This window comes from Elaeis guineensis, chromosome 13, assembly GCF_000442705.2.
Source record: "Elaeis guineensis isolate ETL-2024a chromosome 13, EG11, whole genome shotgun sequence".
In the NCBI taxonomy this organism is placed as follows: domain Eukaryota; kingdom Viridiplantae; phylum Streptophyta; class Magnoliopsida; order Arecales; family Arecaceae; genus Elaeis; species Elaeis guineensis.
The window spans coordinates 5,431,919-5,504,007 of NC_026005.2; the positions used below are offsets into that span (position 1 = coordinate 5,431,919).

General features: G+C 35.5%; 2 protein-coding genes, 1 non-coding gene and 1 pseudogene across 3 annotated transcripts in view; 1 reads left to right on the forward strand and 3 right to left on the reverse strand.

Moving 5' to 3' along the window:
* Nucleotides 1-1,028: 1,028 nt before the first annotated feature.
* LOC105056778 (peroxidase 17) lies at nucleotides 1,029-3,107 on the reverse strand. Its single transcript, XM_010939082.4, has 3 exons — nucleotides 2,782-3,107; nucleotides 2,421-2,612; nucleotides 1,029-1,759 (listed from the first exon to the last, which is right to left on the reverse strand). The coding sequence occupies exons 1-3, from the start codon at nucleotides 3,073-3,075 to the stop codon at nucleotides 1,169-1,171; spliced, it is 1,077 nt and encodes a 358-aa protein (XP_010937384.2). The 5' UTR covers nucleotides 3,076-3,107; the 3' UTR covers nucleotides 1,029-1,168.
* Nucleotides 3,108-23,980: 20,873 nt separating this feature from the next.
* Nucleotides 23,981-25,773, forward strand: LOC140853282 (uncharacterized; annotated as a pseudogene).
* A 22,857-nt stretch (nucleotides 25,774-48,630) lies between these two features.
* On the reverse strand, nucleotides 48,631-48,736 carry LOC140853553 (small nucleolar RNA R71). Its single transcript, XR_012136623.1, has one exon. It is a non-coding gene; the product is annotated as a small nucleolar RNA R71 (small nucleolar RNA).
* Nucleotides 48,737-71,628: 22,892 nt separating this feature from the next.
* The window catches only part of LOC140853449 (uncharacterized), a 4,108-nt gene continuing 3,647 nt past the window's right edge, over nucleotides 71,629-72,089 (reverse strand). The window contains exon 2 of the mRNA XM_073248133.1: nucleotides 71,629-71,969. The gene's annotated coding sequence lies outside the window, so the exon portion shown is untranslated. The remainder of the gene's footprint in view (nucleotides 71,970-72,089) is intronic.

Here is a 72,089-nt window from a genome sequence, read left to right on the forward strand (position 1 = left end):
CATTTAATCTGGTCGATGAAATTTCTTTTGCATATATTTTTAAATGTACCTCCCAAGTCCCAAGTGCACTTTGTGCTTGATTATTGGGTCACAGAATCAGTGCTAAAAAGTAGTTCTACTATTCGTGAATATTTGTTGATACTGTGAATGATTAAATTACTCATTTCCATATCCATTCTTGCGGTGTATCATTACGTTGAGTACACTCATGTTAAGAACTATATACTAATCGTTATGCATGAAATATTAATTTATTTTCCTCTGAGAAAGGAACGGAAATAATAATCAAATGACTTTTTTTTTTTAAAGATTAGGAGGGGCCAGTGTCTCTTTTGCTACCTATATCCATTCCAAGTGAAATGAATCCTCCACTTTCCCTAGCTGACTTATCATTCCCGGATCTGTTACTGCTCTTACCATTCTCTACGTTAAATAACTATGGCTCTGTTTATGATTGCTGTTGGTGATAAAGTTTTTGGAGTTTTTGGAAATAGAGTTCATAAAAATTAGAGTTTTTGAAAGTAGAGCTCATCTGTTTGTGGGGGTAGAGTTCATAAAAAGTAAATTTTTTAGAAATAAAATTTTTATACATAAAAATAAATAAATAAATAAATAAGAGAAGAAGAAGTAATAGTTTGCCAACTGAGCTATGTCCGTTTGGCCCTATCATATTTTTGTGTCACTGTAGAGTTTTTTTTGATGAGGCTTCAATCATGGGGACCTTAGCTCTGTACCTTCATTTGGTCCTGCATGCCCCACGCGCTCTGTTCGTTCTCCTCTGCAGGCAGCAGGGAGAAAGTGGTCCTGCGCTACTGTTTGCTTTAGCACCTACCAACATCAGTATCCACCAAAAGTGGTCCTTGCCCAAGTCTTTGTTTATGAATTCCCAAGCCTACCCTTATCTCAATGCAAGGAAAATTGTTTGGCACCGTCACCATTCCTATATAACCTTTGAACATTCTTTCTCATATCCAGCTCGAGTAAACCCTGCGATGGACAGATAAAAACACATCCAAAATACCATCTAATGCATAACTAACCTTATAATAATATATAAATGATTATCTTATGTTATATGAGAAAAGATCATATATTCTTCCATGAACGTGTCCTTTATCCATTCGCTAGTTTCCACAAGTCCTTGGACCATTCTTCATTTCTAAGAATTCTACAAGGTTGTATGGAATGGATGGTCGTTCACCACTCGACAATTCTTCCTGATCTCCCCTCTCTTATCTGATGGCAAGTCACCCATCCTAACCATTCCTTTGATGAAGGCTGAGAAGAATGCTCCCTGATCCTTGCTGAACTTTTTAACCACCTTTCTAGTCCTAGCATCTCCACAATACAAAGTTTGATCAGAGTTGAGGAATCCCTTCATCTGAACCAAGTCCTTGTAGTACTGGTTATCAAACACGACCGGGGTTGCGTCGAGCCCGCCGGTCACATTCTCATCCCCACCTTTTGGACACAATTCATCCAGCTTCTTTCGATACTCAGGGTTCATGTTTGGATCAGGCCGGCCGGTTCCAGATTGATTGTAGAGACGGAAGACTATGGAGAAGCATCTAGCTTCGCCGATGGAGTGAGAACCTGAGAGGGCAACCAAATCAATGATGCTTAGATTGAATTGGTAGAAGAGTTCAATGAGGGAGGTTGCGTTGGCTCTAGGACTTGGCATGATATTGTTGGAGTCATCTTGGCTGGCTGTTAAGCTATCCTTTCTGCCTAGTTTCACTTCCCAGCTGGGCCCTCCACTCTGCCAAATATAAACACACCTGATTTGAAGCAGACCAGATGACTTAAAAAACACCACTTCATAAAATCAGGCATTCAACAATTAGCAATTTATGTTTGACTTTCTGTTTTTTTTTTTTTTTTTTTTTAAATGTTTGATTCTCTAATTAGTCAAATGTCGGAATCCCACATTTCCTACATCTATTATATTTTTCTATTATCTAGAAATTCTGACGATTTATAAAGTTTGAGTAATAAAATGTTATTTGCACCAAATGCTTGCTCTCTGATAACTCATCACTGAAAGTAATCTGTATGGCATGAGTAAATTTTAGTAATAAGATAGATGGAACTAAAATCTAAGTTCTTAATTTTATCCTTTGTGTGGTCTCGAACGAGTTTTAGCAACAAGATACAATGAACTAAAATCTAATCTTCAAACAGTCCCTTACTGAAAATTACTACTAAAATATTTTTGAATAAAAACTGATACTCCTCGGTCTGATTCTTTTAGGACTGATTCGTTCAAATTGTATGAATTAGAAATCCCCAAACAGGAACTTCATGAAAAAGAAAGCTAGATCACAAACTAGTCCTAAATTTTTCTTGGTTCACAAGATAAAATAAAAAATATAAAATTGAACACTCCGAAAGAAGTGATTCTTATTAGAGTGTTATTTTACCAGTACAACTGCATCTCTTGCGGCCATGATGATGATATCGGCGCACGAGACGACCCCCGGGCATCGCTGCTCCAACGCCTCCTTGACCTCGTCGATCACCTCAAAATCCCGGAGCGAGTTGATGTTGGACAAGGCCAGCTTCTCCCCCAGCATGGTGGGTGTGTCATCCAATAACACAGACCCATCACATCCCTTAAAAACAATACCAAATTCAATAGCAACCAAAGAGCGACCAAAAAAAAAAAAAATGCAAACATGAAACTAGTAAACTTATATAAGTAAATCACCCAGATATATGAAGAGACGTTACGTGATAAGATGAAGAAGAAAAGAGCAGTTTATTAGCTGATATATAGCTTACATTCACAAAGCAGTCGTGGAACTGAAGCCTCATGACGGAGGCGGCGCTCCTGGGCTCTCGGATCATGGCTTGGTGGATCACCGTCCGCACGATTGACTCGGCCTCAGGACACGTCTCTGAGTAGTACCCATGCCTTAGTTCAGTGGCAGCAACGGCTAACTTTGGTGCAAAGAAGAGGGAGAGAAGGAGAAAGGAGAGAAGATCAGACATGTTGGATTTGTGCTGGAGGTAACAGAGACAGGAGCCGACTAAGGGTGTTTTGTGTGGTGGAAAGGCGTTCATTCCAATTTCCATGTGCCGTTGTGAGGTACACCGTATTCGAGATGTTCGATTCCCTTTTTGATGGCTGGGATTCTGTGATCATGTGGCCGGTTGGGAGATATTTTGTGGGTGGTGAAAGATTCGATGCTGTGAAATGGGCCCCCACGTTGAAGGGGATAAGGGTGGTTTTAGAGTGGGACGGCTGCTGTTGCTGAGGGGATGATTAAATGAAGGGGGAGGAACCGGACAAGCCAATGGAGAGAGGTTTCTTTGAGATCTGGCATCCAACCCGCGGCGAGGTCGTTTCCTTCCCGTAAATTTCGTCAACATATTTGTCAGTGGAGCCGATTTGGTAGGCCCAAGTTTGTCTTCTTACACCTCCAGAAGTTAATACTACTCCATTTTATGCTTAGCCATTAATATTTTATATTTTTCTTCAATAAGTTAATATTTGATGTTTAACTAAACATTGGTTTTATCTTCACATCAATTATGAAAGGTTGAAATCTTTTAGTCCTTCGAAATACATTGACAGTAGTGGAGGCCAATGCTAAAATATATGACTAATAGTAGTTGGTTCCTCTCTCTCTCTCTCACAGAGACGCCCACACATTTAAATGCACAATATGTAAATTTGGAGAAGAGACCAAAATTGCACCGACAGTTACTCAGGACATGGAATGAAACGGACAAAATTGTGCATCAACTTGATCAAGCCATGGCTGGCTGTTTTCTCTGTCTATAGTATGAATAAAACAGGACTTATTAAATAGGTTCAAGTTGGATGGATCATTGGCTCTGGCATCAACTTGCTCTTGCAGGCTATTTAAACTTTTTATGAATCTTTTCCATAGTTAGAAAATATGCAAAATTTTGTTGCACTTTTTACCAAATTAGAGTGTGGCATGTGCCGCAATAAGTTCTTAGAAAATATATAAATGATATTTTAAAATTGAAAAATGAAACCATATAACCTAAACTTGGAGAAGTTTGACTTTAATTGTACGATGGATAGTTGGAAAATTATTTAAGATGTATAGATGAGTAGCATGTACTTAGCATACCACAAATGACAATCAAGCCAATAGTTGGCTTGCTCGTGCTGAATCGATTGCACGAGAAAAAGGTCTAGGTTGGAAAAATTATTGCATGCACCTGATGTAAGTGAACCAGATAACTCCCGGAGCATAGACACGATAGATAGCGCACGATCGAGAATTGGTGAAATACAAAAGGTAGCGTGGCATGTTATCCACCATGGGATTTCCTACAGCCCAATTGCATCTGATGGTGCATGCAACATAGAGGCCTAAATTGAGGTTATGCTCTTTATATATAACAGGCTATGGGGAAGGTCACAACTCAGAATGATGGTCTAGCCAATCCAGTTGAATGTCTCGAGCTGAATAATTTTTTCCCTTTCATTTGTGGTAGGTGGTCCTACTTAAATTTCAAATATGATAAATTTTAACCATAGATAAGGGTTTAGTATTAACTCAACACATCACTCTTGTGGGAAACCATACATTTTTCTACTATTAGGACATAGACCTCGTGAAGTGTTATAGGCATGTTTAGAGTGGTTTTAGTCTAAAATCTAAACAAACTACAATTTATTTGTCTTGCCAGTTTAGGGTAGAGGAAGCTTCGATCTAACTTGATGCTGGCGTCCGTGAGATTTGACCATCAAAGTTTTTACTTAAAAATTATGAACTTTAAGGCATACTTGGCTTATTGTCTGCTGTTGTCCAGTTCCAGCTAATCTATGTCCAATGATACTGTGAAATTTGCACCAATTGAAGTTTAAGCATTTGAGAACAATTTTATTTTTTCATTGGCTATTCAATGAAAGCATAATTATTAATAGCCTACCTATTTACTATAAAAAAGGTTACAAGGATGAGTACATCCATATCCAATGTGCTATGCTCCAAAATCAAGTATCAAACTGCTAGAATTATAGTAAAGCCACATTAGCTATAAATGATCTGGAACAAATCTGAAGAAAATTACTTGTTCAGCTACAGTATGTGAAACAACATTTTTTTCTAATGCCAAAATAAAGTGTATTAAAGGAGGAATACTTTTGAGATTTCATATAACTACTTTTGACAAAAGAAAATTATCAAAAGTTTGTTAGATCCCAAAAAAAAATAAAGGCACGACCATGACCTAGATATCTTGTATCAATACCAACAAACTTCACTAGCTTGATAAGTCGACACCCTTAGAAATTTCTAACATTTGTTGTTTCTTAGATAAATTTTACCAAATGATTTTGATCAAATAATTTTTGACTCAAATCTATTCATCTTTACTCCTCTGCTTCCAAATAAGGTGATTGACAGCAATTTGGAGAAATGCAAGCAAACTCATGCCCTTGGTTAAGGAAACTCAACTTGTGGGTCACAGTCCAGAATACTTTGATGCCTGACCAACCCACTTGCTCCCCTTGGTGTGCTAAAGATAAGAACCTTTTACTGGTGCAGGGTGGACCACTGCTTCTTTTTGCTTACTTTCGCACCAGAAGGTCTTTTTGGTGGTCACCTTGCATGTCACGTGGTAGGCCTTCTTGGCCGATGCATGGAACCTCCTTCCCTGCCTCTTGGTGTGCATTGACTCCAACGGAGTGCGACTTCGCCGTGCCGGTCCAGGGGGGGAAGCCTACAGGATTGGCGTGTGAGGACGTGCAGTGAATAAAGTTGGGAGGATTTGGTAATTTGGCCAGTACAGTGATGTGCCATATTAGGTCCTTTGTTGGATGACAAGTGGCCAACGAGGATTACGGTCAAGATGTTCCACTGAAAGGGTGGTTGGGGTTTGAGCAGGGGGTGGCAAAAGTTGAGCTGACTCCGAAGCCTAAGGTGGTCCAGTCCTATTATTAGGTTTGTATCGAGGTTTTTCCCCCCGCCTTTGTTTTCTTTTTTTTTGGTTTGGAAAGATACAGGTTAGATTTTTTTATTTGGACTTTATGTGGATTAGATATGGTCGGTACTTTTGATCCAACTTGAATCATGAAGGTAAAGTACTGTTTGGATCGAGAGTAGATCAAATAGAATCATGAATTTGGATAAAAAATAAATAATTCTTAACTTGGATGACACATCTCTCTGAAGGGCTTGCCCCTGGATAAGGTTTAGGACTTAAAACCATTACCGATATCATGTTACTCATATATATATATATATATATATAAGGACAACGGTTTGTATAATTAGACAAGTCAAATTAGTTGAATTTTGAATGAGCATGGACCAAAAGGTGAATATGACTAAACGAATGCAGCCTAGCACAAGTTATTGCCACTTATAGAACTCACTAAGTGCCAAATAAAAGAAAAGTTAATTCTTGATAAAGAAATGCAGTGTATATTTTATTTCATTAGTCTAAGGCACATGGATGCGCATGACCTATTCAAAAGAATGAATATTTGATGAAAAAAATACGCGCTCGTGTGTGTGTGTATATATATATATATATATATATATATATATATATATATATATATATATATATATATATATATATATATATATATATATATATATATATATATGGATGTGTGTGTGGATGTATTTACATAATAATAGCTTCTCTTTCTTCCCTTGGATTGGGATTTTCTTGGGGAAGGCTGTTTTGGCAATCCGAGAAAGTCTTCGTATATCATGTATGATGCAATAAAATTAATGTGGAGTGCACCATCCAATCATATTAGAGTACGTAGCCATCACTTTTCAACGTGCATTTAATAATGCATTTAATGCTTACAGTTCTATTTTTTTGGTTTAAAATTTTAAATGATAAAAATATTCTTTCTATTTTAAAAAAATTATGACATCCTGCGGTCATATTATGACATCGTACATTTAAATTATGACTTTCTGCACATACAAAATCATAATTTTTTCAGAAATCATAAAAAGTGAAGGATATTTTCATCATTAAAAATTTATGAAATTTTTAAAGAATGAAAATATCTTTTCTTTTTTTTATGACATCTTGTAGTTAAATTATAAATATGAAGTTATTATTTGACTGCAGGATATCATAATATGGTTATAGGATGTCATAATTTTTTTTAAAAAATAGGGATATGTTTATCATTTAAAATTTTAAATAAAAAAATAAAATTGTAGACATTAAATATGCGTTGGAAAGTAGAAGTTATGTAATTTAATTAGATAGAATGATGTATTTTTTCTACTCTATGATGACCCATCACATCAGGAGATAAAAGGTATCCATTGTTCGGCTAGAACGTGTCTGTGTCATTATCCCCGAGTACCCAAAGTCATAGTTGGCCAATCAATCAGCCTCCTAGTATCCTTCTCTGAGAACATGGATACATCTAGAAAGCTCCCGAGGAAGATACCATATCAATGGGATACCATATCAATATGGATGGCAATTGGAACTACTAGAGTATATGTTTGATCCATGTGATCACAACAAAACAGTCACCTTCTAGCCGTATCCATAACATCAAATGAAGGTTTTCAAGGTTATAGTATAAATTAATAAAAAATATTTTTTTGGTGAATAAAAAAATTATTTTGTTTGATGAAAATGAAAAGGCTATTTGCCAGTTAATTTTCATTAATAATACAATAGTACCAAAATATGCTTTTAATTTCTTGAAATATGTGTACATGATTAGATTTTATTAGCCAATAAGTGTTTCATGAAAATCCCAACAACGATATAATTATAGCCAAAGTTTTAAATCTCGTGAGATGAAGATGTCCTGAATTCTCCATAAAACTAGATACCCCACCATCTCGTCTTTTTGTAATAATAGTTTTGATCTTACATTCCAATAGACATCATGTATATCTTTTTCCTTCCTTTTTTTTTTTTTCTTTTTTTCCCTCCTTTTCTTTATTTTTTCTATCTTCCTTTCTTTTTTTTTCTTTTTCTTTCTTTTACTTCTCTTTTTCTCATTTCCTTCTTCTTTGCTTTTACTTTTTCCCTTTGTTCCTCTGTCCTCATCCCACCGGACATAAAACCTTAGTTACAGCAATATCATTAGAATCTTGTTGGGTATTAAAATCAACAGGAGGTACACACCAAGGAGGACATTATTTATAGAGGTGAGAACTCACAATTCTAAATTTTTGACTATGCTAGGCCATCTAGCTAAAGCATATAAACCAGATGATGAATTCTATAAGGGCCTCAAAAAATATTTGTTATACTTGGACTACTAAAGAAGTTTTCATCCATAATTGGAATCTATTAGGTAAACTTCCACACTTCAAAATGGACCATGGTTATTAGGTGGCAGTTGGGATGAATTTACAGTGCTGGATGTCCAACCATGCTGTGAACGTGGTCCAAACCAATATGATGCCTTCCACACTACAAATTATGTCCTCCTGTGCCTTCTTTTGAATTCTTATGCTATAAGTGCATGCAATCAAGTAGCAAAGGAAACTCTATTTCCACGAGTGACAACAAGGTTTTCTATCTGGACGGGGGATACGTGTCACAAAAGTTCAGCTATTAAATTGTTGTCAAGTGGCAAATAGTCAACAAACCTCGATAGATAGTAGATGAAGATGGCTACGTGCAAACTTCAGATGATCGACAACTGCAAAGATGAATGGGAGTCAATTTAATTGTAGGATAGAAGGAAGAAAAAAGGAACCTAAATGACAAGAAGCATATGAGAAAGGGAAGTATTTACATGCATCAAGTTGTCAAGACTTCCTTTGTCTACTCTTGAATATTTTGTTGGTTTTTGTGGGATATCCTGTGAGGGAATGATTGCTAAAATTCAAAAGGTTACCTCTTTTGGTAGAGAATATATTCCCCATTAGAAGCTGATAGCAAGAACTTTCTATGGCAGATGTCACAATGTTTGAATATTGGGGTATTCTGGTCACAAAAGGAACTTCCAGATGGTTCAGTGGAAGCCCCATGAGAAGGAATGTTATGATTGATAGAATGAGTTTTTCACAGCCAAAGAGGCTTGCAACCTATTGGAGGTGGACAAACACCAGCTAATATAAAATGAGAGATGCTTCATCTAGTCTGATAATGATAAAGTTAGATTTGATTAAAACCTCTAACCAGCTCTCTGATTTCTTTTGATTAGGTTGTCAGCAAGCTCTTTGCATATCAACTACACAAGGTCCTTACTAAAAATTTAACATGAACCTAGAAATTTTCCTAGTGCATATTGAATTGGTGGTATCGAATATTTGGATTGGGAACCGCCACAACAAGAAACTAATTTTCACTTGATGCTTACTTTTTTTAGGGGGAAGGGAGGTATGGTTTTTGGCATTCATACAGAAAATTTTAGCTCAAAGCTGATTTATTTGATTTGTTCAAAGTGGTGACCTGTGTAGAAAGCTGGAAGCATATAAATGGCTAGCGTAATGGGTGTTTCATTTAAATCAAGAATTACCAATAACTTACTCTAATTAATGGTCTAATTTGGTTGTGTTTGTTTTCCTTTTTGAACTAGTAAAGAGGCCTCAAGGTTTGCAATGCATCAGATAAAGAATTATTGCGAGCTAATATGTTATTTTGTATATAAATGTAGACATTGTATGCTTCCTGTCCTTTGCTTTCTAATCTCTTTTTTTCTAAAAAAAAATTATTGTAACATGCTTTGTTGTGTCTTTTCATTTAAGATAAGATTCTTTTTCTAAATCACTTTGCATCAAAATACTTTATGATAGTTTATGTACTTTTGATTGGGCTCTATCCAACTTTTCTCTGGAAAAACTAATGTATTATCAAAATCATACATTGGCTTGTAAAACAATTAAAATTATATTTATTTTCTTTTTTGCTTTCTTCAAAGTGTCAAAGCTTCGAGTAGTCATGGAGTCACCGTTAGACTCTATAATAGTAGCTATATATCATAAATTTATAAAATTGTTCTATCCAAAAATTATGGACGACTACCTCCACATAGCCAAGTAAGCTTTTGACCTCCCTTATGTAAAGCCCTAAAGCGAAGCTGCAATAGAATAACAGAGAGAGTGAGCAAAAAAATAGAAGATTTCTTCAAGTAAGAGAAGTATAAGGTGTTTGGGGAGATATTTCCCTTATGGGAGCCCTCTACTAGGAGAAATTAGGTTGCAAATGTGGATCCTTCCCTTTTATAAAGACTTCATATAAGATTTAGGATTGCAAGGATTGCACCATTCATCATATATTTATAAGTTAGGACCTTTTGGATGCAAAATATTGATAAGTTGTCAAAATATCTAGGAAGCATCTTGAATATGGCTGAAATATCTATAGAGTCCTAGGAAATGAAAGCTTGTAAAGTCCTTCGGCGTTTGAGTGAATTTTTAGACTTCTTTGTTGAGGTCATGACACATAGCTTGAATGAGATAATTTAACAAAGAAATATATTATAATAATTATAGAACCTTAATAACTAAAAGTTTTATTCTCTAATAAATACAAGAATATTTCATGTGCTTTTCATGTGAAGATGAATGGATGGATTAACAAATTAGAAAAAGAGCTGGTAATGAAAAAAAAAAGCTAAAAGATATGAACAATACAGTTCTAAATTAAATACATAGGACGTGGAACCAAATTCTCAAAAAAGTAGAGTCAAATCCTAAGAATTCATATTATGATAGTAAAGATTTATTATAATTCACTTCCTACCAGTGAAGTGATATGCATTAATATACCAGGATATGGTAGTGAAGATGCACATAATATTTTACTAAAATAAAAATAAATAATAGATATTGGAGGATGGCATTGAAACGTTTGATCTTATGGTTAATAACATGCTCAACTTATCTATTTAGTTTTGGCAAAATAGAGGAAATATTAGAAAAGGAACATGAAAAGAATGTGGAGAAGAAAAAGGCATGAGAAATGCAGATGATCCAACAAGTCTCATGTATAAATTCATTATAAATGCCATTGTAAGTGTTTCAAAATTTACCTAGGTTGTCTATGTTGAGCAGCTCGACTCATGGCCTATAAGGTGATATGTTGTGAGTCGATTTTAAACCTAAAATTTACAAAAACTTGGATGATCTACCAACCTATCAAATTGAATGGTTCAACCTAGGTAGGTCAACACATATTCAACCCACTAGGATCAAATGTTAAGTAAAAAAAGTAATTCAAAAAAAATTATTGATGGCTTTTTTTGTGATTCGAGCACTAAAGAAGAGTCATCGCCTTGAGTAGTTTAAGCAAAATAAGCTTTTTCACTTCCTGCTTATTATTGTCCTCTTCTATTCTCTACTCTAATTTGATTTTCTTCCATCCCAATCCAATACATTCGACCTCTAAAAGGCCAATTAAGAGGTAAGCAACACTATTCAAACATTGCCAAAACTCCAAATAAATGCAAATTTCTATGATACAAATATAAGTATTTTTAATATTAAACTAGCAAAGAGTATACATGTGGAGAAACTAGGGATCAATATTTAAGTTGTAAGATAAATGATTAAATTATAATTATATTCGCATCAATAATCAAATAAAATTTGTAGTATATCTTTATATGTACCAAAAGTGATTGAGTAGATTTGCCTCCTTTTTTTTTCTTAATAATAGTCTGTATTAAAAAGTAAACTTTTCTCAAACCCTAAATCTCCTATAGCATAATAGTAGTTTAAAAGAAGATATGTAGCCCGCACCTTTTAGTATTTAACTCAGATAGTCAAAAATATATTTTAAAAATAAGGCATAGGACCTATGTTTTACCATGTCAAACTGTAAACAAGATATTAGTAGAAGAAATCATTTTAATCCATAATATAATGACACATATAGTCCATATGTTCATTTAATTGAATTTTAGGATATGACTATGATATCCTTTTGGCCCAGCTATTTATCACTATTAAATTTTTTTGAAATATTTGCCATCTATGGTTATCAGTATTTAATTGACATCTTTTAGAAAGTAAAATATATTTAAACTTGATCTTTATATTTAAGTAATTTCTTATGTAGGCTCATATATTATAACTTTTTTTGGTCACAATACCATTTTAGTGAACAATGGTGTAATAATTAAAGATAATTAGCAACAGTTAATAGGCTTTGTCATTTCAAAATCTTGACATCCAAATTTTCAATCTTTTTTTTATTAATTATTAGTATCTCATGTATTCCTATCATTTTATTATAATTTCATGAAATCTCACTATTTAGTTATAACACCATTTAACTAATATATATAAATTTATATATATTATAACTAATATATCATGTTCTTCATCACTTGTGTTTCTTTTCAAATTTTACCATAAATTTAATAGATGATCACAAAATAATTTTCTTTTAACATAATGATGCCTATGTTTAAGTACTTAAATAATTAATTTATTCTATTCTTCCAACTAAACAAGTCCATGAATGAAATCATATTATAAAAGACAACTATTAGGTTGCTTAGTAAGAAAAAGAAAAGGTAACTATCAAATTCGATTCAAACTTACTAGGTTTTATATAACAATGTTTGAATTTAGAATCATGTGACTTGTATCCAAAAAACACGGAGCTCTCTCACTCCCTCAATTGAAAAGTTTTCTCTTTAAATAAATCAAGGATATTCATATAAGTATTTGATCATATAAGGATAAGTAGACTCCTCTAGAAATAAGATTGATGGTGAGAGTTTTGGCTCGAACTCATGTAGTTGGTTATGCAATCAATAGGCAACAAATCAGTAGTTAAAATGCCTTTTCAACTTATAACTTTTAATAAGGTTAATGTGGGAATCTCTTTAAACTTGGGCTATCCTACAAAGTCTCTAGTGGTATGTTAGGGTTGTTGTAGTCATAGAGTTAATTTTCAAACTCATATAACTTGCTCACTAGAAAGAGGCCACAAGTGGTATCTAAACAAACACAGCATATTTAATCAATTTTTTCAAAGCAATCATAGAATTGCTTGCGAAAAAAAATAGATTAAATATAGTAGTTAGGAAATTTTTTAATAATAAATTTTTAAATGAATTCAAGCAAAGATCTTTTATCGAAATATACCAAAAATTTTGAAAATATCCCATGATATATTATCCCAAGCAAAAAGTCATTCTACTTTGACCAAATGCCAGTAATCCAATCTCTTAAATATAAAAAATAGAGAATAGCATAAGCCTATATATTTTATAGAAACTTTGAAGGATTTATTATTTCTAAGATGTCCAACAAAATTGAAAAATATTATCTAGCATTTTCACGGCATCAAATGCTTTAGTACCTTAAAATTTTCATGTAAAACTGTATATACATTAAAGAATAGTGAGATAATAAAAGCAATGATTTAGTGCTTCTCATAATACCTTCTTTATTATTTTTATTAATTATGAGTGTCACTTGTTTTTGATTAAATAACAGCAGAATGCAACAATGCTTTATATAGTAGGATGAGAAAAATCCAAAAATCTCATATGTACTAGTGGATGAAGTCCTTATCTTATTATTTCTCGAACTTTATTTTAGAACTATAGTAAAATAAATTGAAATAGGCTATACTTATAAATGAGTGAAAAGAAAAATGAGCAAGAGGAAGAAGCAATGGACGATGGATTCTGGCATTGAACAAAAGAACTTACTATCTAAAAGCTTTTAGCATCTAATCAGATTGGTTTTACAAGATATTAGTTAGCAAGAAAAATTGACATTGGAGTTAGCAGTCATAGAAGGAAAGAGAATGGAAGAAAATAAAAGAAAAAAAACAAAAAATATTTTGGTATCTTTTCCTTCTTCTACTATCCAAAGATCTACTAAGATAACAAAAAAGCAAGGGGCGTCAATTCATAACTTTAAGCAAAAAAAAAAAATACAATCTTAATGTGCAAGACTTGAGGCTTAGCATTAAACTAAGGAGGCACAATATATAGAAATACAAAAAAGATCCAAGAAAGTTTATAATGTCAAATGGCCATTTTTTTTGCATACTTTAATATGACGAGTCATTCCTCAAATAGCTATCCAGTGCATCCTCTTTAGCTATCCCAATTAACAATATAAGTTTTATAATTAAAAAAAAAAATATGTACTATATAAATAGTTAAACTTATTTTGTTTTCATAATTAAATAAGTATTACTTTTTGTTCTCTTCTCTCTAAAATATTTATGTAATTGAATTAATATAAGTTATATTTTCAGATTATACTGATTAACCTTTTTTTATTTATTCACTATACAGGATTGTGGTTAAACTTTCTTGAGATTAATAATGATTTTCATCCATTATGTAGGATCGTAGGATCATAGTACATATTTTTTTATTTTTTACTATGAATATATATGAATTTAAAGTTACAATTGTATTTTAGAAATATTTTGACCCTTTAGTGGGTATGTAAGAATTTGATATATATAATTTATGCACATCGATATTTATTATTATTATGAATGCAAATTGATTTTAATTTATAAATCAAGTAATACAATATATACTCTATATGAGGTTATTTGTTTTTTGAACAAAAATCATTAGTGATGATCTCTTATTGTCACCATAAATATATTTAATGGTTACATAACTTTTGGTTACACGAATTATCACTAATATTGTATACTTTTAGTGATGATATTATTTGTCACTAATGTTATTTTATTTGAATGACAAAAAGTATTGTCACTAATATGTTAACATTATTGGTGACTTTATTGTCACTATGAAAAAATATTATAATGCTACTTGTGTTACTAATAGTGATAATATCAGTAATAGTATTTGTAGTACTATTATCATAAATTTTAATGATGAAATTATTCACTAATAGTAATAACTTTTATGATGGTATATTATTGATATTATTATTATAAATATTAGTGATAATAGTGTGGTCACCATTGAGTTGACTAATAGTGACCAACTTTGAATATCGTCACTAATATATTCGTGACTTGAGTATTAGTGACAATGAGTGACGATCTAAATTATCATCACTAAAACTATTAGTGATGATGTTTTATATTTTCAGTAATAATTTTTATTATTATGCTAAAAATCTAATTTCTTATAGTGTGTCTTAATCGTACCCATGGTTCAAAACCTAAACAACATCTTAAAGGTGAGCATATTCATAACTTCATGCTTGTTGAGGATATGCTATATTTAAATTTTAAAACTCTCCTTTAACACAAGTAGTGCCATCCACACCTCTCTACCTCCATGACAATGTCCAAGACCTCTTGCCTCCTTCCTCCTCCCACCACCACTACAGATGAAGACGATACCATTTTATTTTTTTAAAAAAATGGAGATAGCAATAGTAGCAATAATGATCATGGAGGAGGAAGCCCCAAGTGTATTGATTAGCAGTTCATAACTTACTTTTTGACAAGCCTTTTCCAATCTCATGTCGTTACTATCTAGAGCCATCATCATTTAACCTTTGGGAACATTGGCTATAGTGGTTCGATCTATTGTGCCAAGTTTATTTGCTTGTACCAGCAAGTCGCTACGACCTCACATACCTCGGTATCATTGTTAGGGAAGGCTTAAGACTATTGAGAACATATTGTTATGGTAGTAAACCATCTAGAACTTCTATGATAGTATAGGAGCCATGGAGGCTTGTCTTGAAGCATTCTCAAGTTCGAGATCAAAGTTTGAGTGCTTCAAGAATTTCAAAAGGTAGAGTGAATTCATGCAAGCATGAATAAAAGCACCAAGAATTTCAAAACTAGATAATTTTTTCCAAAAGTAGCCTAAGTCTAAATAGCCAAAAACAAATGGATGTGTTTGTGCAATTAACAACCACCCATGGATATAAATTGATGTCTAATAGCCAAAAGTAAGGGATAGAGAATAAGCTTATATCTAGGGAGGGGATAAGTAGATAATCAAATGTATATTTCTATTTTACCAATTTTATGAAATTAACTTACACTATGAAAAAGGAAAGAAGTTATCCCTCTAGTACTTTTTACCCTAATCCATCTTTAAACGCAAAAAAATGAGTAGAAAGTTTTGTCCACATAATAAAATTCAAATTGTTGCAAAATCCAATGAATATCAGGTTGTTTTTGGATTGGGAATAACTGGAGGGATAACTCCTATTCCTATTCCTGAAATTGCCAAATAGCCTTTTAGACCAATGGAATAGGGCCATTCAGGCTTATGATGTCTAAGAGGATATCCCTTGCCACTTGCATCATAGATCAATTTTATAGAAAGGGGAGAAATAAACATTTTTCTTCCCATGATGTAGTTTAATTACTATATTACCTCCCAAATTTTCTTATTAGCTTTCTTAAACACATAAAAGAGTGGGAGAGCAATTATATTCTGTGTTAAAATCCAAATCATCATAAAATCTAATGTGCATCAAATGCATCGTTTTCTTTTCCTAATCTCTCATCCATTCCTCCAACCAACCATCTTTATCCATGGAATAAGCTCATCTCTACTAATTGTATTTATGGTTCAGCATGTGAGGTATTGTCTGCTCGAGCTTATGGGACTTACGAATTTGTCTTTTTGCATTCCGATCTAAAAAGCTCCAATCAAAAGAGAGTCTGTGTACGGACTAGAAGAATTCCATAGCTGCAAAGATACTCTCCTACTTGGGTGTCACAGTTGCAGCTAAAGATTCATGGTTCAATATGTGAGGTATTGTCTATTCTGATCCATGGTTCTCATAATTTTGTTCTTTTAGATTCTGATACAAAATGGAATGGATGGTCATTTTCTATATAAATTAGAGATTCACAATTAATATGAAATTAATGATATCTTTCTTCCTACACCACAACACCATCTAATCGAATAAATCGAATGGCAACAAACAATTTATTCCGAAATCAAAAAACAACACAAAATACTCCACCCCTCACATTGTGTGTCACGTGTGCCGCACCTGGCGGGTGCTAACCGTCGAGGGCTCGAACCCGGTACCGAAACCTCTCTCTGTACGAGCCTAAACCTTGTACACCCAAATAGCCGTTTTGGCGGGCGAGACCGGATCCAGGAGAGAGCGAGCGCGGCGTCGATGGGCAGCAGGCAGAAGCGCGGCCGCACGCAGCGGCGGCACTTCAAGCAGAGCCGGGAGAACGTCTGGAAGCACAACCCCAAGAGGACCCGCCTCGACGACCCCTCCCTCGACGACCCCAACTCCAACTCCAATCCCTCATGGGGGCTCTTCGTCAACCGAAACCCAGGGTTTGGGGAGTACTACAAGGTCTTGTCATCTCTTTTTCCCTCTTCCCAGGATCCATTCTTGGTGCACTGAGCTTAGGTTCTTTCAAGATACTATGTTTCGAGTCATCTGTAATGCTTTTAAGCGTTATGGATGTGTTACTGATTCTTATTACTGCCTTGAGGATTTAAAAGTTCTGGTGGTGTTCTCAAGTTACCATCCTGTTTAAAGATTTCGATCATAAAGTGAATACTTATGTAGTTGTGATGTCCCAAATCGACGCTTTTATTAATTAATACGTGATAGAAATGTGGAATGAGAAGCATTTTGAAACTGTGGTTAATGAGTTTGAATCAATCTTCGGCGTTATGTAAATAAATTTGGTAGCATTCTATAAAAGGATTGTTTATGATGGTCTGAAACATGTTGGGATTGCAATTCTGAATTTTGTTTAATAGTAAACAAAGGTCGTGCCTCAATTATTTCATGCAATTAACCAAGTGCCATTAGTTGGTAACTAGTAGGAGTAAGAATTTGGGTTGTACACATTGCAAACTTGCTGTCACATAATGAGACATTATTAATCAGGGCCATGGTTGTGCTCATTCTGGTGGAATACATGTCAACAACAAATAATGTAACAGGTGTATGATATCATATTTTATAAAATATGAGAAGGAGATTTTCATCTGCCTGTCAGTAATGTTTTCAACAAGTCAATATCATAAGATGTAGAATATGTAGAAGACAATATTTATTATGAAGATGAGACTAGAAGAGAATGTGAATATTTGCCTAGTCTTGCGGTTACGAGAACATTTTTGCATATTGTTACATTTTCTGTTAACTGACTCTATGCATCTTCAACCAAGGTTCTTTTTATACTTGAAGAGGTAAGGTATTATGTTCCAAGTTCTAAAGATACAAGTCATACTTCTGCAACAAGCTTTGCCCATGTTCTTTATGGTTCAGCTTCTCATTAACAATCATCTTTGTAATGGTTTTAACTTCTTCAAAAGTTCAAAGTTGTAAAAGAGTATTGCAGTTTTATTCTTTTTTCCTGAACTATTCATATTGATAAATATTATTCTATATACTATGAGCAGTGCGTATGCTATTTGAGTAGCCATTGTTCAAAGTCTTCAGGCCATCATGAATCATAATGTTCTAAATGCATCATGTTTCTTGATCAATCAACAATGATGGTATTACAACTTTTGACATCTAATGATGTATTTGTGAATACGAAATTGCTAGACTTGAATGTTCCAAATTATTGTAGATGTCTCCCCAATTGTATTTCTGATAGGTTGTTGTTTAAAAGCTCTAGTTTATATGTATTATGTGCTCTCACATGGTTTTAGCTCTATTGGTATGTGTTTTGCTAATCTTGTTGCAGTTCTTGGGGGGTTAAGGTTGTGGCTTGAAAATGTCATTGAGAATGATCAAAGTGCTTGATGACATATAAGTCAAGTCTTACTAAGATTTTTCATTTATAATTGAAGGAGATATCATAGGCTAGTGCTGTATGAGTCTTTTGACACAATGTCTAATAAAAATCTTGGAACTTTTAAAGCTTAATGATTTTCTTGATATTTATTAGCATGGTTGATCATGCAGTCTAAGAGTTTATTTTTGGGTTGTTCTAAGAAGCTTTTGATGCTGACTATCTACAACTATGGTTTGAATAGTAGATATATATCATATCATAAATTGTTAGAATTTCTAATGACTGCTAGCTCTGTTCAAATTTTAAATATCTAGAATGTCTAAATTTGCTAACAGGAGCAAGGCATTGTGCCTGAAGATGAGTGGGAAGAATTCCTTTCTTTACTCCGAAAGTCACTGCCAGCTGCATTTAGAATAAATGCCAGGTGATTTTGCATTATGCTCACTGTCACATTTATATTTCATACTAGCGTAGTTTCAACTTGAATATACTATGAACATGGCATTATGATAGATTTCTATTTATTGCCCTTGCCATTTTTTCTGAAGGGTTTTGCTCAAAATATGTTACAGAAGGTTGTATTCTTTTATTTGCTTAATATCTTATAGGTTTTCTTATTTGGGTGTTCCAGACCAAAGTAGTTCAGAGAAGGGTTGTTAATTGTGGTCCTCTTATTTTGTCACAAGGTTATGGAACTCTGGGTTTCAGTTACTATCTGCAGCTGAATTGTCTGACTTTCTAAATGATGATAACTCTTTTGTAGCAAGACCTCTTTGGTTCCTCTGTTTCTCAATTGTTTCCTGCATCTTTAGCTGATCTTAACAAACCTCTCCCAGTCATCAATTAAAAAAAAAAAAATCAATTAGCACAGTGTATAACCACATCAGTCCACTGAGATATGCTAAATTAATGATAAATTCATCTGCCAGAATTCACATTATGTAGCATGTGGATAACCGTAATAATTTTTAGCAACAAGTTTTATGATATCAAGGTCTGGTCATCAACATGGATGCTTTTGCCATTATTGTTCAAAGGTTATATTTTTCATGGAGAAAGTTCATTCACACAATTCTTTACAATCAGGATTAAGTTTTTGCATCTCTTCCGAGCACCACACATACATTCAAGGCTTCTATTTGCTTTTTTTAACTCATGATCTTTCACTTCATATCACTTCATGGTGGTGCCAAAATGCACTTTACCCTAAATATATTTTTCACAAGATGTCTCTACCTTTATTTCAGTGCTCATTCTATGTTAAGATGCCTTCATTGTCCACTTTTGACATTTAGCTGCTCCTCCATGTTGTTTACTATAAACATTACCTAGAAGTCGCATAATATTTGGAAATCCAATAATAGGAACGAAAAACATCATGAAGATCCACTTTATCTTATGTTAAGATGCCTTTGTTGTCTACTTTTGACATTTTGCTGCTCTTCCATGTTGTTTACCACAAACATTACCTAGAAGTTGCATAACATTTGAAATTCTATGATAGGAATGAAAAACATCATCTACATCCACTTTATCTTATTACTTTTGGTGTCTTCATCTAGATCACTTTTACAAAAGTTTGAATGTTGCTTTTGCATCAGTTGTAGACTGAGACTCCAGTTTTGTATCTATTCCTCCAACATGCATTTCATTAACCACATTCGTTTGGCCTGTTTAGAACCTAATGCATCAAAATTTACCATTATAACTGTTTGCATATAAAATTCTTCAACTTTCCTTCGTGAATATTTGTTGTTGAATTATTGATAAAAAGCAAAAGTCACAAGCTTTTGGGGATGACTCTTGGTGGAGGCGCAGGAAATTTTTCGTCCATTAGTCTCATCACCACAAAGTTCTTCCTGTATCTTTACTCCTACAAAAAGGTAAATTATCATTTAAATGTTACACCAGCCTTATCCAATGTTGTCAAAAGCACTTTAGGCACTTGCCTAGGCACTTAGCGAGTCAGGGAAACCTGGAGTGCCTTAATAGTCCTTAGGTAAGGCAAGTTATCTGAGGCGATGCCTGGGCAACTGCCTAGGACAAAACAAGAGGCTCTTGAGCAAGTGTCCTCTCCAGTGTCCAGCTCTATTGTATTGGTCGTTTTCTTGATGATTCTTTTAGTGCTCTATTACTTTCATTTAAGGGGTATCTTTGTTGATTTGAACCCTTATAAATAAAAGATTACTTTTTATATGATGTTTTGAATGATGTTTTGATGTAGTGCATCGAGTCACTGCTTTTATTTTATTTTATTTTATTTTAAGTGTGTTCTATCCTGATTTAATTTATTGGGATCGGATGGCTAGGTTCTCCTAAGTCAAATTAAACCAACAACCATATCCCAACAAACTACTTCAAATATATCCTTATCCTACAATCACTCAAAACAAACCTACAACCATATCCTAATAAACCAATTCAAATATGTCCTTATCCTACAACCACTTAAAACAAACCAACAACTATATCCAACTTGGTGGTGTCATGTATAAATTTGACATGGGAAGAAGAAAAAAAGGAGAGAAGAAAACTTTGGAAGGTTTGACTTATGCTTCTATCTTGAATCCCTCCTTTTGGGATCGTCGTCGCCTCTTCCTCGCGGATGGATCCATCTTCGGCTTCTTTCCTCCTGTGACTTTTGGCTCCCTCTTCCCCATCTTGAAGCCTATCATCGCGGTGCTGCTCTTCTTGGTAGTTGTGGATATCCTGCATCCCGTGAACCAGTTGAGACTTGAACTTCTTCAATATATTCCTGCACTCAAGGTAACAGATCCACCCATAATCGTACCTCATGCTGCCTCATACCCCATCATTAAAATCTAGCCATCTAAACTCAGTTTTAAGCCTAGAATGAACCTAGTCCTTAGTGTTTTATGTTGGAATTAGTATATGTAATTGGTCTTGAAAAGTTTGTCTCAGTCATGTAACTTTCATCACTATTATTTAATAAATTTTGAATATATTGCTGATTTCTATTTAGTTCCAACATTGGCCTTTAAGAGTTCATTTGAATAGATCGCATAGTATTTAGATTTACAACATATTACATTCGTTCTTTTTTTTTTTCTCTCCTATGCTTCATTGCTACGGTAGCACGCTTCAGTACCGTATTATAGTGTCTCTTTAAATGCATCAAGTGGTATCAGAGCAAGTTTTGACCTTAGGGATTGATTTTAGCTTACATTTAGCTTTTATTAGGTTGCATCTTATTTAATCATCATTGCATATTTGCTGTTAAAATTTATTTTCTTGTAAGCCTTTGTTCGTTCTCCAGAAAATTCATAGAAAACTCTGTTGCTGTCCTGAAATTAGAACCCTCTAATTGGCACTATTGTCTGCTGTCCACGACTTCTTAAGCCCCCATCTCTCCATTATAGAGCCGTTAGTACATTAGAATGGCAAACAACCACCCCAAAAACCCTAGAGATTGGAGAGAGGCCTATGAACGACAACAAGAGTCCATTAGAAACATGTAAACCCAACTGAACCAAATACAACAAATGTTAGAGGCTTTGAATACCCAACATCAGCTTGGTGGAGGGGGATTAATTGAATCAGAGAGTAACCCTGAGATAGAAGCCAACCATCCTCTTAGGAGAAACCGTCCAAACCAATGTCAAATGAACACCGCACGTTGGGATCAGGGTACCAAAGTAGATGTCGGTGAGTTCGAAGGTAGGTTAGAACCTGATGAGTTGTTGGATTGGATTGACAAGATAAAACAATTTTTTGAATGAAAAGAACTACTTGAGGATAAAAGAGTCAAAATTGTCATCCTTAAGTTGAAAGGCCATGCCCTAGTTTGGTGGAAGCATGTACAAAATGATAGGGTTCGAAAGGGTAAAGAGAAGATTGCAACTTGGAAACGAATGAAAGAGAAGCTTAGGAGTAAATTCCTTCCAGCCGATTACCGATAAACTTTATTCCAAAAGCTTCACAACCTTAGGCAAGGGTCTAAAACGGTGCAAGAGTACATCGAGGAATTCTATAACCTTCAGGCCCGTAATGATCTTAGGGAGAATGAAAAACAGCGGATAGCTCACTATCTTGCTGGACTTCACCCTCAAATTCAGGATGAATTAATTTTTTATAATTTTCAGCAAATAGATGCGGCCTATAGTCACGTACTTAAGATTGAGTCTAAGTTGAAGAGACAGACATTCCGACAGGATAACACTAGTGGAAAGTTTTCTATAGGAATCAATCAGCCCTGAAAAATGACACCCAATTCCCTCCGAAACCTATTGGCAGGGTTCGCCGTACCGGGCCGAACTACCTGGTACGGGGCGTATCGAGCCGGACCGATGATCAAACGGTCCGGTTCAGACCTTTTTTTGGAGAAACACCCCGAACCGGTATCGAACCGAGCAGTTCGGTCCGGTTAGCTTCCATACCATCCAAAATCGGACGGTATGGTCCGGTTCGATCCGGTTCGGCGTGAATCGAACCGTACCGACACCCCATGTGCCTAACGTGACGAGGGGGGAGGGGGGGTGGGGTCGGAGATCACATGCATAAAAGAACCCTTACCCTGCTTTGGAGTTCTCTGAGATGTCTCAGAGAACTCCCGAGGGTCTGAAGGTCTCAACGAAACCGTTGAGACCTCCGAAAAATTAGAAAAAAAGAAAAAAACTCTGTCAAATTGCAGGAGTGGTTCGAGGAGAGACTGATCTTTGGCCGGAGGTAAGATAATACATTATTTTCTTAGTAAATATTTTTTTTTATTTTTGTTGTTAAAAATAGGATAAGAATGAGAAAGAATGAAAATAAGAGAAAATCATGCCAAAATCTTGTGATTTTGGCATGATTTAATTATATGTGATAGATCTTTGGAAGATCTACACGATGACACCAAAATTGTTAATTTTTGTTAATTATATATTTTTTAAATATTTTTAAATATTTATTTATTTAAAAATTTAAAAAAATTTAAATTTTATGAAAAGAAATCAGAGTTTGGGAATCATGTTTAGAATGATTCAAACTACTTAAATCTAATTTCTAATTTTTTTAAAAATATTTGAAATTAAAAAATTATTTTTTTAATTATTTAAATTTAAAAATTTAATTATAAAATAAAAAATATATAAAAATAGTGTTATATTTTAGTTAATTTAAAAATATTATTTGAAGCATATAACATATTTATTTTGAATTTATAAGTTTTAAAATAATTATTAAAATTATTTTAAAATTATATATAATTATTTTAATTATCATTAAACTATCGTGTTTTGTTATACTTGCATATATTTATAAGAAAAAAAATTAGAGCATGACGTTCGTTCACTTTAATTAATCAGCTATTTTATAGTATATATTTATTTATATAAAAATTATTAAAAAAATAAAAAAATAAAAAATCAGTGTTAGTTTTGAAATTGAGAATAATGTTTAGAATGATTCAAAATAATTGAAATATTTGAATCTAACTTGAGATTTTTTTGAAATTTTTTTTGTAAATATTTAAATAGTAAAAAATATTATCAAATAAAAAATATATGTAATTAGTGTTATATTACAGGTAATTCGAAATAATTAGTATTTTGTTATATCTGCAGAAATGAGTAAGAAGAAAGATCAAGAGCGTGACATCGGTTGGGATCATGGCGAGATGCTCTCGGCTCGGCATTATTGGAGGTGCAAATGGTGCAACACAGAATTCAAGGGAGGAGGAGTGACTAGGTTGAGGCAGCATCTAGCTGGTGGTTATCCTGATATGTCGATGTGTCGGAAATATCCGCAAGAGGTTCGACAATTGATGAAAAAGTACTTTGTTGATTCGAAAGCAGCGAAGGAAAGGACAAAGCAGAAAAAGACCGAAGTAGACCGTCGAGTTGCAGATTCACCTTCTTATCACTCTAGAGAGTCAGAGGAGGCTTCTGCTCCAGATGATGAAGAGGCACAGATTGAGGCTGCCATTCATGCGAGCTTGGCGGATCAGTACCAGCAGGAGGAGATGGCCCGGTACAGAGATCGATTCGGACCATCATGCTACGAATCAGGATCTGGATCAGCGACTGGTAGGGAAGAATTCGAGTTCAGGAGGACTACCTCAGTCAGAGAGTCTGGTGGTAGAGGGAGCAGACGCAGCATGTCTTCTTTGTTGGGAGCTTTTGGCTGTAGGAGGAGGTCCTCCAAAGATATTCCAGCAAGAGCCAGCATTCAGGATTTGGATCCACATGCTTTGCCCAGCAAGGATTCAAAGCAGCAGAGAATTGACAGTATGCTGAAAAAAGATAAGAAGAAGGATATGTGGCGAGCTATTGGATCATGGTTTCATTGCAGCCATATTCCAGCAAATGCAGCAGCCAATCCTTACTACCGATCTGCTATTTCAGTCATAGAGGCTGCCGGCAAGGGTGTAGATCCTTCAGGACCTAAGGACATTTATGGTCAGCTTCTTGACAGCAATAAGGAGGATCTGCAGAGATTGATTGCTTCTTACAAAAATAAATGGCCTACATACGGTCTGACAGTGATGTGTGATGGTTGGACAGGTCCTACTAGGTGGAGCATCATTAATTTTTTGACATACTGTGATGGAAAAATATTTTTTTACAAATCAATCGATGCTTCAGATAAGATGCACGATGCCACATATATCCTTGGTCTGATGGAGGAGGTAATTGATTCAGTGGGTGAGCAGCATGTCGTGCAGGTCATCACAGATAACGGACCACAATATAAGGCTGCCGGAGAGTTGCTGATGGAGCAGCGACCGCAGATATACTGGACCCTATGTGCTGCACATTGCATTGATCTTATATTGATGGATATCGAAAAGATTCGCAGGGTGCAGCAGGTAGTGGAGATTGCCCAGACCATTACTAGATTTATCTACAACCACACATGGGTTCTTTCATTGATGCGGACGTATACTGGGGGGAGATCTTACGACCGGGTATCACATGGTTTGCTATCAACTACATAGCACTTGATAGTCTTCTTAAGAAGAAAACAGCCCTACGTCAGATGTTTGTCAGTGCCGAGTGACAGGAGAGCAGATATGCGAGGGCCGGTATTGATGGAAGTCATGTGGAGAATTTGGTGACGAGTCAGTCATTTTGGCAGCGGGCTGAGAAAATAGTGAAGGCTATCAAGCCTTTATATGAGGTGCTTCGCACCGTGGACAGTGAGAGATACCCCCAGATGGGCTTCCTATATACATGATGGAGAAGACAAAGAAACAGATCAGTGAGAATGATCCCAAGCATGCTCAAGAATTCATTAACATTATTGAGCACCGTTGGGACTATCAGATGGGCAGAGATTTGCATCTAGCTGGTAAGTTTGGATTCAAGAATATTTTAAAATATTTTTTCGAAGTATGAAAATAAAATTGTGCTTAATCAGTCTTGAAATTTATCTGCAGCTTATTACTTGAATTCGAGATTTCAGTATACTATTCCGGAGATAGATATGGATAGCGAGCTTCTTGCTGCTCTTCGCAATGTCATATATAAGATGGTGTCCGATCCAGAAATCGCATCGTTGTGTCTGTAAGGGATATGCTAGTTTAAAACAGATGTAATTATTTAACTGAATTCAATCTGATATATTTATAAATAATAAATATATTTTATTTCAGACGAAACAGTTTAGAGAGGGATCAGATAGTTTTGGAGTCCCATTAGCTATCGTAAGCAAAAAGTAGATGAATCCAGATAAATTATATATCAATAATGAGCAATGTAGATTGATATGTAATTTTGCTTAATAATATCATCAAATTTGATATATAATTTTACTTTTGTAGCTGAATGGTGGATTCATTTTGGAACGTCAGCAAAAAATTTGAGACATATGGCTGTCCGTATTCTTTCTCAGACGGTCTCTGCTAGTGGCTGTGAGCGTAATTGGTCCACTTTCGTCCTTATCCACAGCAAACAGAGAAATCGTCTGACACAAAAATGCCTCGACGATCTTGTATATGTTTACTACAATCTGAGGTTGAGGCTAAAATATATTCAGGAGGAAGTTCAGTTGAAGTACACTGATCCGACGCTGGATGATTATGCCGACGAGGATGACGATCCGATCATCGGATGGCTTGCAGGTCAGCAGCAGGAGCCAGAGCTTGATGAGCCAGGATCCCCTCCACGACCAGTCAGTGTGGTGGCAAGGGAGATCAGGATGGATCCAGGGCAATGGGCAGAAAAAATATTCCACATAGGGTTCCAGCTGATCAGCCACAGTCTGAGGAGACACAAGGGACTCATTCATCACATGACTCGCTATCCGATACATCTTCCCAGAGATTCGAGCGAGAGATGTATAGACATTCCTCCCGGCAGCCAGCAAGAAGGCATCCATCTTCCCAATCACAGGAAACTCAGTCACAGAGGGGCACAAGGGGGAAAGGAAAAGATAGTTGCACGTGCACCACTCTCGAGAGTACAGGAGCGATCTGGTTCAGATACGGACACCAGGGAGAGTGATGATGATACTGGTAGTAGTAGCCATGGATCTGATGATCAGGGAGGAACTAAAGGACAGGAGACCACCGTTTATGAGACAGCCACAGGGTGATATTCGATTCACCAGTGAGTCTCAGTTTACGCATGTCACACAGGATAGGGATCATGGTGGACGAGTCGGTAGAGATCGTGGGGAGCCGATTTCATATAGACGACGGGCTTCTAGAGGTCGTCCAGCACATGATGCAGCTGCGGACGATCTTGCACGTGGAGTAGGGTCCATGGATGTATCTGCATCATCCTCGCATTATGGATCCTATTATCCACAGTCACCTTATGATCCATATGCATATGGTGCATCCGAGGCATCATCTTCTAGTGGTTACTACCCTATGCAGTCTGGAGCAGCTTCAGGATCAGATTTTGCACTGGCATATTTGGATGGGCTCCTCCACAACCGTACCATCATCTCGAGGATACTTCTCAGAGTCAGAATTTTAGCGAGAGGTCTGAGATGTCTTACAATCCAAAGAGGATGCCTTATGGGATGATGAATATTCGAGAGTACGGTGCAGCTTGGCTAGAGGGTTGGATTGATTTCTCTTCAGACTATGTTGATGATCCAGATATCTACGAGCGTCACAGACACTCGACAAAAAATTAAATGCAGAGTACATCTTAAGGTTCGTATATCAGTTATTGCGCTTTGTACTTAAATATTTAGATACATTTTAATACATATTTTATATATTTTTTCTTTAGTTTTAAGATGACATAGTTGAAATATAATGTAAATAAATATATATTTAAAATTTTGGATCAAGAGTCTTTGTACCGCAATCTAACTCCAAATTGAACCCAAATATGTCAATAATATGCAATATAATGCCATATTAAGGTTGTATTTATCAATTATTAATTTTAAAAATCAAAAAAAAAAATTGAAAATCGAAAAAAATTATGTACCGGTATCGGATCGGTACGCCCGAGCATACCGTGTGTCGGTACGGTACGGTACTGATACCGTACCGTACCATACCGGTCCGGCACCGGCACGCCGTCCGGTACCGGTACAGCAAACCTTGCCTATTGGTGATACTAAAGGCAAGGAAATTTTAGGTTTCAAACCCTCAGGAACTAGTATCACTTGTTACAAGTATAGGCATCCAAGTTATAAATCATCTGTATATCTTTTGAGACAATTTCAGTCTAGGACCAACTTGATAGAAAATGCTAATAAGAGTGATTAGGATGGAGTAGAAGTGCAAGAGGAAGACACTGTTGAGGATAGTGAGGTCCTAGATGAGACTGCTGAAACTACTGAGCCAAACCTTGTAATCGGTCGAGTCCTTGTAGCACCTAAATCTACCAAGGATGATTGGAGATGACGCAGTCTTTTTCGAACTGTCTGCAGCATAGGGGGAAAATTTTGCTCTGTTATAATTGATAGTGGAAGTATGGAGAATTTCGTCTCTCAAGAGATGGTTGATAAGCTTCAATTGAAAATTGAGAAGCTTGCACAACCTTATCGGATTGCTTGGTTTAAAACTAGGAATGAGGTTCCTGTCACACGACGATGTCTAGTTAAGTTTTTCATTGGGAAGACCTATACTGATGAGGTTTGGTGCGATGTAGCACCCATGGATGTGTGTCACCTGCTTGTAGGTAGACCTTGGCAATTTGACCATAGCACCATACATGACGGGAAGGAAAACACCTATATAGTCATTAAGGACAATAAAAAAGTTAGATTGATTCCACTTAATAGTACACCCAAACTGATACCTAAGCCTGATTCAACCCCAAAATTGTCACCCACTGAGAGACAATCTGTAATGATTTTGAATAAGACCTAATTTGCCAAAACCCTACCAAGGTCCCTTGTGGTTTATGCTTTAGTGGCAAAAGAAACCATCGAAGCCCCTGGAATTCTGTCGGTTGTTCAACCATTATTGGACGAGTTTTCTAACATCATGCCAGAAGAACTCCTTGATGGCCTACCCCCTATGAGAGACATCTAGCATTGCATTGACTTGGTGCCAGAAACAAGTCTTCCATACCTAGCCCATTATAGGATGAGCCCAGCAGAACATGAAGAATTGCATCAACAGGTCCTTGACTTGTTAAGAAATAGCCACATTCGGGAGAGTATGAGTCCCATGGCTGTGCGTGCCCTCCTTACTCCAAAAAAAGATGGGACATGACGAACGTGCGTTGATAGTCGAGCCATCAACAAGATCACTGTGAAGTATAGGTTTTCTATACCTAGGCTTGATGACATGCTAGATATGCTGGGAGGTGCAAAGGTTTTCTCCAAGGCTGATCTGAAGAGCGGGTATCATCAGATCTGTATCCAACCTAGAGACGAGTGTAAAACAGCATTCAAAACCAAGGAGGGGTTATATGAATGGCTGGTTATGTCTTTTGGGCTGTCCAACACTTCGAGTACCTTTATGCGCACCATGAACCAGGTGTTGCGGCCGTTCATTGAAAAATTTGTAGGGGTTTATTTTGACGATATTTTGATATATAGCACAAACCTTGAACTCTATTTGAACCATCTACGACAGGTGCTCCAAGCCTTGAGAGAGAATCATTCATATTTAAATATCAAGAAGTGCACATTTTTATCCGACAGCCTCATCTTCCTAGGCTATATTGTATCTACTGAGGGAATTAAGGTAGATCCGGCTAAGATTGACGTGATTCGAAACTGGCCAACTCCGAAAAACTTAACGGAGATTCGGAGCTTTCATGGACTTGCATCTTTTTACCAACGCTTTATTCGAAATTTCAGTTCTTTGATTGCCTCGATCACTGACTGTCTGAAAAAAGATAAATTTCGCTGGACTCCCGAGGTTGAACAAAGCTTCAAAGTGGCCAAAGACAAGCTTACAAGCGCACTCGTACTCGCCTTACCTGATTTTAATAAGGTGTTCGAAGTTGATTGTGATGCCTTACATGTGGGAATAGGGGCTGTGTTGTCCCAAGAAAAAATGCCCGATAGCCTTCTTCAGTGAGAAATTGAATGATGCTCGATCACGTTATTCTACATATAATATCGAATTCTATGCGATTGTGCAGGTCTTGAAGCACTGACGACCCTATTTGATTCATCGAGAATTTGTACTTAACTCGGACTATGAAGCATTACGTTACCCAAAAGAATCTCAACAAAAGACACGCCAAGTGGATTGCATTTTTGCAAGAATACATCTTCCATTTGAGACATAAATAGGGAGTAACCAATCGGGTTGCTGATGCACTTAGCCGTAGGACCCACCTCCTCATCGCTGCCTCTTTGCAAATTGTGGGTCTTGAGGCGATTAAGAAACAGTACAAGGATGACCCTTATTTCAAACCTATCATGGAAAAATATTTGTCTTCTAGCACTAGCCAATTCTTTGATTTCTGTGTTGAGTCTGAATACCTTTTTAAGTGGTCCAAGTTATGCAGTTCTGAAGGTTCACTGAGAGAGTCTTTGATTCAAGACCTATACAGTAGCGGATTAGGGGGACATTTCGGTTGGGATAAGACCTTGGGGTTAGTTTGAGGGCGCTACTATTGGCCGAATATGCAAAGAGACGTAGAGCGATTTGTATGATGCTGTAGAACCTACCAAACCTTCAAGGGTCACTCACAAAATACAGATTTATATACTCCTCTCTCCATTCCTTTCACCCCTTGGGAAGATATTTCTATAGATTTTATTTTTGGCCTACCCAAAACTGCACAACATGTTGACTTAATATTTGTGCTTGTTGATCGATTCACTGAAATGGCTCATTTTATTTCTTGCAAAAAGGCCTTTGATGCATCGTATATTGCAAAACTATTTTTCAATGAAATTGTACGTTTGCATGGCATTCCTAAGTCCATCGCATCTGATAGGGATACCAAATTTATAAGTCATTTTTTGAGAACTCTAATGGCCAAAGTTGGAAGCAAATTAAATTTCAACAGTCCATACCACCCCCAAACTGACGGATAAGTTGAGGTGGTAAATTGATCTTTGGGCAACCTTTTAAGATGCTTGGCAGGTGAGAGACCGACACAATGGGATTTAATCTTACCACAGGTTGAGTTTGCATATAATAGTTTCATTAATAGAACCACAGAAAAATCTCCATTTGAGGCCCTTTATGGTCGTCCTATACCCCACTTTCTTGATCGAGTACCCATTCCATATCTTGGTAGAGTTAGTGCAGATGCCGAAACCTACTTGAAACAGGTTCTAGACGTGCAACAATAAGTTCACAAAAAGCTGCAGGATTTCACAACCAAATACAAGGCAGCCGCGGACCAACACCGCCGGGATATGGATTTTAATGAGGGGAATAGTGTTCTGGTCCATTTCAGGAAGGAGCGATTTTCGGTTGGAGGTTGCAACAAGCTAAGCAGGAAGAAATTTGGGTCATTCAAGATCCTCAAGAAGTTGGGAAAGAACGCCTATCTCACTGACTTGCCCCTAGGATTGCCTACTTCCCTGATTTTCAATGTGAGTGACTTGTTCCAATATAACAGTATAACAGCAAAACAGTATAACATTAAAAATATAATACAAAGCTTATTTGAACTTTAAATCATGAGTTCGTGTCTTTTACAGACAATGCATCACTTTTGAAGTCATTTGGATAATACTTGTTTAAAATTTGTGGATTTTGTAAGATCTACTTCATTTATTAATATTGACTTCTATATTTTGTTGGTAGCTAAAAGCATGATTGTTCATTAAAAATTTAGGTTTATAATTTTCCAAGTTTTGTGCTTATTTGATGAAAGTACTTAACTCATCTTGCTGACAAATTGTTGGCTCCAGTTGCATCATAAATCTTCTTTGGTAAAATTCAGGTTCCATGAGTTTCTAAAGCAAGAAAATGAGGTTGGCAACATAACACGGCAGGAAGCTGTTAGCATGGTGGGGATTTCCCTCTAGTTTTTATTAGGAGTTTAATTTTGAGACTCTGTCATGTTACTTTCATAGAATGATTTCTCACCATCGGCAATCTACTGGAAAATATATTTAATATTAAATAATTGCTGTCACTGCAGGTTCCTCCATTGTTCTTGGATGTACTTCCGGATTATCATATTCTTGATAGTAAGCTGCTTATTCATTTGTCAATGGATCAACTGCAACTTGTGCATTTCTTAGTTGTTACCATGGAATTTCTTTTGGAAGTTAACATGTGTTTGCCAAGAGGCACCTTATTTGTCAGTCATTTCTAGAGTAAGGTTTTAAGCATTAAATACTATGGTTATATCTATTAGGGCTTTTACCCTGCAATGCTGATTATTGACATATGGCTATGTAAATAATATGCAACCTTGTTATTGCCTACTAGAAAATAAGTTTCAGTACCGAACCTTACTAGGTGTATCATAGGGAACTAGTAATGGGTATGCCTCTTGTACCTTGTCAATAACAAATGTTGTATGATATCGACAATCAATATGGCTTGTACTACTTGGATGTTGATCAAGATAATGATTCATATCAGCTGTATCATACCTTACTGGCAACGTACTAGTATGACATTGAGGTTTGGTTTGATAGGCAAGTCGAACTGGTTCATACTAGTCCTAATCGAGCGGAACCACCTGTACTATCCAATATTGAGGTGTGTATTGTACCGACACATATCACCTGGTTTTGGATGATATCATGATTAAGAAATAAGAAAAAGGCTTAAGAGTTGTCTTGATATGGGATGTGCATCATACGTACTGTACTGGTAACATATTGATATAGTACCTAATATCAAAGTTGCGGATCTCGGTGTTGGTATTGGTTTTAGATCCATAACTTAAGACTTTGATTTGAAAGATAACACAACCATGTAAGACTTTTTTTTTTTTTCCATTTTCTAATTATCGAGGTTGTAATTCTTGGCCTGGTCTTGGTGTCGATTAAGGATTGGATGGGTAGCTCCTGGCAATTCATAAGAAAGCCATTTTCTTATTTTCTCAATTTTTTGATTTTTAGTGATTTTTTATAGGTCTTTGAAGGTTTATTTTTCATAATATATGATTGGGGTAAGTTTTTTAAGTTGATGATTGTCTCTCTATCCTCTTCTTCCACTCTCTCCCTTCTGTTGCCATGTTGTCTTTTGTTTAGAAGATGCACTAATTTAAGGCTTTTCCTCATACTTTCTTTTCGAGGGCTCAGCTAATTTTTTTTGAAGATGTATATATAGGGGAAACAAATAGAGAAAAAGAAATAGGCTGATGCCTCATTTTTTTCATACATCTTGGTTGGTATTGGTGGATAGAATACTCTTAGTCATCAGCTAGGTTTGTATTGCTTGGTTTAGACTAACACCAGTTATGACCGCGTTTTATAGTTTCTGAGATCATGAACCCATCCCAAGACCCATTATTTTATCGGGTTAGATCTGAGACAACCAGAATGGATTGAGTCTTTGGAGTTTGGACCTTGTTCTAACATATTGTTGCGGGTTGTTTTCTAATAATACATTCTTTCAGTCTATATTTTTACAAATACATCAAATGGAAAGAATCTTCTCAGGGATGCATTATTTGTTTTGGACATACATCACAAAAAAAAAAGATTAATGACGTAAAACTAGGAAAAATATTGTATTGAGAAGGATGCATTATTTGTTTTTAATATACATCACCAAAAAAAATTAATAACCTAAAACTAGGAAAAAAGATTGTGATAATACATAATTATGAAAAAAAAGAAAAACATTATCCAACATGCATATTTGGTTTGGCTTTATGGACCCAGGTATGATCCATAAATTTTTTTTATAATGATTTAGAAATGGATCCTCAACTTGACATCAACCCTATATGTCGATCCATTGGATTCTTCGGTATTGAAATTTTGGGCAAAAGAGGGTCCTGCCATGAATCCTAAGGTAGCATTCGATTGCAGAATAAATTTGGAGCGAAGAAGAAAAGTTATCCAGGTACTATAGAAGGGATGGGCTTATTCCATGGATGGTGTCTATTGGCATTTGATTGGGGGAATAAATAGGAGGGACAAGGAGAGGGTATAAACTGCAATTAATGTGCTTGGGATTTTGTGATGATTTTAACACAGATAAAATTACGGTCCCACTTTTTTTGTACTTAAGAGTGGATAAAAAAAGTGGAGAGATAATATGGTGATTGACTTATGATGTGGGAGAGATTAAGCCTATTCCACCGCTCCCATGGATACGATTATTCCCCAAGTGAGAGGGATATCCACTCACGTGGTATAGAGAGAGATTGGGTTATCCTGCTGGCCAAAATTATCGTTTGACAGTAAAAGAGAAGGAATAAGGGTTTATAGCCCTTACCCCCATTTGGACATGTCCAAATGTCTAGTTGGTTGCATGATTCACCATACCACTCCGAATCATCTGGTTCAAGGCATATCGAATCGTACCAAAGGAGAACTGGAATAGTTCTTCCTTTTAATTCAAAATAGGGCTCGAATCGCTCCAAAGCGGATGGTTCAAGCCATGGAATACGGTACCGTCCCATACCACCCATATCGTACCGTACCGATCTTGTACTGGTACGTCATACCGAAGCATACCGATGTTACCGTACCATACCAAACCGCATACCGACATTAAATAGAATTTCATCGGTACGGGGTCCGGTATCAGTATGGCGAACCTTGGTTCAAGCAATACCAAGGTGGTATGCCTTGGCTCAGTCTTGGTTTGCCCAAAGATCAAGGTCTGGTTTAGGCTATGTACACACTACATAGGTTGGCTTTTTCAACACTTCACAAATCTTAGCATCCATTGCCCATTGGGAGAAATTTAGGGTCCTATACCCACTAAAAACCAAAAAAAGAAAAACAGAGATGGGAGGCGGAGAAGGCCTCTGCCTTCTTAGCCCCTCTTTAGCCTTAAAAAAAAAATCGCTAAATTTTGCTGGACCTAAGCTGGATCTAGCATACAAATAGGTAATGACCTCTCCCTCTCTTGTTTTTCCCATTTTGAGGCAGAAAATCAGCAAGAAAATGGAAAAATAAGGGGAGATTGTGTCAATTTTTTTGACTTTGGCATGATTTTATACTGTGATAGATCTATAGATGATCTACACAATACCATTGAAATGGTGTCTATAATTTTTAAATTAAAAATATATTTTTGGATTAAAATTAATAAAAATAAAATAATAATAAATAAATTTCTGATAAATTAGTAGCCTATTTAGGGATGTGCTTGCTACTTTCTGTAAAAATTTGGCAGCAATTTTTTTAAGGTTGGGCATGATCATGAATGTAGAGACATAAGAGCAAATTTGAAGAAATTTGAAAAATAAGTGGCCTTTTGTGCATACCCATGGGTTGAGAAAAATATATGTAGCCTCTTTGGTAGGATGCTACACTAATCCGAACTCAAATTAATTTTATGAATATTTTGTGCTAAAATTATTTTTTGAATCAAGAAATTATTAAAAAATTTAAAGAATACAAAAAAATAAAAATTTAATATTATGTATATATAATTTAGAAGTATTTTTTGAAGTAGAAATGGACTTTTTTGCATTATAGTGAAATTTCACTAATGTTTAAATAATTAATTAAATAATGATAATCTAAGATACGAATATATCTAGAATCCTTGGTGGGTTCTGCATTATTTTGAATTAAAATAAATTTTTTAGATATTTTCTAATTAAATATCAATTTATTATAGAAAAATAACTAAAAAAATCTAAGAAAGTTTAAAAACTATTAAAATTTGTATTACATATAGATAATTTGGATGTATTTTCTGGATTGATTTGATGATTTTTTAAAATTTCAATGTAATTTCACTAATTTTTGAATAATTAATCAGGCAAGATGGGCAGCTATTTAGGCCAACAGAAAGGTTAAAGTTAATTGTGTCTCTCTTTGGAAAGACTCAAGGAGGAATTTGTCTGCTCCATCTAGTGACCTGTTGTCCAGATTATCTAGACATACCAACGTTTGAGCAATGATGCAACTAGTGGCGAGGAAGGTAGTGGGATACAGAGCATCATAGTTTATGATACGGTCCCAGAGTTGTCTTCGATTTACCATTGAGTCCCAGTTTACTCATTCCATAACAGACCTTTTATTGTATGGTGGACATGGACAACTTTTCTCAATGGGTTTCTTTAGTTTTGGCAGTCTTATCTTTCCAGCACCAAAATTTTCCTTCTAAAACTATGTTCTTCCATGATCTATACATATAACTCAATACAATGTGCCTTCTGAATGATGTAACGTTGTAGCCACGATTTCTTGGCATTTACATTGCCTGTTGATTGCTTATTTGGTGAAATCTAAGGGTAGTTGGAGCTTGATTTCAATAGCGTCAGACAGTTACTTCAGTGATTGTCTTTTAAATTTGGTCCTTCATACTAAAAATTTAGGACTTAATAGATTTAAAGTTTCTTAGGTAGTTTTATAAAACGGTTTTTGAGAATTAACAATACATGCTAAAAGCTGAGGCAGTTATATGTTATTCTAAACTCAGTACATGTTATGTGTGAAAAGCATTTTTATTGGCATTTAATCACATGTAGTCCCCGTTCAAGCCTATTTGGTTGTATATGAAATAATAAGGTGCACATTTTTACAAGATGCAAAACTTGCTGTTTTTATTGATTAAGAAAAATCAAATTCGAAAATTAAAGCATAATTGGCTATTACATGCTATAATTTTTGTTTAGGTACACAAATGGTCAACTGAGACATGAATATTGCCCCACATTTGTTTATGTCATATATTATACTAGATATGACATCTGATTGTGTGATTATCTTATGTTTTTTCCTATAATGGTCTTTATTGGTTGGATAGTATTTGATTGATGCATCAACCTGATAATAATTTTGAATGCATACTTTGAAGTTGAGCTTCATGAGATATAATTAAATAATAATGATAATGGTACTAATAAAATACATTTTATTGTTTTTATGAAATTTTAAGAAAATTTTGAATTCTTTATGCAGACAAAATTTTGTTTTAGGCGTCCTCATCTATCTCTTATTCAAGGAAAGCATTTTATTGGTTGGATAGTATTTGATTGATGGATGCATCAACCTGATAATAATTTTGAAGTTGAGCTTCATAAAATATAATTAAATAATAATGATAATGATACTAATAAAATCCATTTTATTGTTTTTATGAAATTTTAAGAAATTTTTGAATTCTTTATGCATACAAAATTTTGTTTTAGGAGTCCTCATCTATCTCTTATTCAAGTAAAGCATTTTATCGTTACAGTGTAATTTCTCCATCTCTTTCTGTAAACTTGGTATTCCTTTAGTTTTTCTTATTTCTTTCCTGCTAAAAGTAGTTAGTAAGAAACATATGAAAAGGAAGGTTCGAAATGTTGAGGTATAGGGATGTAGCAGCCAGGGGTGCATATGGTATGCATCATATCAAGCATCATGCCGGCAAAGATTATTGATGTATGCATAGCTATGGCCGATGCACTTGTAGTATAGCCCTTTTTGGTTATTATCATGTTTATTCAATTTCTGGATGTACTTTTTGAGGTTCAACCCAAAACCTGCAAAATTATTGATTTTGATTCCAAATTCACATTCTAATTCATGAATCTGCTGATTAAACAATATTTAATCTAATTGGATTTTAGAAGGAAGGAAGAAAAAATGGAAGCGGGTGAAGATTACCTAGATATAATGATTTTCAAGCCCCAGAAATTGAAATCAAGCTTTGATTCCACAAATCAATCTCCCTATTCAATCTTCCGTTCTCCCTCACTTCATTCCTACTTCACAAAATGGGTTGTTTGAGTCATCTTGAGCAATACTGTTTGGTTTATCAGCCTTGTTGGTCTTTGTTTGGACCAAACAAACTTTGGTCTACCAGCACTACTCGGCCTATGGTCAGTTTGTGCGGTTCGTGTGCGATGCTTGTTTGAATCAATGCCCTCTTGTTCCAATGAGGGGTGAGTGCAGTATGTTTCCAGGGGTACATATTGTATTAATTGATATTTGAAATGTTGATTGAAATTTGGAAGTATTCTGCAACCAAAGCATTTCACTTGTAACCAGTTTGACAGTTGTCCAAAATAACCTCTTTTGCTGTTTTTTGATGGAGAGAGCCATATATAAAAAGCTTCTTTAGTTCCTTTCTTCTTTCATTCTTGTTGGTATTTTTAGATCCCACCTCTTTGCTATCCAGTTAACTTGATCTAATTTTACTCTCTTGCCCTTTTGTTTTCACATTTTTAGAAATTTAAATTGAGATTGTCATGCTTATTAGTTGTTTTCGTTCACATCAATGACTCTGTGGGGTATGGTTTCAACTTAGTTGATTTTTCAAAGCTTAATATGTTTCAAATTAATATAGACATTTGCAAACTTAAGTTCTTATTCATGCAACATGTAGATACATCTTGTTGAGTCAATTTAGTGAGGTCTTACACTTCACCTTACCATATAAAGTATGTGATAAGGACAATAGGGAGGTGATCAGAGATATCTCCGAGTCAATTTAGTGAGGTCTTAGTTTTCAGATTTGCTTGTTTTTTGTAAATTATCTTTCAGAATTTGAAGTTGCATATTCATGCTCAAGTTATTTTGACTGTCTTGATGGATGCAGTGTGTGCAGCTCCTGGATCTAAAACTTTCCAGTTGCTTGAAATTATGCACCAATCAACCAATTGTGGATTACTTCCCAAGGGGCTGGTGCTTTTTCTTTTTCCCATTTATCTCCAAGCTATTTCTTTAGGGTTGGTTTTAAGCATGATAATCTTGGTTTGCTCTGTTTGATAATCTAGGTAATAGCTAATGATGTTGATGTTCAAAGATGCAATCTCCTCATCCACCAGACAAAAAGGATGTGCAGTGCCTACTTGATAGTAACAAATCATGAAGCTCAGCACTTCCCTAGTTGTTCTTTCACAAGAAATCATGTGGAGGCTTTCAAAGAAGGACAAGAAGAGCTGGGAGCAAATATTTTGCAATTTGATCGTGTTTTATGTGATGTTCCTTGCAGTGGTGATGGAACTCTGCGTAAGGCTCCTGATATTTGGAGAAAATGGTAATCTTCTACATGTTCACTTCTCCTTCACATGTAATCCTGTTATTCTTCCAATTGGTGTTCTTGAAAATGCATGAATTAACTTCAGGAATGCAGGAATGGGAAACGGTCTTCATCGTCTCCAAGTGGAGATCGGTATGCGTGGTAGCAAATATAAAACCTTTATCAGTTTCTTTTTAATATCCTGCCATAATAAACTACGACTTCCAAATTTAACATTAATGGCCTTTTATAATTATGCTGTCATTATTCGACATATTGGAATCATATATTTTAATGACATGCAGAGATCTCGTTTGTGTATCAGCATGTCACTTGCAAGTGCAGGCTAAAATCAATCATTACTAACAACCAGGTACATGCAATTCATATCCAAAAACACTATTAATCACTATATATATATATATATAGTTATTTAAAATAATTTATTGAATAATATCCCTTACTTAAAATATCTCTTTAAATAGACAAAAAAATATTATTTATCTATAAAAATCACCCCCTTCACGTATAAAGGGAGTATAGAAGATAGAGTTGAAAAGTTTGGTAACTAATGTATAGGCTTGATCACTATTTGTCTTGAAAGTAGCAAGATACCAACACTTCTTCGATCATTTACTTCATGTGATAATAGAAAAATTTGCTAAAGAAGGATCACAGAAAAAGAAGGGGGATGGAGATTAGATTTTCTCCCTTATTTGGATAGGAATAATTGATTTGTTGGTAGAAAGATACTAATTGATGCCACCTAGATACATGAACATGTTCGATTTTTGCTTTGAATTCTTTATGAATCAAGGCTGTGAAACTACAAATGAATAAGATATAGTATATATTTAGTTAATCAGTGAAGGGTTTCTTCCATCAACTAGTTGAAAGACATAATCCATAGGAGAATATTTCTAATTTAAAATTCTGTTTTATACATTGTATAGATGGAAATGTTTAATTTGACATATGCTACTTTCAGTTTGATTTGATAACCTAGGACATGGAGGCAAAAGCTGCTACTATTTTGATATTTGAGAGAAGTAATTCTCTGTGTGCATGTGCGCATGTGTGTGTGGATATATTTTTGTATTTGTGTGTGGGTACATTTGTTCATTTGTGTGTGAATGCTTTTGTGTATGTAATCAATTTTTTGTTTTGTAAAAACTTGCTATATTTATTGTAAGATCCTAGGACCTTACTCAAAAATTCTAGCTGGAACGTATTATTTGAGTTTATTGGCCTTGTATAACTATCCAAGGTCTTCCTAATGCATAATCAATATAGAATAGAACTAAACATGGGTCCTCCCATACTCTCCTTGTTTAAGCCTTGGTGTCCTTGCTAGGATAAGGGTCAAAATCCAATCACTAACATCATAATTGGTCCATGACCATCCTTAAAAGGGACTTGTGTGTTTCGTAGTCCACATAGGCAATGGGTTGGATCTGCTCTGATATCATTTATAGTAATTTAGAACCTTACTCAAAAAGATTAACCGGAAGGTATTATTTGAGTTCCTTGCCCTATGTAAGTATTTAAGATCTTCTCAGTGCATGACCAATGTGGGACTATACATAAGTCCTCATAGGTGGTATCTTCCTTCTATAGTGATGGCATTGAACAAATTTGGTTGTAAGAGGTAGAATGAGTAAACTTGATAGTGAGATTAACATCCATCTTTAACTTGAGCTAAAGATATTATTTATTTTGATTTAGTTTAGGAAGCTGCTCCTCATTTTAGAGTGAAAGCATATTGAAGAGTTTTTGGTGTGGGGGTGTAAGAGAGAAATATCCAATCAATGGTGGTTTGGGAGCCAATACTGTTGCAAACTTGAGACTTGAGAGTTGAGATAATTACAAGTCAATACCATTTGAAGTTACATTGGAGTTTGTGCAAAGGAAGTAGAGTGATCTTGATAATGAGATTATCACCTATCTGTAATGTGCTGTTATTAATTTTGCTTTAAACAAGAAGCTATTTATTTCAGAGTGAAAGTATATTGAAAAGTTTTTGGTGTGCAAGTATAGTCATTAGTTTCTGAATTTATGTGGGATTTATACAAAATTTCAATTGTTTCTTACTCGTTGAAATTATGGTTAGCGAACACCCATGTTGTTTATTAGACAAATATATGAAATGCCTGATCTATTGCTTGTGAACCTTGTTCATAAGAAGCTGTCATGCTCGTCCTTTTTCAGCTCATATTCAATTTTGCACAACACCAGAGAGGTGCATGTGTGCTTACTTTGTCATGCTTGCTCCAGCTAGAGGCATTCTAATTATGGTGGTTAAATTGTCCCGAAATTTAAACTGCAACCTTGAGTCCTCTTACATTTCCTCATTGTTCCACTCTATTTGAGAAGTGTAACCAGAGTAGCAAGATTATATTATTTTTCAGTTTCTTGTCCCTCAATTCTCACTAATTTACCTCCCCTTGCAGTGCCTATATAGATAATGAACTTACCAATTAACACTGATTTGAATTTGCAATTTTTTAGCCAAACATAGCCACCTTGGTGTCATTTTCAAATGACACTGACAGATCATAACTTCTTTTCCTTCATTCTGTTTTGCAAGGAGAAATCAATAAGTCTAATTCTTATTGTTTAAAAAATCAAATTGTTTTTGGAGGTGGACAAGAACTTCAATCCTAAGTGTCTTTATTTATTTAAGAAAATGTCTACCATAACATCATACCATTATTTAAGAAAATGCTTCACTGCTTTTGACATATATCGGCAACTTCTGTCTACACTCTAAACTTTTTCATACTGGGCTCTAACACATTAGTTTCAGTTATTTGCTTTTTGTATGTCTTAGTTCATTTGTTTAATTGTATCTTTGGATCTAAATCTGAAGTTTCTTTTCTTCTGAAGTTTTTTTTCATCTTCAAATTTAGGCTTATACCACTATTGTGCTGCTGTTTGTGGTTATAGCTTTGCTTAAAGTGGGTGGAAGATTGGTTTACTCTACTTGCTCAATGAATCCAGTTGAAAATGAGGCTGTCGTAGCTGAGGTTATTTAATGTTTCCTGGAAAGATATTATCTTACTAGGCCTTTCAAAAATTAGTCTTATTTGTCAATAGCTTAATATTGTGGTAGTTCTCTCATTTTGAATTTTCATCTATTTCCTTCCTACTGCTTGATCACTTGAAGATTTTTGCATCTTATGCTTCAACATTTTTTTATTTGCTTATTTTTGTTTAACCACCAGGTTGTTTTCAGCATATGAAAGTAAAACACAACAGTAGGACAATTTCATATGCTACTCACATTCCAGACACATATGAATTGAAAGACACTATCAAATGTGCTTGCCAAAGGGCCTACCATGCTATGATGATATTTTTTTATATGGTAAATGTCATATGCCTAAGCAATATTACTATAATCTTAGCCAATCTTATAGGACTTGGTTAAATACAAATATATTTTTGAGCATATTCACTTATTAATTTTTGCTTCTCAGCATTTAGTATGCTATCTTCCTGTCCAATTTTCTTTTTTAATGCTCATTAGTACTAATTAATAGACTTTGAAAAATTACTCAAACTTTAACTTGGAGATCTGCTATGACTTGATAAGCATCAAGCATACCCTTTGTTACAATTAACCTGTTCATTTAATCAACTTGATTGGTATAGCTAAATAGGAAAATATATTTAGTATCTGACTTTTATGCATGTTTAGGAGTTGTTCTAAGAATTTCCTGAAGAGTTCTTGTTGTTTATACATTAGGCATATCAGTTGTATTTTACAAGCACACCTTTTATTCTTTCGAAAAAAATTCCATCATGTATTGCTAACTGATTTAGCAGAAATGGCATACCCATTGAAGTTTCTTTTGATATTTTTTGCCAATTTTCTATAAAACATTCGATAATCTCAAACTTATAAACTTTCATGATCTTGTTTGATTTGACTCACTATAATAGCCACCAGTGACCTCTTTGAGTTATTATTCTGTTGCTTAAATTTCTGATCATTGTTAATCATTTGAGTTCTTGAGAAACTTCAATATTTTTAATCTGATTTTAGTTGTCCTGCCTTATTCTATCATTCACACCAAGTGGTTGGTTTCAATGGTTTGCAATATTTATTCTGCTTATTTTTTAGATGTGTCTTTTTTCAATACTGGCTTTGTTAAATGTTGTCTGCCTCCGTTTGTTTTAGTGGACATGATTTCGTTTACTCCATCTACTTCACTCTTTGTAATATTGGGTTATGTGTCTCATATCTATCTAGATTCTTTGGAGAAGTGGGGGATCAGTTGAGCTTGTCAATGTCTCATGTGAGCTACCTGAATTGTCAATGTCTAATAGAAGGTCAGGTTCAAACTAGGATTTATTTTGGCCATCACTATTTTGTTTGTTACTCATAAGTTTTTAAAAATGACGTAGAGAAGTAAATACTCGAATTTGGTGCTTGCATATTAATAAATTACCCCATGAGGATATATAAGTTATTTCTCTTAGGAAATACAAATTTGGAAGTAATTCTTCTGAAATGCTCTGTTTTAGTAAGACAACATGGACAGTTTCTCAGGCTTGAATGCATGTTAGATTCTGAGCTTCCGAACAGTTTAATTTTTGGAATGCTTAATTTGGAGCCATGGAAGCAAAAAGTTTCAGGAATCGATATCGAGGCTTGTACGATTTTTGATCTGTACCATACCATACTGTACCGATCTGTACCATACCATACCGGTCCGTACTGATAATAAAAAATTCAATTTTTTTTTTCATCCAACAGCTAAAAAAAAAAAATCAAGCCGAACCAGTACCATACTGCACCGTACCGGACCAAACCGTCCGGTATCAGGCAGTTCAGGCCGATATCATACCGAACTGACTAGTTTGGTTCGGTTTAGGCTATTTTCCGAAAAATTGGTCTGAACCAAACCGATTCCCAACCAGTACGATAGGGGATGTACCGGCCGGTTCGAGCTGGTACGGAATATTATACATGGAAGCATAATATCACCAATTTTAAGGTGGACGGACTGACATGATAGGGAGGTGGTTTCCTGCATATTCTTTTGATAATTGATCTTCGGTTGATCTCCAAAGTGATTAGTTGATGGATAGGATCCAAAATCAGCAAAAAAGCACTGGAAAGAAGAGAAGTAAATTGTTATAATGAGATATTTACTAACAGCTTATTCAAGTTCTATTCAATTATAAGAACCATCTTTCTATCTTTACAAACAGGTAAAAGATATAATGATTCCAAATGATGGTCTGTCCAGTTGAAGATCCACATGTTTATTTTAATCTCCACATCTAAGAAAATTTCCTAGAATCCAGAAATCATAAATATTGGAGATCCCTAACCTACATGATGATGAGTACAAAAGTGAAAGATCGATTATGCTAGTGTGCTAACATACATGATAGGACATACAAAATTGATAATCCACTTCATTCATTGATCATGATCCAAAATATTCAAACATGAATATATTTAAACACAACAGGTTTTGATGATTAGATTATAGCAAAACAATATCAATTCAATTAAATGCTCCAATTTACACCCATATGATGCTTAGGAACACGACTTCTGGTATGCAGTTTTTTTTTTTATTATTATTATTATAAATTTGGTGTATATCATGTTTAGCACTTTGTATCTTCAATTGTGATTATCATTGGTTTTGAATCGTTAATCTCTTACCAAAGGTTTAATACTTTAATGTTTAGTGTGTTGTCCATCTTCTCTCTCTCTCTCTCTCTCTTTCTATGTGTGCGTGTGCATGTGCATGCCTCTTACATCCGCACACATTTGAATTTTCAATGCATGCATTGCCTGTTATAATTTTTCCATTTTATATAACTTGCAGTTATAATGCCAAATTTGTTTACAGGGTCCTTGCCTGGATAAACATTTTTTGGATACTGTCACGACTCACATTGAATTTTCCTATATTCATCAATGAAGATGTTTCTACTAATTTTATCAATACTAACTTCACAGGTAAAAGATAAAGGTCTTTGGCTAGCTTCTTATAAAGATGTCCCTATCTATAGGAGAGGTGTAATATTACCAGGCATGTTTCCTTCCAATCAAAGCTGCAAGGAGTATCCAGTGCCATGTGATGGTGCTGTAGAGGTACCTGATGGTGATACTTGGGAGGAGAATATTATCAATCTGAGAATGAGAGATCTGGATTATAATAGCAAAGGACATGGTACTAACTGTGGGAACTCACAAAATAATAAGGTGCAGACTGACACTGGTGAAACTGCAAATAAATTTGAGGAAGTTTCCAGCAAACAAAGTCCAGCTGCTGGGGAACTGGATGGTGATTTTAAAGTTGAAGTTTCAAGTTTTCCACTGGAGCACTGCATGAGAATACTTCCTCATGATCAAAACAGTGGAGCATTTTTCATTGCTGTCCTTCAGAAGATATCCCCTTTGCATGGTAATCCCGGTCCAATTATTTTCTCTGTTTTATAATGTGTTCTCAAAAAATAGCATATCTTTTTGTTCTGTTGCATGACTGCCATTAAAAAAGTAAATTTGCTTGACTGTGTTTGTTCTTGCAACACATCCAGATAATGATACAAGCCAGTCAAGCAATACTAGGAACCAGGTATCAGCAAACGTGGGTGAAAACGACAAAGATCCATATGAGCCAGAGATAAAGCCATCTGATGATCTAGACCACCATACTGTTGCTGGAGCAGCTTGTGATGCCAACTTAATAGATGATTGGTCTGTGATAAACACTTAATTTAAGTCATTTAAAGCAGAAAATTATATTTAATTTATTTTATTTATTAAGAATTTGATGTTTCTTTTTATGTTTTACAGGAAAGGTAATCGCCGATACAAAGAGTCCGATTCATAGATCAAAAAGATTCAAGTTTGAAGAAAATTGGACTTAAAACAAAATTAAAATAAAAGAAAGACGCATACGGTATTATAGAAAATGAAGATACTATGCAAGGAATCCAAAAGGATATAGATGTCATTGTGAAGAAACAAAAGTTTCTTTTTGGAATATGAAAAATTGTTTCACGTTGAATTCTCTCCTGGGCGCGCGAGTGGACGTGGCGTGAGCTCGTGGGCGCGCGGTGAGCGCGGACGCGAGCGGACGGACGCGTGAGGCGTGGACGCGGGGAGGACGCGGCATGGACGCGGGGTGGATGCAGCGTGGACGCAGCGTGGACGTGGCGTGAGCGCGGGCACGGGTGCGGCATCGCGCGGGTGTGGGTGTGCGGCAGACGGGTTCGCAAGGAATTTTTGATGGCGGTCAAACAGATGCTTATTAAAGAAAAAAAATTAATATTTAGAAATATTTTGAAAGGAAAGATTTGTATTTTCTTTAGTCCCACATCGGAAAATCATGTAAAACTCCTCCCTCCTAACACCTATAAAAAGGCTTTTGTACTCCCATTGGAGGGGGAGCCCAGAAATTCTTCTAGAGCCTTGCATAGAGGAATAGAAAGGGACTACTTCATGAGCAGCTAGGCTAGCAGTCTCGGGAGTGGAGAAGAAATTTTATAACGACACAGAGATGGTTTATTGTTCTAAACTTTCCTGTATTTCTTTATATGCAATAAAGATTATGCTTTTATTTAAATCATCATGAGTTCTTTATTTGCTTTCTTTCATATGCTTTTATTTATACTTTATTGTTAGATTAATATTAGGAACAACTTTTACTTTTCGGAGACGCGCCGTGATCTACGGGTACGGGGCGTGCCGAGGAAAGAAGTTGTTTACTTAGTACTTTCCGGAGACGCGCCGTGATCTACGGGTACGGGGCGTGCCGAGGAAAGATAGGTATTTTTCCTAAGATTAATCGCATATATTAAAAAAGAGATACAACTCTGCTAGTGCGAAATTAATTCAAAACTCCCGAGCTCTTTATTTTCTAACTACATCAATTTTAAGATAATTTATTTTCTAAATCAAAAACAATGTTTCTTTTTTTTATTTTGCAATCTCAACTTAGCCCAAAGTCCCTGAGGATACGATCTCGACTCATCCTACCTACGTAGTGAGTAGAGTTATTTTTGGTGCTATCAACGACTACGCATCAAATTTTGGCGCCGTTGTCGGGGATCTTGGCACGGTTGAATTAAAAAAATTAATTTTTTTTTTTTTAAAAATATGCTTTTCAGTTTTTATTTCTCGCTTTAAATTTTTTTTTAGTGCTTTCTAGCTAGATAATCTTTTTGCATAATTACATAATTACCTTGCATAACTAATTTACTACTTTTTAATCTTAGAAATTTTTCTGCTTGGAATAATTTGCTACTTTTTATAGCCTAGTGATTTATTGCTTTTTAGACTTAATCACTTAAACTTATTTTCTTGCAAAACTAAAAAAAATAAAAAAATAAAAAAAAATATATATAAAAAGATAAAACTATAAACCTTTAAAAAAAAAAAAAAAAAAGAAGCCACTGACATTTCATAACACTTAACTAAAATAGCGTAACCTCAAATATAAAAATTTCTAACTTGATTGGACACCTTGTTTCTTTGCATTGCATCTCCATAATTAATCTTAAGGGCAATAACCTATTAACCAGATAAGGTGGGGATTTGATCACCCTTCCTTGGTCCACAAATCACTCCCTTGCATTTGCATAACCTAGACCTTAATCTAAAATCAACTAGACGTCAGCCTTAGGAATTTCGAGCTCAATAGGATAAGAAAGCTCTAGAGTTGAACCGAGTGTGGATTGGTTAATTGCTCGGTGTCTAAGGCAAGTGGTTAAAGAAAGTGGTTTTCAATTGGTTCCGTTGACTGACCTGGCCAACGCAGTTGGTGTCTAAGGAAAGCAACGAGCAGGGAACCTCCCACATCTTACGCTTACCTGGCCGAGTCAGTTAGTCAGTCTTGAGCTTGGAGTGCTCAAAGGCGGTCTTGAAAGTTAGGAGCTGTCTAGATCTAAGTTAACCTTAGGATAGAGAGTCTATGATTGTTTAAGTTGATTGCAATTAACATCTAAACATTAACTAATTTCTCCCTTTTCATAGATTTAAGATTCTTAGGTTCTTCTCTTTAGATTTTCTTCATTCTTTTCTCACTTTATTATAAAAATATATATTATAAAAAAAAAAATTTCTGTGTTTGCTCTACAGTATAATTGTAAGGTGTATGCTTGGCCGTAGATCGTTATGACCAGAAATCCAATCTTTTGATCCAGAAATAGAAAGAACCTTTAGAGCCAACAGACGTAAAAATATGGACCGAAATCAGGAGAATGATCCACCCAAGCAATTGAAGGAGTACTTTACTCCTTCCACATATACCTACTTTCCTTGTATTCAAGTGCCCCCTGTGGAGGCCACTCAATATGAAATTAAGTCCAGTATAATCCAAATGTTACCTTCATTTTATGGACTTAGTAATGAGGACCCTTATAAACATCTTGAAGAATTTCTTGAAATATGTTCAACTGTCAAAATTCACAACTTCTCCGATGATGCTCTTAGGTTAAAATTATTCCCTTTTTCACTTAAGGACAAAGTCAAATACTGGCTACATACTTTGGATTCCATGACTATATCAACCTGGGACCAGCTGCAAGGAGAGTTTCTCAAGAAATATTTTCCCATAGGAAAAACTAATCAAATAAGGAAAGCCATAACTAGTTTTTCCCAATTAGATGGAGAAATGTTTCATGAAACATGGGAGAGATTAAAGGACCTTATTAGAAAATGTCCCCACCATGCTGTACCCAAGTGGCAGTTAATCCAATGTTTTTATGATGGGCTATCTGAAAGACATCGACAAATGGTCGTGCATCATGCGGTGGGACATTCATGCTGAAAAGTGAGGATGAGGCATGGCAACTGTTTGAAATTTTAAGTGAAAATTCATTACATCATATGTCTGCCTCTATTAGAGATAAACCCATGTTAAACCCAAAGAGAGGTGGAATATATGAAGTAGGAAATGCCATAGATATCCATCAAAAGGTAGATGAACTGTCCCAAAAATTAGATCGTCTTCTAAATACTGGACAATCCCCGATTCCACCTAACCCAATCCAAGAAGTTTGTGCATTGTGTGCAAGTCCGAACCATTTTGTTAGTGAATGCCCAGCCGTACCTCAATTTCTTGAGTTTGTGCACGAGCAGGTTCAGCAAGCTCAAGTCCAACAAGCTCGCAGACCAGAAAACGATCCATATTCGAGCACTTATAACCCCGGCTGGAGAAACCATCCAAATTTTTCTTGGAGACCACAACCAGTGGTTGGTCCTGCCGCACCTCGACCTCAATATCAGGACCCAACATATAGACATGGATCATACCATCAATTTCAAAATGCTCCTCAACCGTCTACTACTGGTCACAGCTCAGCTTTTGAGGAAAAAGTTCTGAAAGCACTAGAACGATTAGAAGTCAACACTCAGATCCTTAACTCCCACACACAATCCATTGCTAAGCTAGAGACCCAAATAGGTCAACTAGCGACTGCATTCAGTAGGAGGGAAGGAGGAAAATTACCTAGCCAATCCGAGAGCAACCCAAGAGGGCAATTTGTGATTGAGAGTTATAATACCCCAGAAGCTTTTTCTGAACATACCAAATCAATCATGACTCTGAAAAGTGGGAAGGTTATTGAACACACTAGTAAAACCAATGAGACTGACCCTAAACCTCTAACCGAAGCCAAATCACCCAAGAACAAGGAGGACCTGAAAATAGAAAAGGAACCAACTGCACCGGAATCATCTTACTTGCCTAAAGCCCTATTTTCGGATGCCCTGAAAGCCCCTATTCCTGCAGATAAGAAGGGAGGAAAACTCGATGAGATGTTGGAATTGTTTAAGCAAGTCCAAATTAATCTTCCCCTTCTAGACGCAATCAAATAGGTCCCTGCTTATGCCAAATTTTTGAAAGATTTGTGTACCCAAAAACGTAAATCTAGATCACAAATCCCAAAGAAAGTACGCCTCACTGAACAGGCTAGTTCTGTCGTCCAACATGCCACTCCTCCAAAGCTTAAGGACCCAGGAGCCCCCATCATTTCCTGTATTATAGGATATTATCACATTGAAAAAGCTCTTCTGGATTTAGGGGCAAGTGTGAATCTTTTACCTAGTTCGGTGTATGAACTTTTTGGATTCGGAGAACTGAAACCCACATCAGTCACACTGCAATTAACCGATAGATCAATTAAGGAACCACGTGGAATGCTTGAGGATGTCTTGGTCAAGGTAGATGAATTTTACTTTTCAGTTGATTTTCTGGTTCTCGACATAGAACTAAGTGGCAACCCCAGACAAATTTCCATTATCTTAGGACGACCCTTCCTAGCTACGGCAAATGCATGCATTAATTGTAGGAGAGGAGTCATGGACGTATCGTTTGGGAATAAGAAACTGAGACTGAATGTGTTTGGTGCTTCCCAAGGACCATCAATGGATAGTTGCTTCGAAGTAGATACACTAGAAGACATTATAGAAGATGCAACACCCACAATTCTAGCACCAGACCCCTTAGGTACTTGCTTGGCTCACTTTGGAGTGTATGACTTTGAGGGATATATGAAAGAAGTTAACACCTTGTTGGATACACCACACGATAAAACCACTCCTCCATGGACAATCAAGTATGAGCTATTGCCCACCTTTTGTTGGTTTTATTGCATTTGACGTCTGGCTGAAGACGTTAAACTTAGCGCTTTTTGGGAGGCAACCCAAATTTCTTTTATTTTGTTTTAACTGATCTTCATTTTTTTTAATAATAAAGGACTGCTCTGTATGGAAGAGTCTGTCAATAAACTTGACGTCTGGCTGAAGACGTAAAACTTAGCGCTTGTTGGGAGGCAACCCAACGATTTCATATTTTTTTTTACTTTACTGCAGCTGCAGGAATTTAGAACAAGAGCCTATTAATTAATGAAGCTATCTTCAACTTCCGAAGCAAAATTATCCCAGGTGCACTCTCTCCTTTTATTTTCTTTGCTTTCCTACTCCATTGAGGACAATGTAGATTAAGTTGGGGGGGGAGGAAATTAATCAAATCCTCGAGTATGGTCAGAAATAATTAGTTTTGTGTATCCAAATTTTATTTTGATTAAAAGTCAATTAGGCATCCTAAACAATGAATGATTAATGGTCAAGTTAATTTTAGAGATACTGAGGAATAATTATTAAGAAAACCCAATAAATGGTAGGGTTTAGACTAGACCAAATTTTAGGAGTGATTCTACAACCCTCTTCTTACTGATCTCAATAAAGAATCTGCTTTATGAGAAATTGGGTGGAAAGATCGAGGTATGCAAAAAATTCTCCTTAAAATTTATTTAAAAAAGAAAAAAAGAAAAAAGAAAAAAAAAAAAACAACATTGGTTTCTTACTGAGTAACCGGCCCTTTTGCCTAAGTAAGCGTTGTGGTTCGCGTAAAAAGGTAGGCAATGTTAAAATATATATATATATATATATATTATAAGGGGACTAAATTGTAAGAAGGTAATAAACCTCTTTCCCATTAAGTTAGATGATTTAAAGAGTAAAGTGGGGAGTTGGTGAAAGAAAAGCTCTTGAAATTTTTTTAGTTAATACTCAGCCACTAATTGGGTCAAATTGATAATCCAATGAAATATCTCTTTAATGGTCTATCAGGTATCATCTACCTTTTGGGATGCCTAACCTAACTTTTGAGTTAAGACCGAGTCGGTACACAATACTGATATATTTATTTTACTCGAGGATGAGCAAAATTCAAGTTGGGAGGTGTGATAAACACTTAATTTAAGTCATTTAAAGCAGAAAATTATATTTAATTTATTTTATTTATTAAGAATTTGATGTTTCTTTTTATGTTTTACAGGAAAGGTAATTGCCGATACAAAGAGTCCGATTCATAGATCAAAAAGATTCAAGTTTGAAGAAAATTGGACTTAAAACAAAATTAAAATAAAAGAAAGACGCATACGGTATTATAGAAAATGAAGATACTATGCAAGGAATCCAAAAGGATATAGATGTCATTGTGAAGAAACAAAAGTTTTTTTTTGGAATATGAAAAATTGTTTCACGTTGAATTCTCTCTTGGGCGCGCGAGTGGACGTGGCGTGAGCTCGTGGGTGCGCAGGTGAGCGCGGACGCGGGCGGACGGACGCGTGAGGCATGGACGCAGGGAGGACGCGGCATGGACGCGGGGTGGACGCAGCGTGGACGCAGTGTGGACGTGGCGTGAGCGCGGGCACGGGTGCGGCATCGCGCGGGTGTGGGCGTGCGGCAGACGGGTTCGCAAGGAATTTTTGATGGCGGTTGAACAGATGCTTATTAAAGGAAAAAAATTAATATTTAGAAATATTTTGAAAGGAAAGATTTGTATTTTCTTTAGTCCCACATCGGAAAATCATGTAAAACTCCTCCCTCCTAACACCTATAAAAAGACTTTTGTACTCCCATTGGAAGGGGAGCCCAGAAATTCTTCTAGAGCCTTGCATAGAGGAATAGAAAGGGACTACTTCATGAGCAGCTAGGCTAGCAGTCTCGGGAGTGGAGAAGAAATTTTGTAACGACACAGAGATGGTTTATTGTTTTAAACTTTCCTGTATTTCTTTATATGCAATAAAGATTATGCTTTTTATTTAAATCATCATGAGTTCTTTATTTGCTTTCTTTCATATACTTTTATTTATACTTTATTGTTAGATTAATATTAGGAACAACTTTTACTTTCCGGAGACGCGCCGTGATCTATGGGTACGGGGCGTGCCGAGGAAAGAAGAAGTTGTTTACCTAGTACTTTCTGGAGACGCGCCATGATCTACGGGTACGGGGCGTGCCGAGGAAAGATAGGTATTTTTTCTAAGATTAATCGCATATATTAAAAAAGAGATACAACTCAGCTAGTGCGAAATTAATTCAAAACTCTCGAGCTCTTTATTTTCTAACTACATCAATTTTAAGATAATTTATTTTCTAAATCAAAAACAACGTTTTTTTCTTTTATTTTGCAATCTCAACTTAGCCCAAGGTCCCTGAGGATACGATCTCGACTCATCCTACCTACGTAGTGAGTAGAGTTATTTTTGGTGCTATCAACGACTACGCATCAGTCAGAAACAAATTCAAACACTAATAATGTGCATTTTGGAGACAAGGATGCAGAGGAAGTGGTTGCACATGATGATGGGGAGACTGGCCAATTGGGAAAGAAAAACGTAATGGGAAAGTTACAGATACAGGGCAAATGGAGAGGGGTTGATCCTGTTGTATTTTTCACAGATGAAACAACTATTAATAGTATAAGATCCTTCTATGGTATCAGTGAATCTTTTCCCCTTGATGGTCATCTTGTGACTCGAAAAAGTGATGCTAATCATGTCAAGAGGATTTATTATATATCAAAATCAGTTCATGATGTCCTCCGGCTAAACTTCAGGGTTGGGCAACGGATTAAGATAACCTCCCTTGGCCTTAAGATTTTGTAAGTGTTACATTTCTATTAGACATGGTTTTTCTTGCTTTCTGAACTAAATATTGTGATTTTAGCAATATCCTACTGCCTTTATATTGCAAACTTTTGCTATAATGCACTTGTTCATCAAAGCACTTGTGCCTGTTCATCTGAAATTGTGCATAAACAAAATTGAAAGTTGACTCAAATTATGACTCTTCATGTATTGTTTTAGATTCTGGGTTATCAACTCTATTCTTTATATGTTATAGAATGATTGAAATCTATGTTGGGTCTGATGGAAACATGTCCATATACCTGCCTTTATCATAAACTGTGTAATTGATTATGTCAGTTATCGACTAGAACTATAGTTTACGTACTGTGGGTTTTATTATAATGTTGTATTAAATCCATACTATGGCCTACTTTGCTGCTGCCTTCATCTTTACAGAATCGATTAAATAGTGCCTTCATTTATTGACTTGCAAATTCTGGTTTGACTGCCTTTTATATTTGCACCTTATTATTGACTTATGCAACTATTCTTGTATGGGCACAAGGCAATTATAGGTCTCCGTTTGTATGCAAATTTTCTGACCCACAAAAAATTGATTTTTCTAAATAGTATCAAGTTTTTGCTCTTAACGTTTTTCACATTACCCTTGGATGGCATTGACCTTTTGTTTTAGTTTTCCTTTTTCTCTAAAATGTCCTTATGGATCGGTTATGGGCTTTGTGTTGGTGACACTGCAAAATATATCAATCAATGAATTCCCTTATCTCTCTCAGTTGTTTTGGTCTCTCTTTCGTGCAAATTTCTTCAAGAGATTGGACCGTTAAAAAAGAATGATAGAGGTCTAGGAACTCTGTCTCATGCTGGAAAAAGAGAAAAATAATGTTTATTCCATTATGTAATTTTGTCACTTATGATATTAATGAGACCTGCTATTTCTCCTCTGCTTATGTATCGAGACTGCTCTTTTTTTGGGGTATGTGTCTCTGGAAGCTGTCAAATGGGTATGTTGTGTTATGTGTTATGTGGATTCTGTCATATATTTAATGACCTACAGTATTTTGTTAGAATTATTGTGATTTTTTCTGTTGCACTTTGATTTACCTTCTTCGGTAAGTGTTTGTTTCGCTTTTACCATTTCAATGAAATGATGTTGGATGGGTTTTGCTGTCCTATTCTCACCCAAAAGAATGGAAAAGATATACCTTGGTAACATGATCGTGTTTATTCAATACTCCAAATTTCAGTCCCAGAATTATCACATCAAGTGCTTTGATGCAATGTTTCTCACAAGAAAAAAAAAAAAAAAGAAAGAAAAGAAAAGGGAAAATGTACTTATGTAACTTGATCGTGTATATTCAATATTCTAAATTTTAGTTGCAGATTTACCACATCAAGTGTTTTGATGAAATGCCTAATTATTCTTCATTTGTTGTACATTCTCAAGATTATTTTTGCACATAACAATTATGCTTGACAAAGTTTGCCACTTATTATACTTGAATTCATGGAAAAGTCAATTTTAAATTTTATTTGATATATATAATCTTAAATAGCATTGTCCGAGTACTTGAATCATCATTAATTCTCTTATTTAGTGAATAATTATAGTATGTGCATCGGATGTGCATGGTTATTAGTGTAGCATAAATTTGCATGCATATGGACAAGGGAAGGTAATCTATAATAAATAAACCTAGAAACATATAGAGATTACAGGAAGATAATACTACTTAAAGATGCCAAAAGAGTTTTAGATGTATATTGGATGTAGAAGATTGTAGCTTTTATTCTTGAGTGCCAGACCATGGGCTAAATTTAAAAGGATGTAGTCTTGAACAAAATTGGCACACCTTTTAAACACAAATCTCCAGTAATCCTATTTTATCACTAGAGTATTAATGAAATCATGATGTTTGAGTTATTATGTCAGCTGATTTCATGTGATTACATATTCTCTATGATCAAATCAGGAGAGACAGACATCAAAGGGTGGCTCATCGCCATGTTCGTTCCGATTATCATCAGAAGGATTACCATTGCTGCTTCCATACATCAGCAAACAGTTCTTATATTCATCCTTAGCTTACTTCCAACACCTTCTACAGTACAGAACCATTAAATTCATAGATTTTGTTGATGCCGTGTTTGGCGAGAAGGCTTCAAATTTGATGTCAGGTTGCTGTGTAGCAGTGCTTAATGAAGGTGACCATTATAACTCTCATGTGTGCCTTTTTTTTTTTTTTGGTGTTGGGTTTGGGGGTGGAGGGGGGGAGCTTTGAAGTATTTGAGTTATCGGACTAGAACTCTTGCTTCATATGGAAAAGATCATGTTCTGGCTGCAGGAAATCAAACAGCAGGAAGTATTGTGGCAGATGCCTCGACAATCGCCATTGTTTGCTGGAAAGGCAAGATGAGTCTGAGCATCATGGTCTTGCCATTGGATGCTAAAGAACTACTTGACAGGCTAGCTGTGCATTTTGGAAGTGAAAGAGGCACGTTGTTGAAAGAAAATGAAGACACCATTTCTGAGATTGGTATAGTAAAAAACTGTGAGGATGCTGAACCTGCAGATGTTTTTGAGACAGTTGATCAGGAGGCTTTTTGAGCAAATGTGAACACACCAAAAAAAATGGGGCAATGAGAAGATTTTGGTTTCAGGGAACCACCATTTTTAATGTACCATAATGATCAAGCTATATATACAAAGATTCAACATGTTCAACTTTTTTTGTTCAGCCCTTGCCTGTGATGTTTTTATATGAAATTTATTTCTTTGTAGACAATGGCAAGCAAAGTGTTGGAACATTGTTTGAGAGGATACTATAGCTGCTTTAATTATAATTGTAGATTGTCCAGTCTTTGTTAGTTCACAGAGCTTTCAATCTTGATTCCCAAGGCAGTTGAGAGGATTTCGGCTTTGTGCAACCAATTACTTGGAGCATAGTTTCAATGTTTCAATACTAAACTGGCTTTTTCTGTATATGATGTAACTTGGTGGCTGCTGATTTGGCAAATTGTTACATCTGTGGGATGCTTAAATTTCCAACTGTTACATGACAATATTGTATGTTAAATCAGGATTTGTAACCTGAGGGTATGAATGATGGAAAGTGTTCCATAACAAAGCATTAGTTTTTTGTCAACTTTTCCCAAAAAAAAAAAAAGCTATTGGTCAAAAAATAATACAATTTTATGTAGATAGAAAATAATGTTATTTGGCTGTTATTACTTGATTTTGGTGATCTAATGGATATAATGACTGTAATAATAGCTATTCACTACAAACAGGAATTTCACAGCAATAACTGTTTCTGCCAAAGGCCCAAATATTGCTGTGAAAATGTTGTGACAGAAACAATTAAGTTAGCTGCAGGCCACTGCGAAGACTGCTGATGTGAAAGCTTTCACAGCTGAAATATATTAGCTTTGTTCCAACAAAATTCTAGTCAAAATCTGGACTAAATAACAGCCCCAGTGCAGGATTGGCACCAATAACTCTGAGATGCAGTTATAACAGGATAGTAATGTTATTGAAACTCTGCATCCTATTAGCTTGATTTTAATTTACTAAAATAAGGTTAAGATCTGTGCAATGAATGGGTTACAAAACAAACAATCATATCACCGAAAAGATAAACCACTAGTACTTATAATTTGCTCAGGTAGAGGAGTTGGTTAAAAACGTCCATTAAGCATGCACAGCATGAGAAGAAAAGAATAATGATGCCGTTAGATAGATAAATCTAGAGGAGTTGGTTAAAAACGTCCAATAAGCATGCACAGCATGAGAAGAAAGAATAATGATGCCATTAGATAGATAATTCTGAGGACTTGTCTCATATCACTGCAGTTTCTTATTTTCAAACTTAAAAACAAAAATATGAAAATTGAAAAAAAAAAAGATCTGTTTGGGAGAGCACCTTTTATTTTTTTGGGTTTTAAAGCAGTCTAGTTTGGTTTTTGAAAACTGTTGTAACAAAGGTTATCACCTTTTCAGAAGAAAGAGGAACAGATGCCGTTTGGGAATGACAAGGAATCGGAGTGATTCTGCAAATAAGCCGTGCCGTGCGCAGACAATTCCTAGAGGAGAAATGGAATATTGCAGCTTGCGCAGTTTCACTCATGAGAGGGCTTCACTATGATAGGACAATGGAATATTATTGCAGACCATTCTACTATGGTACTTTGTCTTCACATGCATCCGGACTATAAGGTAAACTGTAAAAATTGTGGGGATCGCTCTTTATTTCATCCTTTTCCAAGCTACTAACAAATAGCCATTTGTTTTGGCACTTGAGGTTTTTTTTTTTTTTTTTTTTTGGGTCAATTTCACCATTTATTTATGCATCATGCTTGAGTAGTCTTAATCATCTAAGGTTGTAAGCTTTTGTCGTTTTAGTTGGTTGTGTTAATGTTTATAGTGATTTCAGATGCTTTTTTTTTTTTTTCGGGTATTTGGTTGGGTCATTCAGATCCTGAGAATTGACTAAGTGCACAGAAAAGCATATTTGAAATCTAATCAAATGTATAATATCTTGCTTCAGTGTTCTAAATACATTATTTACCTATCTTTCTTGTCTGGTGAATTGCATCTAAGGCTTTGTACTGATCTCCCTGATCATCATAATTGTTACTGCTTATGCGACCATTCTGTGTACATAATTCTTGCTAAATGCTGAGAATTTGCAGTGGACTACATTCTTTTCTGCTGCTTGAACTGCTATATCTGTGCCTTCACTCCATATATTGCTACCATGTGAAGACCAGCATATCACACTTTTCCAAATGATCCTCTACTTTAGCTACACTTTAATGTTTTGTTTTAGTTTAGGGATACTCTATAGTGAGTCTTTCTCGCTTTATGATCTTGGCAAATGGCAAGTAGTAGTTACATTTTTTTCTTTTTTCTTTTTTTTAAACTACTGCACTATTGATGTCTATTTTTGAAATTCAGGTGCTGTAAATTATCTAGGTTCTACTTTTGTTTATCAATATATACATATGTGTGCGCGCATGTGTGTGTGCACATGTGTGCGCCCATGCACGTGTGTATATATATATAGAAAGAGTGATTACATATGACCGGTCATAGCCTAATTTCGAAGATTGAGGATGCATGCCAGCTATGCTTTGATACAACAGCAATATTTCAGAGCTGGAAGGTGGATTGCTTATAGAATTTTTTGATGCTTGATGAAACTGCATAGAAGGCTGTGGGCTGTGCCTTTTTTTTTTTTTTTTTTTGTGGGTTTTCTCAATCTGAGTTGTATGGTAATTCCTCCCTGGAATGGTGTTGCTTTTTGATTTTCTATTCATACTGCAAGTATATGTCTGCATCCATTTTCTTTCTCATATATCTTTAGCTTTTAGACTCTGGTGTTTATTTGATGAGAAAAGAGGATTGGTTTTGATGCATGCTTAATCTTTTTTATGTGACATATGATTTTCTACACGCTGGTTAATATTTGATTAGAAAAAAAAACTTTGATGAATCTGTTTCTAATTAATTCATAATTACGTTGTTATGAAATATTAGAAAATCATTTAAAGATATAGTCAATAATTTTGGTAAATTATTTTGATATTAATCAGTGGGGGCCTATGTTCTCATCCAAATGAAACAATCACTGACAGCAAAGGAATCAGAAATAGATAAATTAGAAAATGAGACATCTATGAATCGTTGTACCTAGCCACAAGATAGAGGGTCAAAGTATGGGTAAGAGCTTATGGTTTGTTCCTAGTGACAAAATAGAGGCTTGACTAAGTGCAAGATATTCTGTAGAAAAGATAAGATAAATGGCTCTAGGCTTAACAAGCATCGAATTCACGTGGTGCAACATGGTTAGGTATAGTTTGTTGGATTTATTGCAAGTCAGATTGTGGCCAGCAATAGCTTAGTCTTGTTTCATACTGATATCAAGCCAAGTTCATTCATCATGTGGCCTGAAATAAAACTCTAATTTCATCAAAAAAGAAAGAAAAGCAAAAAAAATCTTGTGCAAACATCCAAGAAAGGTACATCTCATCAAAAAAAAAAAAAAAAAAGAGGAAAAATATGAACAAGAACAAGCTAAGGAGAAAGAGCATCAATCCAAGAGGTTGTAGTAATTTCCTCTTGCATGACCTGCTAACCAGTTGGTATTGCCGTTCGAGCTAAGCGCTTAAGGGTCAAGAGGGTTGGTAACTCTCCATTTAGAAGGCTTGCAAAAGGATTCAAAGAGTGAACAAAATTGGCATAAGCGTGCACGCTGCCCTGTGTATGTGCGACAATGGGAGAGACTCCAAGCACTAAAATATACCAAACAGAAAATTCAGTAATTCTCCAACCTTACGGTCCATAAGACTGTTTTCACACAGATACTGGTGAGGTCTGATACCACGTTAATTAAGATTCTATCCAAAAATCCGGATGGTTAAATAGATGGGCCCGAGAGCATATAAGCACCATAAGAGTCTTTAACATATCCGATGTGGGATAATTATTCCTCGACAAACATCAATCTCTAATAATATTTACTGATTAAACCAATTGGTGCTCAAGAGAATATTGCACATAACTAACTATTTTAAATATATTAACTGTTAGATGCCATATGTCTACCCAATCTAAAATGGCATCATTTTAGAAACTTGTAAAAAAAAATATATCATTATTATTTGTTCCATTTTCCAACCAATATAGTAATTCAAGTTTAGCAAAATATAAATAAGTGAATGTCAAATGGCGTTGGACTTCCTTGAGCATCATATGTAGCATCAATAGAGAAAAAACCAATTTTGACCACTTTTCCCTTATGTACCAAATGGATTTGTATTTTGATACGTGATGTGAAGGAAGATTGGCATCACTTGCACGACATGCTAAGTGATAGATAATTGTAGCAGACTCTTAGGAAAACTGTCACGCTCCAAATCTGGGATATAACACGGTCATGCTATCAAGGGATGGACCCACGATAATATGAAGCCAAAATTCATCTTCTTAAATATAATAACAGGTGTATCACAAATGAATGTAATAATAAAGTTCAATTCAAATATTTAATTAAACCAAAACTGGTTCAGAGCATCTAAATCCAAAGATGAAATAATCCAAGTCTTAAAATTCATAATGACTACAATCCATAAACATAAACTGAATTTCTAATGCAAAATTTTCAAGCTTGCTTTGCTGATCCCCAAGCCTGGATTCCCTTTCCATCAGTCCTAGCCTTATTTCTCTGTACATGAAAAAAAACAAAAAGAATATGAGCTACACCAGCTCAGTAAGTAGACTTCCGCTTCTTTACCGGATCAAGCATAAGTTTTCTATGATAATGCATCATTTAGCAAATAACAATTATTATAAAAATAAATATTTCATAGAGTATATAATAAAACAAGTTATAAGCTCATCATGCATGCATAAATCATGTATATTTCACAATTATGAATCGTAAATCATTTTCATCATGTATTTATGTCATGTTTCAAAACATTGCTCACAGACATTCGTGCTAAGATCACTATTATACCCGTGACATGGCCATGTTTCTTAATCGACAGAGTTCTTAATTCATGTGCCAACTTTATACCCGCTGGCAGGCCATGTTTCGTGTGGATGCTAGCTCCGGATGTCGACCTTCCCGAAGGGATTCATTCATAGCTATCTGAGAGCCTTTGAAATCATTTTATCTTTTTCTTAAAACATACATATACATAAATAGAAAAATAATGAAATTCATGCTTCATAATCATGCTATTTTTATAAGACATATTCATGAAATCAATGCTCATAGTAAAACATACTTTTTCATGTCACATATGCCGATCCTTATTTTATAAAAAATTATGATTTTATCAATAGCAATTCTTTACATAAAAGCATGATCATTTAAAAATAAATAAGGAGCATAAAATTCACTTACCTCGATTGTCCTGGACCTTTTTAATCTTCCTTAAAAGAATCGGACAGTCCTATTTAAAATATTAAATCATCAATAAATTTTATTTCATATATTTAATAAAATTACATAATATAAAGAAATGACCGATTTGATGATCAGTCCAATAAATCTCTCTCTTCGGCTCTAAACTGATTTAAGGTCATAGGTCCTTAGGAGTGGAGAAGATAGCCTAATAGGAGATTCATAAGGCTTCTTAGAGAGAGAAAGTAGAGAAAGAAAGTAGAGAGAAAAAGTATCCAATTGTAGAGAGAGAAAGACTTTAGAGAGAGATGAGAGAAACTTCTTTCATGTGTATTATTATTATTATTTTTTTTCTTTTTCTTTTTCTTTTTTTTTCTTTTTCCTTTTCCTTTTCTTTTTCTTTTTCTTTTCTTTTTTCTTCTCCTTTTCTTTTCTTTTTCTTTTTCTTTTCTTTTTTCTTCTCCTTTTCTTTTCTTTTTCTTTTTCCCCGTGGCCTTCTTTGGCCGAAACAGGGGACCTAGAGGTCCCCATTCCTTAAACCGGCTGTTCACAGCCACACCTTGCCCGGTGGTGGCCGACGGCAAGGGACAACTTCCTCCGAATTCAGAAGGGCCATAGCCGGCGGTCGGTGGTGACCGTCGGTGCCGAAAAATCAGGAAAAAGAAGAGGTCGAACAGAGATTTTCTTTTCCAACAAAATCCGACGACACCCGTCGCCGGCAATCGTGCCCACAGGCACGAAAAAGAAGGGAGAGAAAAGAGGAAGAGGAAGGAGGCCTTACCACAGCCTCCGATGACCCCTACCGGCGTGAAATTGCGGCGAGCACGAGTCGAGGGGCCGCGGCTTCAATCGAAAAAATCGGAGAGGAACTCCGACGATCGTCGGTGATTGATGGGTCTACTCTCAGAGGAGAGGAGGGGAGTTCTTATAGAACTCATCCTAGGATCTTTTAATGGCCCTAGGACTCCGATTCCTGATCGGAACCGGGGAAGAGGAAGACTCCAATCGGGAGTCTTCCTCCCTGTTTTTTTTTTTTGTTTAATGGGCTTAGTGGGCCAGGTTATCACATTCTATCCCCCTTAAAAAAAATTTCGTCCTCGAAATTTAACATACCTTCATTTTCAAATAAGTGTAGATATCTCGTCTTCATATTGTCTTCAAGCTCCCAAGTGGCCTCTCTCTCTTCATGATTACTCTAATGAATCTTTACATACGGAATGATACGCCGTCTTAGAACTTGTTCTTTTCGATCAATAATTCAGAGAGAAAATTTTTCATAAGTTAAATCTTCATAAACTTGCAATGGCTCATACTTTATCACACTGTTTGGATCAGGTACAAACTTTCTCAGTAGTGAAACATGAAAGACATTGTGCACTTTGGATAAATCTGATGGTAAGGTTAGTTCGTAAGCAACATCTCCTACTCGATTTAAAATTTTAAAAAGTCCAATATATCGTGGACTCAGCTTGCCATGTCTTCCAAACCTCATGACACCCTTAGTAGGTGATACTTTTAGAAAAACATGATCACCGACCTGAAATTCTAATTCTCTTCTTTTTCTATCTGCCCAACTCTTCTGTCTATCCTGTGCTGCCTTGACTCTTCTCTTGATTAGATAAATTTTATCTCTGGCATCTTGAACTAACTCGGGACCTATTAATTTCTTTTCACCTACTTCATCCCAATACAGAGGGGATCTACACTTTCTTCCATATAGGGCTTCATAGGGTGCCATCCCGATACTAGAATGAAAACTGTTGTTATATGCAATTTCAATCAATGTCACATGATTATCCCAATATCCTCCGAAGTCAAAAGCACAAGCTCTTAACATATCCTCAAGAGTTTGAATTGTCCTTCCAGATTGGCCATCGGTCTGGGGATGGAATGCAGTACTAAGCCTCAATTCTGTCCCCAAAGCATCTTGAAAACTTTTTCAAAATCTAGATACGAATCGTGGATCTCGATCAAACACAATACTTATTGGAACACCGTGCAGGCGTACAATTCCATCAATATACATCTGGGCTAACTTATCAAGTGGAGTGCCAACTCGGAAAGGTAGAAAGTGAGCTGATTTAGTAAGTCGATCAACAATCACCCACACTGCATCATTTTTTCTTGTTATCCTTGGAAGTCCAGTAACGAAATCCATTGTGATATGCTCCCATTTCCATTCTGGTATCTCTAATAGTCTTAGCAGACCAGCAGGTCTTTGATGTTCGGCTTTTACTTGTTGGCATACCAAGCATTGAGATACAAACCGAGCTATCTCCTGCTTCATTCCATTCCATCAGAAGAGTTATTTTAAATCTCTATACATCTTTGTACTACTGGGATGAAAGGAGAAACGGAATTTATGGGCTTCTGCCAAAATTTTTTTTTTTAGTTCAGGATCTCCTGGTATACATAATCTGTTCCCAAAATAAAGAGTTCCATCTGTATGTAGCCTAAACTCAGTTCGTAGCCCTTTCTCCATGTCCTTCTTAAACTGACATAAATGAATATCACTTTGTTGGGCCATCTTTATCTGTTCGATCAATGTTGATTGTATCATTAAATTTGCTAACACATTCTTAACATCAGTACAAGTCACTTCAATTTGTAAATCTTTAAGATCCCTCAGAATTTATTGCTGAAAGGATAGCAGAGTCATCACATTCGCTGAAGACTTCCTACTAAGTACATCTGCCACCACATTGGCTTTTCCAGGGTGATATTTAATATTTAGGTCATAATCTTTTAATAGTTCAAGCCACCTTCTTTGCCTCATGTTCAGCTCTTTTTGAGTAAATAAGTATTTCAAGCTTTTATGATCAGTAAAGATTTCACATGATTCACTATATAAATAGTGACGCCAAATCTTTAAAGCAAAAATAATAGCTGCTAACTCCAAATCATGTGTCGGATAATTCTGCTCATAGGCTTTTAGTTGTCGAGAAGCATAAGCTATGACCTTATCGTTCTGCATCAACACACAACCTAATCCTTTCTTGGAAGCATCACTATAAATGACAAATCCTCCTTTATTAGATGGTAGAGTAAGAACTGGGGCAGATATCAATCGTTGCTTCAGATCTTGAAAACTCTGCTTACATTCACTGCTCCATTCAAATTTTATTCGTTTCTGAGTTAAGCAGGTTAGAGGAATTGCAATTTGAGAAAATCCCTTGACGAATCTTCTATAATAACCAGCCAAGCCTAAGAAGCTTCTAACTTCCGTCACATTAGTCGGACGAGGCCAATTCACCACGGCTTCTATCTTCTTTAGATCGACTGAGATTTCTTCCTTAGATATTACATGGCCGAGGAAGACAACACTATCCAACCAGAATTCACACTTGCTAAGCTTGGCGAAGAGCTTCTCTTTTCTCAAGGTCTAAAACACGATCCTCAAATATCTCTCATGTTCCTCTATATTTTTAGAATACACTAGGATATCATCAATAAAAACAACAACGAATTGATCCAGATACGGCTTGAAAATCCTGTTCATCATATCCATAAAAGCAGCCGGTGTATTGGTTAGTCCAAAAGGCATTACTAAAAATTCATAATGGCCATACCTGGTTCTAAATGCAATTTTAGGTACATCTTCATCTCTAATTCTTAGTTGATGATAGCCTGATCGTAAGTCAATTTTGGAGAAAACTTGTGCACCCTAAAGTTGATCAAATAAGTCATCTATTCGAGGAAGAGGATATTTATTCTTTATGGTTACCTTGTTCAGCTCCCGATAGTCAATGCATAAACGCATGCTTCCATCTTTTTTTTCACAAATAACATAGGAGCTCCCCAAGGTGATGTACTTGGTCGGACAAATTTTTATTCAAAAGTTCTTGCAGTTGATCTTTTAATTCTCGTAATTCTACGGGAGCCATCCGATAAGAGATTTTGAAATAGGTCCGGTTCTTGGGGTGATATCAATTTTAAATTCAACCTCACGCTCTGGGGGCAGTCCGGATAGTTCATCTGAAAAAATATCAGAAAATTTTTTGACAATTGGGATATCATCCAACTTTATCTTTTCCTTCTCGACGTCTATTACATAAGCCAAAAATGCTTTGCATCCTTTCCTTAAAGCTTTTCTTGCATTCATGATTGAGATAATACCCAAAGATTGTTTGGGTTCCGTATTATGAACTTCACCTTGAAAGAAGAATTGTGGTTCATCCAAAATTTGAAATGCCACTCTTTTTCCAAAACAATCAATATGTGCATGGTATGAAGATAACCAGTTCATCCCAAGAATAATGTCAAAATCATACATATTTAGCTGAATCAAATCTGCTGCAATTCTTTTTCTTCTATTTGGATTATGCAATTCTTGAAAATAATGTTAGCAACAATAATATTTTTAAAAGGTGTGCTAACATATAATGGTTCATTTAATTTTTAGGCATACAATTCAAAGAAGTAGCAAACTTGAGAGATATAAAAGAGTGTGAAGAGCCAGAATCGAATAACACCCGAGCATGAATAGAATTGACTGGGATAATACCTGTCACCACTTGATCATTTGCATTGGCCTCCTGCTGGTTTAAAGTAAACACTCGTGCATTTTCTTTTTGTTTTTGATCAACTGATTTGTTAGGTCTAGAGTCATCTCTTTTCTTATTTGGGCAATCACGAGCCATATATCCTTTCTCACCACATAAGAAGCATGCTCCTATCCTCTTGAGACAAGGTCCATTGTGATTTTTTCCACAGTAGGAGCAGGATGAAGATTCTTTCTTCTTATCAGAGTTATTATTTTTAAAATTTTTCTGCTGATCCTTTAGATTTCCTGCTGATCTCGATCTCTTCTTATCTCCTCTTTCTAGATCTGCTCTTTTCAATTCAGACTCCACTTTCAAAGCTCGCTCCAGTACGTCCTTGTAGTTATTGAAAATATGAGAAGACAGACGGGATCGAATTCCATATCTTAGACCTTGTTCGAATCTGTTAGCTTTACTCCTTTCGAATTCCATAAGCTGGGGCAGAAGCGACCTAGCTCATTAAATTTGTTAGCATATTCTAACACCGTCATATCATCCTTTTGCTTTAAAGCTAAAAACTCATTTTCTTTTACCAATCTCATTGTCCCCGAAAAGTACTGATCATAAAATATCTCTTTGAATTCTTCCCAAGTGAGCTGATCATCATTGTTCCCATAGGCAGCTTTTATTGCAGTCCACCAAAACTCGGCATTTCCTTTTAACATAGGAACGACTAATCGGACCTTCACATTCTCAGGATATTGCAGGGCATCAAATATCTTTTCCATCTCTCGAATCCATATTTCTGCAGCCATAGGATCAGATTCACCCTCAAATAGAGGTGGGTTGAGCCTTCTGAATCTCTCGTAGTATGACTCCATAGATAATGTTGGTCGAGAAGCAGTCTGTGCCTGCTGCTGGATAAGCTGAGCCATCACTTGACACACACCAGCAATGTTCGCCTGTGTGGCCGGTGCGTCAGGAGCCCGCTCAACTGGTTGATTGTCAGCTCCCTGCAACGTCAGTCTTGCTCCTCTTGTCCTAGCGACCATATTTGCCAAGGTCTCGCCCTTCCTATCGCTCATCGCTTCCTATTCAAATACCAACATTATTACATTATTTTATAACAGAGTTGCAGTACAGTTAATAATTTAAGTCAGAGTCTAACTATGCGTAACCAAACTACCCACTGTTAGGTTTTAAGTTCTACCCTTGATTAAACCTATTGCTCTGATACCATAAAATGTCACGCCCCAAATCTGGGACATAACACAGCCATGCTACCAAGGGATGGACCCACGATAACACGAAGCCAAAATTCATCTTCTTAAATATAATAACAGTTGTATCACAAATAAATATAATAATAAAGTTCAATTCAAATATTTAATTAAATCAAAACTGGTTCAGAGCATCTAAATCCAAAGATGAAATAATTCAAGTCTTAAAATTCATAATGACTACAATCCATAAACATAAACTGAATTTCTAGTGCAAAATTTTCAAGCTTGCTTTGCTGATCCCCAAGCCTGGATTCCTTTTCCATCAGTCCTAACCTTATTTCTCTGTACATGAAAAAGAAAACAAAAATAATATGAGCTACACCAGTTCAGTAAGTAGACTTCCACTTCCTTATCGGATCAAGCATAAGTTTTCTATGATAATACATCATTTAGCAAATAACAATTATTGTAAAAATAAATATTTCATAGAGCATATAATAAATAAGTTATAAACTCATCATGCATGCATAAATCATGTATATTTCACAATTATGAATCGTAATCATTTTCAACATGTATTCATGTCATGTTTCAAAATATTGCTCACAGACATTCGTGCTAAGGTCACTATTATACCCGTGACAGGATCATATTTTTAATCGACAGAGTTCTTAATTCATGTGCCAACTTTATACCTGCTGGCAGGGTCATGTTTCGTGTGGATGCTAGCTCCTGATGTCGACCTTTCCAAAGGGATTCATTTATAGCTATCTGAGAGCCTTTGAAATCATTTTATCTTTTTTCTTAAAACATACATATACATAAATGAAAAAATAATGAAATTCATGCTTCATAATCATGCTATTTTATAAGACATATTCATGAATCAATACTCATAATAAAACATACTTGTTCATATCACATATGCCGATCCTTATTTTATAAAAAATTATGATTTTATCAATAGCAATTCTTTACATAAAAGAATGATCATTTAAAAATAAATAAGGAGCATAAAATTCACTTACCTCGATCGTCCTGGACCTTTTTAATCTTCCTTAAAGAATCGAACAGTCCTATTTAAAATATTAAATCATCAATAAATTTTATTTTATATATTTAATAAAATTACATAATAAAAGAATGACCGATTTGATGATCAGTCCAATAAATCTCTCCCTCGGCTCTAAATCGATTTAAGGTCATAGGTCCTTAGGAGTGGAGAAGATGACCTAATAGGAGATTCATAAGGCTTCTTAGAGAGAGAAAATTTTTACAGAGAGAAAGTAGAGAGAGAAAGTATCCAATTCTAGAGAGAGAAAGATTTTAGAGAGGGATGAGAGAAACTTCTTTCATGTGTATTATTATTATTATTATTATTATATTTTTTTTTCCTTTTCTTTTTTCTTTTTCTTTTTTCCTTTTCCTTTTCTTTTTCTTTTTCTTTTCTTTTTTCTTCTCCTTTTCTTTTCTTTTTCTTTTCTTTTTTCTTCTCCTTTTCTTTTCTTTTTCTTTTTCCCCGTGGCCTTCTTTGGCCGGAACAGGGGACCTAGAGGTCTCCGTTCCTTAAACGGCCGTTCACGGCCAACTTCCCCCGAATTCGGAAGGCCATAGCCGGTGGTTGGTGGTGACCGTCGGTGCCGGAAAATCAGGAAAAAGAAGAGGCGATTAGAGATTTTCTTTTCCAACAAAATCCAGCGACACCCGTCGTCAGCAATCGTGCCCACAGGCACGGAAAGAAGGGGAGAAGAGAGGAAGAGGAAGAAGCCTTACCACAGCCTCTGATGACCCCCACCGGCGTGAAATTGCGGCGAGCACGAGTCGAGGGGCCCGGCTTCAACCGAAAAAAATCGGGAGAGAACTCCGACGATCGTCGGTGATTGATGGGTCTACTCTTAGAGGAGAAGAGGGGGTTCTTATAGAACTCGTCCTAGGGTCTTTTAATGGCCCTAGGACTCCGATTCCTGATCGGAATTGGGGAAGAGGAAGACTCCATCGGGAGTCTTCCTCTTTTTTTTTTTTTTTTTTGTTTACTGGCTTAGTGGGCCGGGTTATTACAACAAAAGTGGGCTAGTCCTATAGACTACCATAACTATCTATGATAGAGTAACAAAATGAATGTCTTGTGAACTATTACAACCATGTTTCAAGTCTGTGATAAGGCACTAATAGTGGTGAGTCTGAGGGACCACAAATGCTCAATTCTGAACTACTATAATCATATTTTCAGTCCGGGATAGGACATCAATATAGTGGCTAGTCTAACGGACTACAATAACTATATTTTAACATGTGGTAGGACATCAATAACAAAGCTAGCCCAAAGCACCACAATCCCATTTACAGTCACATAATTTAATTATATACTTGCTAAGTATTATAATTCAAGATTACATTCTTTGTAAAATTTGATGCACATGATTATCAAAATCCATCCAAATCAGAATCAGTAATATGTTATACATAACTTCATATAGAATCATTATATATACTTAACAAATAAGTATATAACATGAAACTATTAAAAATCACGTAAATCAAAATCACTGATATACAAAATAATTTTTAAATAAATTAGTGATAATATGCAGAAATTCTTACCTTTATTGATGATAAACTCTGGAATAGAGTTTATCAATCCACGACTAGTATGTTCACGATATAATTCCAACATATCTTCCATCAACCATCAGCATAACAAAAATAAATTATCATTAAATTTTTATTTTTTAAACTCTAATACCTAAATTGCTTTTAATCCCAAATTTTTCTACCATATCTAATATATGACTAATGATAATAAAGATTTAGAGATTTATCTTGATTTAGAGATTGGAGCACAAATTTTCTCGCCCAACATCTTCTCATCAAATGAATCGCATCTCTATACAAAAACTAATGCTTGTCATAAAAGAAGCTTGACATAAAAAAGATGAGACTAGTCAGAGAGCGGCATCTAGCGATCCTAATCAATGAGAATAGTGTAGTCAAATTCTACGAATCAACAAATAGATGGTTCAATTAAAGCAAAGTAATAAGTTAGGGATTATTGATGGTGAGTTCGATGTAACCAACAAAAGCTCGGATAAAAACCAACGAGTTAAATGGTTGCCTAGCTCAACCAATTGATATGGATTTATCTAGACATCTGGACCTTTACTGATCCATAGCATTTCTAGAAAGAAAAATACATAAAGAGAAAAAAAATTATAATAAAAATTCTAAAGAGAGAAAGTAGAGAGAGAAACTCATAAAGGGAGAAAATGGAGAGAGAAGGTAGAGAGAGGAAAGAGAGATTTTTTTTTTTGCTTTTCTTTCCCTTTTTTTTTTTCTTCCTTTTTTTTTCTTTTTCTCCCCTCTATTTTTTTTTCCTCCTCATGAAAACAGGGAAGAGGTCTTAGGGTCCAATCAACTCTCATGGCCGAAGCTCTTGACAACTGCGACCATGATGGCTCCGTCGATGGTGGCTCAATCCTTGGCAACCACAACCAGGCCACCATCAGCGATGGCAGCCGGTCCGACGAGAGGAAGAAAAGGAAGAAACAGGGGAGGCTTGATTTCGAAAAAAATCCGGCGTCTTGCCAGCCATAAACTAAAGCAAAAAATGGTGTCCAACAAATCAAAAAAGAAGGAAAAGAAGGATTGAGGTCGTTACCTTAACTCCAACAAGGCTAAACAAGTGATTCCGGCAACATATTTCCGATGAAATCCATAGGAAAAACTCGATGAAACTCTTGAAAATCACCAGCGATTCTTTGGGATTTTGGATGTGGAATCCAAAGGAGGAGGTTTATAGATGGAATCCTAGGATTTTTTTATTGAATTTTCACTTGCCCTAAAGCTCCTTTCCCAGCCAGAATCGGAGAAGAGGAACTCCCATCGAGAGTCTTCCTTCCCCCCCGTGTCACGTGCATAGCAGGTGAGGTTTGAATTTCTCTTTTTCCTTTCTATGCTTTGAGATTCGTACGGAGGAAGTCTGGATGATAAAAGGATCGGGTCATGAAATAACATCATATTATTTTGTAGGAATATAATTATTATAATATCTATCATATAACAATATAATAATAGTATCATTATTTGATTGTAATCATAAAAATAAAATGTTAACTATTACACTATAATAGCAAAATGAATAGTAACATATTTTTTTACTTTTTTTCCTTTTAATCAATAGCAAAAATTAAAAAAATAAAAAATATTTTTTAAAAATCAAAAAATGTAATCAAATGCACCAAAAAAAGAAAAAAATACTTTTTAAAAATTAAAAATCAAAAATAAAAAAGTGTAACCAAACGCATCCTTATTGTTTTCAAGGAGGTAGTCTTATCTTTTTGTTTGTAGTAGGACTAGTATGTATTTTTTGATATTGTGCAACCAGACAACTGCAATTTCATATGCAATTGTCCATTTCAGACAATTAAACAAAAATAATTTTTGCAATACCTGCAATTTCAGATGCAGCATTTTTAATTGCAGCTTGTATTTGAATTGCCTGCAAATGGATTACAGGCTAACAAATGGCCCCTAAGTATATAAATCAACAAAACATGGGAATTATGAATTATTTGAAATCAAAAGGACTCAAGATATCACCTTCAGAAATAAAAACATAGCTTTGGAGGTTGTATTTTTACACGAGGTTGCTGCGGCTAAAGTTTGGGACATATTGCTGTTGTTTTATCTGAAACTTTGTTATGCATTCATGTAATGTATGCCTAAGAACAAGCGTCCATCTTCCATGAGATTGTTCAATTCAAAATCCAACAAACTGGTCTGAGCAATTACTTCAGAAGCAACGTCACTTTGTAATGCAGCATCGATGAAATGGCCAACTCACAGTAAAGAGACATGATTATCCAATGATTTCTTCTATATGCTTCAGAATTGAAACTTATAGATCCATAGTGTTCTGTGTATTAAAAACAACCTTTGAAATTTATCGAATTGACTTTTTGCAAGTGCAAATGAAAATGAAATTCTATGATTCTGCAATAATAGTTTCATTCAGATGTCAGGCATTCACAAAAGC

Bases quoted from the DNA above. Each gene is read 5' to 3' on its own strand.
- LOC105056778 (XM_010939082.4), bottom strand. From the start codon at position 3,075: ATGGAAATTGGAATGAACGCCTTTCCACCACACAAAACACCCTTAGTC. The intron at 2,613-2,781 runs GTAAGCTATATA...ATTGTTTTTAAG, and splicing joins TCCACGACTGCTTTGTGAAT to GGATGTGATGGGTCTGTGTT. The intron at 1,760-2,420 runs GTAAAATAACAC...TATATTTGGCAG, and splicing joins CAAGAGATGCAGTTGTACTG to AGTGGAGGGCCCAGCTGGGA.